The following is a 72,089-nucleotide window of genomic DNA, read 5'->3' as shown; positions in this document are numbered from 1 at the left end:
CCATTTCCTTCTGTCATCTGGCCTCAGCTGGGTAGCCCTAAGGGCAAGACACTAATTTTGAATCTTTTTGAATCTTAAGTTTTAAAAAATGAATGAAAACAATTCTTAATTATTTTCTGTGCAAAACCTCCCCAGGCTCACCCCAACAGAGCAGTTTCACAGTTGAATAACCAAAGGGCCATTGGAGCAACTTATTTGGAACAAATATTTGGTACCAAGACTCCAGAATCTAAGGTATAATAGTCACCCTAAAGGCCAAGTCCTTTGAGAAAACAGAACAGTGGCAAGAATCTTGAATGGGAGTAAAACTCAGCTTTGGGGATGTCGGTCCCACTCTGCTTCACTGGTAGACAGGGTGCCCTGTGGAAAGGGGCAGGGTCTACAAGCTCTGAACCCGTCAGAATATGTGCTTAACCAAGCTTTTGTGGAACTAATAAAGTCACTCTTCCAGGAAATGAACTCCCTTTATTATCAAGTGGAGAAAGGGCTTACAAGAGTAAGTTAACCAAGGGGCTCCTAGATTTGAAGTCCAGTGACACTTCTTCCATCCATTCGTTAGGTAGTTTCATATTCGTGTCTTCAGCCCTATTACATATGCAAAATTCATCAGAGTTGGAATTATATTAAGCAGAGTCAATTTATTAATTTACAATGTGTGATTACCAAGTGCAGCTGCTTGCAAATGGTATTCCCTTTCTGGGTATTTCTCAGATAACTAAAGTCAGATCAGAACACTGCTGGGTGAATATATAATTAGATTCCAAAGGGAGCTGTGTGTCCCTCAGGGATATTTCTAACAAGCTAGGGTAGCTTAACAGAAATACCTTTCTTCTCTCTAGGGAGAAAGAATATTTCTGTTCGGGAATTGTCTGTGAGAGAAAATAACACAGCAGCTGAGGCTAAAATTGAGGACTTCCAGCTTTAATGCTGTATGTGTCCATTTTTTTCTATGCCCTATCTTCTTCTGAATTCAGAACTTAGACTGTGCACAACAGTATCTGCTGATAGTTATTTTTATCTTGTTGTGGATTCAAATCTCTGTATTAACTTCCTGAGGCATTTTATACCTTGAAGCTTATTTCAGAATATGGCTTCCAAAGTATTGTTCCTATGGAATGGAGCCCCTTGATGAGCTGATGTAGGAAAAAGTATTTCTTTTCCTATTTTGAGCTGAGGATTTTCTCTAGAACCTCACATGATTTTTCTACCACTGAGCTACAAACCCAGCTTGGAAAGTATTTCTTAGTCAGAGGGAAATTGGGTCAATATTACTGATGCTGTACCTGCACCATGGGAGAATTCCTACCCTGTCTGTAAATAAGAAGATTTTGCTTTTACTTAATGATCCAGGACTGTTGCATGGAATTACATATCTGCTGGGTATGTTTACTAGAAAAACACCCACATTGTTCCTCAGCTATGTTTGTCTGAACTCCATGAGGACATTTGCTCCTCACTGCCTCTTGATTCTTCAACTTCCTAAGTACATTCCCATGCTAGAATTTTTGGTTTTGGTTTGTTTTTTCCTCTGCTTAGAAAATTCCTCTTTTAGGGTTGGGAAGGTGGCTCAGTGGTAGAGTGCTTGCCTTGCATGCCTGAGGCCCTGGGTTCGATTCTTCAACACCACATATGCAGAAAAAGCCAGACGTGGTGCCATGGCTCAAGTGGTAGAGCACTAGCCTTGAGCTGAAGAGCTGAGGGACAGCGCCCAGGCCCAGAGTTCAGGCCCCACAACTGACCAAAAAAAAAAAAAAAAAGAAGAAGAAAATTCCTCTTTTAAGTAGCCACATGGTTCATTTCCTTGGAAACTCTACTCAGACAGCCCCTCCTCAGAACAGCCCCATTACCCATCCAAAATGGAGGCCTCGTCCTTACATCTCCCTGCTGTTGCTCTAAAAAGTTGTTTCTTCTTTTTCTTCCTCTTCTTCTTCCTCCTCCTCCCCCACTCCCTCTTCCTCCTCCACCTTCTTTTGTTTCCTCTTATTCTTCCTCCTCCACCTCTTCTGCCTCCTCATCCTCCTGGTTTTCAGTGCTGTGAATGAAACTAGGGCCTCACTGTGTCACAAGTGCTCTAGCACTGGATAACACCCCCTGCCCCTCTCTTACATTTATGAAACAAATGGGTAAATGATTAAATACATCAATATCCCAGGTTCAGACATTCTTTCTCTTTGATTATTTTGTTAGCTGAACCCTTACTTTTCTCTGTTTTTTCTTCCCTCCTTTCTGTTTTGTTTTTCTCTTTCATTTTTCTCTTTCAATAAACATTTACTCAAGCATTGAAATCCTCAGTGTGGTGAAGTTAATTGTGTGTTGGATTCCTGTGAACCAATACTGTTGTCTGTGAGTTCCTATTGTCATCTCTTCCCATCTGGTAGCTTTGGGTGGTTTGACTCTGGGTTCTTGGTACTGTAGGAGCTCAAGTTCTCAGCTTATTGATTGTATTGCCACTTTCTCCATTTGGCTTGAAGGATGACAACAGGGGAATAGGTTTGAGTTCAAGTTCAATCAAGTGCTGGGCTTCTTCTCTACTGGGGTGCTAGTGTCTGGCACACTGCAGCCATTTAGTACATTTTTGTGGGATGAATGTATATGAGTGAATAATAAAACTCTGGTTTGGAAAATATCCACAAAAAGTTCATTAGGCATGTAATGCATGGAAAGCCAAATGCCCAGCTAACCAGTTTGTGTTACAGATAAGATTGATTTATTCTCCTTAATTCAAGATCCTTTTCTACTGCCCTTATTTAGACATAAAGGGAAATGAGAACAAATGTATCAAATCATAGTTTCATATCTGATCATTAATTATCATTTACCCAAAGCATAAACTCTGTAATTTAGCTTCAAATATGTTGAAAACAAATTACAGCAAATAAGAGGAGTATTTATAATAATTTTACTTTCCCCCAAGTTTATTAATTAACTTTTTGTGTAAGCTGATAAATATGTAGATTCAGTTGTAAATTATTTTAATTATATTGAGAAGATATTATAGCAATATTTATTCATTTCTCAATGAAGGAAATAAAAATTGAAATCCACATAAATAGCTTCCTACAGTTTTGATGATAGTTTTAGCTCATATGTATGCATATAAGTTTGTAGGATCATAGCATGACATAGGTTTTTAAAAATCTATTTTCAGTACTGTGACCATGTTTATTAGTTTAAAAAATAATTGGCATACATTCACATGCCAAAAATAACAGAGCTACACAGTGAAATGTTGAAACCTTCTTCTCGTTCCTTTGTGATGATCCCTGGGTTTCGCATAATTCACTATTTTCTTTTACAGCTTCCTAAGTTTATGCCAACATATATTTATCTATTTAGAAAATTATATGTGGCATCATGCATGCATTGCTCTTTATCTTGCTGATTTTGTTTAATAGAGAATTTAGAGAATGCTATGGTCTGATCATAGATCCCCAAATTCATATACTGAAATTTGAGTCACCAAGATGATGATGGTTCAGGGTCTAGAGCTTATTGGGGATGGGGGGAAGTAATTAGATTGAGGTTGGAGCCCCAATGATTGGGATTGAAGACTTGCAAAGACTGACTAGTCTCTTTTACTATGTAATGATAACAAGAAAACACCATCTATGAAAATAGGCCCAAGTCAGGTAGTGAATCTATTATTACCTGGATCTTGGACTTCTCATTCTCAAGAACTATAAGAAATAAGTAGGTATTGGACATTGATTTTTATGCCCTACAAGAATTTGACCTCCAAGTTTAATGTTCTTGCTTGGCTTTTTCTACTCCAGGCTAGCATTCTACCACTTTAGCTATGCCTCCACCCCAGATTTTTGCTGGTTAATTGAAGTTAAGAGTCTCTTGGATTTGCCTGTCTGGGATGGCTTCAAACCTTCTGAGCCTCCTAAGTGGTTAGGATTACAGGTGTGTGCCATCAGCACCTAGCTTTTAAGGTGATTATTTTTAAGCCACCCAATCTATGGTATTTTAATACCCATCTATGGTATTTTGTGTTAGCAGCATGAATGGCCTAGGACAAGAGACCTTTCCATGTTACTACCTAGAGAAATGCTTCATTTCTTTAACAACTAAGAATTAGTCTATTATATGAATGTGGGATAATTTAATCTTTTTTCATTGATATATCTTTGTTTATAAATATTACAATTACAAATAATGCCATTTTATACATGGGTAAATTTAATTCTAAAGTTCAAGAAGGAGAATTGTTGGGTCGAGATTTAGAAGCATCTTTAAGTTTTGATAATGCCAAATTGCTTTCCTAGAAACTGTAATTGCTAGTCTTCAGTAATAATTCTCGTCATTGCTATGAAAGTTAGAAATCTCTTTTATCTTCACTAACAGTGTCTTTTTGATATGTGTGTGTATATGTGTGTGTTTATGTATGTGCCAGTCCTGGAGCTTGAACTCATGGCCTAGACATTGTCCTCAAGCTTTTTTTTTTTTTTGTTCAAGGCTAGCTTTCTACCATTTAAGCTACAGGCACTTTCATCTTTCTGGTGTTTAATTGGAGATAAAAATCTCATGGACTTTCCTGCTCAGATTGACTTTGAACTGTGATCCCTTTAATGTGAATCTCCCTTTGAGTGAAGTTGAACATCTTTCTATAGGCTTATTATTCATTTATGTCTATGGGGACCATTTGCTCTATCCTTTTCCCATTTCCTTCCAATGTCCTTTCTCTATTATTTTTCATGTGTTAGACCATTTTATATGTTAATTTTTTCTTTAAATTACTGGACATTGGTAGCTCACACCTGTAATCTTAGGGGGCTGAGATATGAGTGAGGATTATGGTTGAAAGACAGCCTAGTCAGGAAACTTATTGAGAGTCATAGCTCCAATTAACCAGAAAAACAACACAGAAATAGAGCAGTGACTCAAGTGGTCATGGTAGAGTACTAATCTGAAGCGCATAAGACACGCAAGAGCATAAAGCCCTGAGTTCAAGCCCTAGAACCAGCACACACACACACACACTACTGAAAATTGTTGTTGCTGACAGCGAACCACTAGAAACAATGTTATCAAATTGCATTGTAAATCTCCATAGGTGGTGCTTGCCTATAGACTCAGCCACTTGGGCAGGGGTGGGGGGTGGGGGGTGGAGTCGGTGCGTGGAAGCTGATCGCTTGAACCAGAGTTTGAAATAAAGCTGATTAATATTGAGACTGAAGCGCTTCATAGACTTGAAGTTCACATGTCATTTTATTATTTTTGAAATTGATGGTGTATTTAGATCCATATTTGCAATAGTGTCTAGCTGCCCTAAACCGTAATTGACGAACAGTACAGAGTTAGTGGCAGCATGTGAGCATAAGAGGACTTAGCTTGTCTGGTTCTGTTCTGCCTGTTATCAGTAAGAGACTAAGGACAAAGAAACTTGATCACTGGACTTTAACTAAGAAACAGCTGCACTCAAACTGGCTTACTAATATTCTGCTTATGGATTAGTAGGGTGTTGGTAGTTCATGCCTGTAATCCTAGCTCCTCAGGAGGCTGAGATCTGAGGTTTGAGGTTTAAAAGTTCAGGCAGAAAAGCCCATGAGACTTTTGTCTCCAGTTAACCAGCAAGAAGCCAAAAGTTGAGGTGTAATTCAAGTGGTAGAGTGCCAACTTTGAGTGAAAAAGCCAAAGGAGAGAATGAGGTTCTGAGTTCAAGTTCCAGCACCAGCATAAAATAAAATAAAACCAATGTATTAATGTGCTTCAGTGGAAGCCCAGAGGGAGGAGGATTTTGGGGGCTGGGCTGTCCAGCTAATACAACAGCATTGCCAGGGATTCATATTATTTTCTTTTGGCTAAAAGGCAGTTGCCAGGGGTTGGCAGTACCAATGGAATGGTGGCCCAGGGAGGGGCTACTGTTTCCTTTACTCTGTCCAGAGGAGAGAAAAAAATACCACCTTGCAAAATCTCTTGGCTATATGAGCACCACCAGTTAACCTCTTCCCATATATTATTTCTTTATTAAGTTTGTTTATAAATATGACTCTCCATCAATCACTGGCATCATTTCACTAACCAGGACTACCCTGTAGTCAGGTCAGTTTTCAGTGAGGCGTAGCCGCTGTTGGGGAGAGACTGGAACATACAAAGTCAGAAGTGTGTGAGATGGATAGTATTATGTAAAGTAACATTATTTGATAGGTGAGCATTGTTTTGGTTTATGAAACAAAAACAGTGAAAGTTTCACTTGAAACTGTTTCAGCCAGGGGTCTTTGTAGAAATAGGATGAACAGGATACATGCACATGGAAAAATTAAAGAATTGAATCCAACCATTGTGGAGTTTGGCAAAGTTTGGTAGACTAGACTTCTACAAACTCAGGGAGCAGTTGACGTTGCACTCTTGAGGGAGAAATCCTACTTCATTTAACTTCATTCTTTGCTGTGGGTTGGAGGTGTGGCCCAGGTGGTAGAGCACCAACCCATAAGCAGAAATGTCAGATACTGAGTTCAAATCCCTATTTCAGAAGAAGAAAAAGACCCTCATTTGATTGGACAAGACCTACTCAGATTATTAAGAATAACCTTTACTGAAAATCGTCTGACTGTAAATGTTAATCACGTCTGTAAAAATCCTTTCACCATGATCTCTAAACTAGTGTTTTACCAATCAGCCAGGCATTATAGCCTACCTACACTGACACATAAAGCTAATTATTATTTCTGTGTGTGTGTGGGGGGGGGGGTATTGATCATCAAGCCCAGAGCCCCACACATTCTAGGAAATACAGTACCACTCATCCACACATTCACAGTCCAATTACTATGTCATTTTTATCTTCCAACTTTATTTTCCTTAATTTGTTTTTTTTTTTTTTGCTTATGTGGTGCTGGGGAATCGAACCCAGGGCCTCATGCATGCAAGGCAAGCACTCCACCACTGAGCCACCTTCCCAGCCCCTCCTTAATTTGTTTTTGAGACAAGGTCCCACTCTCCTGAAGCTCACGATCCTCTTGTCTGAGCTTCCCAGTTAACTGGGAGAGGAGCTGGGAGTAGAGGTGTGTGCCCCTGTGCCCAGCTCTTCCTTAATGTGTCTAAGACCAGATCCTTCTGGTGTGGGTGGCGGTGTGTGATTTTCTTTTTTAGAAACATAAAGCTTATAGCAAGAGTGGAAACCCCACAGAAAACACAGAAACCATTGTTTTTGGTGCCAGTTCATAAAGATGTGACTAGAAGTCCTCAGAGGTAGGTGGACTTGGCCTAGTTTTACACATGAGAACACTTAAGTTCTTCAGATTTGATTTGTGGTGTTCTGTGCTAGAAGCAGGGCTGCACAAAGATTCTCCTTGCTGACTGCAGGAGCACTGAGGTCAGTCCACACCCCTGGAAGTGTCCCAAACACAGGGACCTGAGCTCACAAGGCCAAAGGGGGAATGTAGGGCTGGAAACCTTGAAGGATGGACGCTATAAGAGCCAGTCTTCAGCTGCTAAAGCACTCCCCAGCCATGACAGACCATGCATTGGCCAGCACCACAGGGATAGGTTCAATATGGGGTGATTCAGCTCCAATCGGTAGGATTTTCAGCTCCGCATCTTGTTCTGAGTGCTTTGTTCATCTCGAAGTTAGGAAAATGTAGTCTCTTTTTACCCCCAGAGTCCATCAATGCATGATTAAACAAAAAGTACATGGGAATCAGTTATTCTTGGGAAGCAAAAATGAAGCAAAGTCACCCATGTGTTCTGAGAAGACTTTGAATAGGAGGCTCCTGGCTGTCAGTTTCACCCTGCCTTATCTTAAATGCCTCCCTTATAACTCGGAAAACAAATAACAGAGGGTGTGGGCGGGCGTGAGTGTTTATATGAGGGTGTGGAGAGAACAAAGGGACTCTGGTGAGCAGCCAGCACGGCCTTCCGGCCTTCTTAGGAATCCTTGCCTTGTGTCTGGCCAGCCGAAATCCTATGCTTCCTTCAGGTATTGTGGCAGCACATGGTCAAAACACAAACAAAGGTGCCTGCCATCTGCCTCAGGTGCTGTCCTTTTGTTCTCCTTCACTGTGTCTCCTCGGCACCCCAAGAAGCATCTCTGGGAAGGAGCGCTGTGTCCCGAGGTGTCAATAGGTTATGGTTCTTTGCAACCCCAGGACAGAATGGGGCCCCCAGAAAACCATTTATTTCCACCTGCTGAACAATCTGACCTTGTCTAGCTGGCTCTTCCCATGGGGCTCCCTGGCAGCATTCGAGGTATTAATGACTCGCCACTTCCACTGTCAGTGGGACAACGGTTATTTTTGAACATCTATTTTGAACCTGTTTAGCAGAGATAAAACGCTGGCGGTGCAACTGTCTTCCCAGAGGAGAGGGAAGCTGACAAGCTGCGGGGCTTGGCCTGCTCTCCTCTCTTCTGGAGACCAAGGTGAAGACGCGCGCCCTCCTGTGACCAGAAGCAGTATTGCAGGCAGGGAGAGGTTTGCCCCCATGGATTGGAAATGTTTCCTCTGCAAACATCCAGTCCACCAATGTCAAGCAAACGAACTCCAGTTCCGTTTGTGTTCTAACACCCTTTTCTTCTTCCTACCTCTGATATACAGCACTTGCCAGCTCTGGCGTTTGTTCTCCCACAGTTTGACAAGATCTGTTCTCTTTCCTCAGTGTTGTGGTGGTTTCACATTGCTTTTTGTTTGCACCCACAGGCAAAATTCTGTCCCCTTCAGTGCTTATTCAGGACTGGCCGTGCTGAGAAAATACCGGGGGCGGGGAAGCGTTATTATTATCATTCCATAACTGATTTGGACTCTACTATGCCATTATGCCGTTCCCTCCCACCATGACAATTTCTAGATGAGCAGTGAGTCTCTGGGTCATTAAATCCTGGTTGCTGGTCAAAATTTTACTCTGTGCTCCATTTTAAATTTCTTTTCACCTCCATTTAAAAGGTGGAGCTAGGGAACTGTGTGTGTGTGTGTGTGTGTGTGTGTGTGTGTGTGTGTGTGCTGGTACAGAAGCATGAATGCAGGGTCACATCACTGTTCCTTACTTTGAGGCTGGTGTTCTATCACTTGAGCCACAGCTCCAATTCCTGGTTAGAGTTAAGAGTCTCAGAGAATCTGGTGATGGTGGCTCAGGCCTGTAATCCCAGCTACTCAGGAGGCTGAGAATTCATGACTTCAGTTTGAAACCAGCAGGAACAGGAAAACCTGTGAGATTCTTATCTCCAGTTAACCACCAAAAAGCCAGAAGTGGCTTGGTGGTTAGCCCAGTGCAAGAAAGACTCAGGGACAGCTCCCAAGCAAGCCCAGAGCTCCCAAGCCCAGAGCTCTCAAGCCCCAGCACTGGCACCAAATAAAAAGAAAAAGTCTAAGAGATTTGTCTGCCCAAGCTGGCTTTGAACCCCAATCCTCAGATCTCAACTTCCTGAATAGCTAGGATTACAGGCATGAGCCACCAGGCCTGGCTTGCCCTTTTCTATTTTAGTGTCTTGTACCTCTATTCCTTACCCCTCCCCCGACCTTTCCCAATGATCTCTTGTCTACAGAAACCTGTAGGCCTATAATGAGTCTACCTGCAAACATACCCTCTAAATAAACCCATCGGTAAATATTAAGTAACCTCTTATGGAAAAGACAATAGAGCTTATGTCCAGGCTTCCAGGACATTCCTCAGAGTCCTTTCATGAGGCTGCATTCTGCTGATGAGCACCGAACAGCTAGCTCCTGATTAGGCAACAGGATTACAGTTCCTTCTTTGGGGGAGAGGGGGCAGCCACTGAAAGACCGTCCTCCCTGCCTTCTGAGATGAAACACAGACCCCCTCCTCTTCCCCTCATAAGGAAAGTGTCAGCCTGACTGAACATTGCACTTCCCAAGTTACCCAGCATGCTCTCTCCCAGCTCTCTGGGCATAAGAGAAGAACGTGGGTTCTGAATCAGAGCCCAAGAAACTCGACCATCATTTATGCAAGTTTCCTTGGCTTTGCAGCATGAAATAATTAGGGCTCTGTCTGGCATTCTTTTATGGGCCTTCGCTATCACTAGAGACAACAGCAGGAACAAATCCCGCCCAAGTGCCTGTTGCGTGAGTTTTCAGTGGAATGTGGACACTGTTTCCTCATGTGCCTTTTTCACCTTCCAAACTAACCTCACACACTTGATACCCCATCTTTTCAGTATGATGGTTTCTGTCATGTTTTCTGTTACCCTATGGTATCCAGAAAACTTCCTTCACGCAATCAAAAGGGAGATGACACAAACCTCCTCTGGGCCTCCATGTTTGGCCTCTTTGCTTTGTTATGGGATTTGTTGCATTTTGTTGCACAGGAAAATGAAGGGTTTCTTGGCTACTTGATGTGACAGAATTTTCTAGAGTATGTATGTTCATTCTAGTTCTCTCTGCATCTTCCCAGAGAGTAGGTGCTAAAAATGCATTGACAACACATTAAATGGCAAACAAACAAAAAGGAATTTAGTCATCTAGGAAGAGTACTTGTATAATAATTGTTTGGTTATAATTTAGTCTTGTGCTTATGAGCTTAAAATAGTGGCCTTCTTTTAAATGTTCATTCTATGAGCTCTTGCTAACATAACTGCCTTAAATTGACTCAGAGTGTATAGAATGTCCTACTTCACATGATTTGATTTGAAACATCTTTTATCTTCAAAATAGCCCTATAATGATGGGATGTTACACTCTTTATTTGGTTTTATTGTTGTTGTTGTTGACATGGAGCTTGAATTCAGGGCTTGGGCACTGTCCCTGAGCTCTTTTGCTCAAGGCTAGCACTTTGCCACTTTGAGCCACAGCACCACTTCCAGTTTTCTGGTGGTTAATTGGAGGTAAGAGTCTCATGGTCTTTCCTGCCCTGGCTGGCTTCAAATGGTGATCTCAGATCTCAGCCTCCTGAGTAGCTAGGATTATAGACATGAGCCAACAGCACCTGGCCTATACTCCTTAATTTTTTAAGCCAATAAGTTGTCCCAAGAAAGTGGCCTGTCCAAGCATTGCCAGTGAATCACAGCTGAGCCCTGGATTCTCTCTCTTTCTCTTTTCTTTCGAGCACTGACAGTATTTTCTAGAAAAACACATTATAAGTCTTCTGCTTTCTGGGTAAGTAAATGACCTCTAATTATTTTCCCAGGGTCTCCAGTGAGTTGGTTTTGGTCTCATTCCCAGCTGATGCTGACTCACTGAGGACATGACATTGAGCGAGCCATTACTCTGCATCCACATCTCAGGCCCTTCATCCTGAAAATAAAGATGACAATAGATAGATACCAGCTTCCTTGAATGGTGCGAAGATTAATGAGATGATGCAGGAAAGCGCCCTGAGCTCCTGGGATGAAAGGCTTAGCAGAAGCACAAAGTCTAATTATAATTCCTTAGCAGTTTTAGAGGAGCCTTGGGGAAGGCTAGTTCTTGTTTCTAAATTTGGAGAGGATGCCTGCCTGGGACGGATGCTTTTGTCTCAGCAGGCAGCCCCAGTGGTCTTCTGCTTGAGCTGATGTGCCTCGCTTGCTCTGATCCACCAGTCCATGCGCCACCCTTGGATTTCACAGGAGAGCCCAACAAAGGCCCTGCCCTCCATCTCCCCGGCTCATGGGCGAGGCAGGGGTAACCCACGGTGAATAGCTATCAGATTAGGTTCAGTTGACCATGTGGAATGCAGATGCAGTCCCCAGTTGAAAGGTGAGCTCTAGTATAGATCAGTGAGAATGGAAAATGCTTGCACCTCCCAAGAGAGGTCTTTCTTCCTTTGTTATAGGAAAAATCTAGAAGACCTTTTAGCTACTTGTTCAACTTCCTGCCTTGGAAGCTGCTTGGCATCTTGTGGCCCATTAGGAACACCAATGATGTCATTTGTATGATGTCATTGAGCTGCTACCACAACAGGGAATGTTTTTGTTGTTATTGTTGTTTGTGAGCAAAAGAAATCTTTGCTTAAGCCACTGTCTGTGTGCTACTTATTGGCAGACACCAGCAGCTGATAAATAATCATGCCCAATGCCGTGTGGAGGTTCAGACCTGCAATGTTTTGGGGTACTGAAAACACAGAAAACAGTTGAATTTCCTCATTTTCCAGACTTCTCTTGACCTTCTTCTGATCACTTCCTCCCAAGAGACTTGTCAAGTGATTTTTATCAAATAAAACCAGTACCAGCTTTAAAAAGCAAGGAGGTGAACTTTGACTTTTCCTCTCTCCTCATTTGTCAGCTTGCTGATGCAGACAGAATGTCTGTGACTACGCGGTTTCTCACTTCTGGGTGGACTTGTCTCTTTCTTGCCCTAGCTCTTTACAGCCTTAAGTGTTGCTGGCTTTCTGTGTCACCTTCATAGGCAGCCCTGTTTTTCACATGGTGGAGGTAACCTGGGGCAAACTTGTGAAGCTGGCTTTTTAGCCTCCTCCCCCTCATTATTCCAGTTTTCTTCTGTCTCTTCTCATAAACTTTCAAGTGGCTAGTGCCTTTTTTTTTCTATTCAACAGGGCATCATCTGGGTGCTAGTGATTCATACCTGTAATCTTAGCTATTGAGGAAGCTGAGATCTGAAGGTAAAAGTCCAAAGCTAGCCCAGGCAGAAGACTCTGGAAGTGGAGGCTCAAGAGGTAAGTGCCCCAGCCCTGAGTGAAAAAGCCAAGCAAGAGCATGAGGCCCTGAGTTCAAGCCCCAGTACCAACACACACACACACCCCAAATCAAAACAATGAAACAACCAAAGCACCAATTGAACACCTCAATGCCAATTGAGGTATTCAATTGTCTTGGTCCTGAAAGAGGGATAACAATATTTTCTCTGATTGGAAACGAGGTATCATTCTCTGGTCTGTATTTTTGTTGTTCTTAACAATCCTGGGGCTGGAGAATTCTGGGCCGAGGTTCTATCCCTGAGTTTTTTTGGGGCTTTTTTGCTCAAGGCTAGAACTCTACCACTTGAACCACAGCTCCACTTCTGGCTTTTTGTGTCTAGTTGGAGATAAGAATCTCACAGATTTTCCTGCCCAGGCTAGCTTCAAACTGCAATCCTCAGGGCTCAGTCTCCTGAATAACTAAGATTGCAGGTGTGAGCAGCAGCACCTGGCTTTCTCTAATCTTTTTGAATCGTCTCTGCTCCCCATGTGATATCTATTAAGTATTCTGTTCTTCCTTGTAGAGAAATTCTTACCTGTTAGTGCCCTGAACAGTGTTTCAATGGAGAAAGACATCTCAATAAAAGAGCTTTGTTTCCTGGTTACTTGAATCTGTGAAGCAAATACTAGAAAATTTGAGACCATTTCTGGAGCTCATCATGGACAGTCAGCGACTCTGCCTTTGTAATCAGCACATTCCTAAAATGCATGCATGCACCACCACAGTCTGACTATAGTTGGCTTTCTTTTCCTTTAGATTCACTATGGATCAGAGCATCCTGAATTAGCCGAGGTCTTCAACATTTAATGACTAGCCCTAGAGAGAAAATAAGATTAACTGCTTGTCGCAGAAAGCAATAAAACTTTGAAAGCAGCTATAGATTTCCTAACTACCTCTAAGAAAGGGGGCTGCTTTCCTGAGACCCTATAAGAATTCAGTAGATACTCTGCTATATTTAAGGGAATGATAATAATGTCGTGGAACTAGTTAAAGCATCCCCTAAATACCACAGATTAGGTGAATTAATGCTGAAGTAGAAGCTTCAGTCACCCTTTGTTTAACTGTGAGGGATATGATTTCAAGCGATAAAGTTGACTCAAGAATCCCCCAAGCATAGTGATTTGGGAGAAGACCGTAAATTGGTTTTCTCTCTGTGTTTGAGACAGAACTGTCTGGTTTGGCTGCATCTTAATTGAGAGAACCTTAGTTCCTAGCTGACTGACATGTGCTAGTTCTTAGCTAACTGAGACTCCTTGTCAACCAATATGAGAAAATAGGCTTTGTCTTAGGTTTGGAGAGAAAGTGAAGCATATACAGGATCCAGTAATTACCTAATTTGTGAGCCAGCTTATTAAGATGAGTAACAAATGAATAAACAAACTATTGAGTGATAAGCTATATATACACATTCATTATGACATGGTTATGTGTATATGGAACCTCACTTTTCAAACTAAGAGGATAATTTAGCTTTTCTTTTTTAGCCTTATTTTGTTGTTTTGCCTCCTCAGTCATAGGATTTTCATTCAAAGTCAGTGATTAATGATCTTCTGTTATTTTAAAGATAGAAAACCTAGATGTGGTGATTGTCTATTCCTTTGGTTGTCCTGATGTAATCTTTGAAGAGAATGACACTAATGGGCCACGGAATGGCTGCTACCCATAGGTGAATGGACTGGCCCAGTTTGGCCCAGTTTATTATTGTTGCATAATGGGCTATGCAGTATGCCAGCACTCATAGACTTAGCAATTCAGTTGTTTGAAATTAATGTTTAGTATGAGAGGTTCCAAGAGAACAGGTGTAATGTACAGTGTTAGTTGCGTAATTTTCTTTGATATTATTGAAGCCATGTGTTGGGTCAGGCACTGTGTTGCATGGTGCCAAAGGAAAGATTTTTGAAAAATGATCACACCATTGGTTCAGATATTGATGAGCTCTTATTTACAAACAGAAGAGTTCAGACTTCATACCCTATTTTACTCAGCTCAAGAAACAATCTTGGAAAGAAAGCATCAGCAAATGCAGGAATATGTAGGGCCATTGTGTGAAGACTCATCTTAAAAAGGTCAAACAGATTGAGGAGTGGTGGAAAGAATGTAATCCAAAGATACTATATTTGTTTCTCTTGGCTGCTGAAAGTCTGACAAATTAGTGGCTTAAAACATCAGGATTTTTTTTCTCTTATAGCCTTTTGACCAAAAGTCTATAATCAAGATATTGATAACTTTAGTACTTTCAACTAGCGGGAGAATCTGTGTTTCATTCTTAAACTCTGATTAGAGTTGGAAATTCTTGCATTCTTTGGATTGTACTTATGTAACTCTGATATTTATAGCTATTGTCACATAGCCCTGTTTCCTTTGTGCCTGCCTGTCTCGACTTCTCATTTCCTCTTCTTAAAAGGATAATAGTAAATACTAAAGCACACTCTACTCCCATATGACCTTGTGTTAACTAATTACATATTCAATAACCTTATTTGTAAAGTAGCAGGGTATAAAATTAACTCACCAAAAAAAATCAGTAGCTTTTCTGTACGCCAGCAATAAGAAGAGCAGGACTGGAATCAGAAAAGCAACTCCATTTGTAAATAAGGTCACATTCTGAAGTCCTGGGAAGGATGTCAATCTTGGAGGGACATTATTCATCTAGATATAGCAGGAACACACCACAAATGCTGATAAACTCAACAGGACAGGATCACAAGGAAATGAAGTCATGTGATCCCAACAAGTAAGCGAAAAGAAGCAAATTTTATTTCCCTGAGTTAAATATAGCATCCCACCCCCAAACTGAAATAAGAATAAAGCAAAAGTGAGAAAGCCCCATTCTGTGGGCTTTCTATTTGTCTTGCTAGTTATGTCTTTTACCATGCAGAAACTCTTCTGTTGGATGCACTCCAATTTATACAGTCTTTCTTTAATTTGTTGTGATTCTGGATCTTTCCTTAAGGAGTTTCGACCTATGCCAAGAAGCCATAGTGTTTCCCCTACCCTTTCTGTAATATTTTCAATGTATCTAGTCTTATGTCTTGGTCTTTGATTCATTTGGAATTGATTCTGGTGCAGGGTGATACATAAGGATCTAGTGACGGTTTTCTGCATGGGTATAGCCAATTCTACCAGCACCATTTTTTGAAGAGGTTGTCTTTCTTCCATTCTGTGTTTTTGGCTCCTGTATCAAATATTAGTTGGCTAAAGGTCTGTGGGCTCATTCTGGGTCTTCTATCTATTACATTGGTCTTCAGGCCTATGCTTGTGCCAGTACCAAGGTGTTTTTATTACTACAGCTTTGTAATGGAATTTGAAGTTTAGTATTGATATTCCTCCAACACTGTTCTTTCTGCAAAAGATTATTTTTGCTATTCAAGATTTTCTCTTATTCCACATGAAGTTTTTGGATTGCTTCCTTTATATCACTGAAGAATGTTGTTGGGATCTTGATAGATATTCCATTGAATGTGTAGACATCTTTTGGCAGTATTGCCATTTCATTATGTTAACTCTTCCAATCCAGGAACATGGTAGTTTTTAAATTTCCTTAATTCTGTTTTTATTTCCTTTTTCTGATTTTTAAAGTTTTAATCATAGAAGCCATTCACCTCTTTGGTTAATTCCTAGGTATTTTTTAGGCTATTACAAATGGAGTTGCTTTCCTAATGTCAGTCTTTCTCTTCTCATTGGTGGTATACAGAAAAGCCACTGATTTTTGAGGGATTGCCAAAGTTTCAGATCAGCTCAAATAATTTGGGAGATGAATTTACAGGGTTCTTTAAATACAGTATCATGACATCTGCAAAGAAGGATAATTTTACTTCTTTCTCTATTTGGATCCCCTTTATGTTTCTCTGTTGCCTTATACTTCTTGCTACGAATTCCAATAATATATTAAAGAGGAGTGGAGAGATTGGGAATCCTTATCTCATCCCTGATTTTAGAGGAAATGGTTTTAACTTTTCACCATTAAGGATAATGCTGGCTTGTAGGTTTGTCAAATACAGCCTTTATTATATTGAGGAATATTCTGTGGACTCCTAGCTTCTCCAGAGCTTTTATCATATTCTTGTGAAACTGTGAAGTGCTTTCCTGCATTGGTTGAGATGATCATGTTGTTCTTGTCCTTGCTTCTGTTGATGTGTTGAATTACATTAATTGCCTATGTATATTGAACCACCTTTGCAACCCTGGAATGAATCCTGTTTAATCACAGTGTATAATTTCTTTGATTAGTTGTTGACTTCAGTTGTCCAGAATTGTATTGAGGGGTTTTGCATCGGTGTTCATCAAAGAGATGAGGCTACAATTCTCTTTCTTTGATGACTCCCTATCTGGTTTTGGGATGAGGGTTATGATGGCTTCATAGAATAAGTTTGGTAGTGATCTTTCACTTTCAATTTATTGAAGAGTTTGAGGAGTATTGGAGTGAGTTCTCTTTTGAAGGCCATATAGAATTTTGTAGTTGACTCCATCTGGACCTGGGCTTTTCTTGGATGGGAGCTATTTAATTGCCATTTCTATTTCATTACTTGTTATGGATCTATTTAGTGGGTATAAATCTTCTTGGTTTAGTTTGGGTATATCAATATTTGCTAGGAATTCTTCCATTTCTTCAAGATTTTCCAATTTGTTAGCATAAGGGTTTTCAAAGTATTCACTTATAATGTTCTGAATCTTGATTGTTTCTGTCATAATGTTCCCATTTTCAACTCTAATTTTGTTTATGTGTGTTCTCTTCCTTTTTTTGATCAGATTTGCCAAAGGTCTGGTGATTTTGTTAATATTTTCAAAGACAGCCTCTTCAACAAATGGTGCTGGCAGAATTGGCTAGACACATGAAGAAAACTGAAGCTAGATCCTTATATATCACCCTACAACAGAATCAATTCCAAATTAATCAAAGACCTCAAGGTAAGACCAGATACCTTAAAAATATTACAGAAATGGATAGGGAAACAACACTAGGGCTCCTTGGCACCAGTCAAACTTCCTCAGAAAAGAACCAGAATCACAACAAATCAAAGAAAGACAGGATAAATGGGTGTGCATAAAATAGAATAATTTCTGCATGGCAAAGGATGTAGCTAGCAAGATAAATAGAAAGCCCACAGAATGGGAGAAAAATCTTTACCAGCTATACATCAGACAAGGGCCTCATATCTAAAATGTACTTTGATTTAAAAAAAACTAACCCCCCCAAAAAAACATAAATCCTCAAAGAAACAACAACTCAATTAGTAAATGGGCTAAAGACTTAAAGAGAGACTTTTCAGAAGAATTAAGAATGGCCAACATCTCTGGCCACAAAAGAAATCAAGTCGAAACACCATTGAGATTCCATCTCACCCCAGTTAGAATGGCCATTATCAAGAAAACTAACAGTAACATGTTGGTGAGGATGTGGCCAAAGGAAATGCTACTACATTGTTGGTGAGAATATAAATTTGTTCAACCATTCCGGGAAAGCAATATGGAGGTTCCTCAAAAAACTAAACATAGAGCTTCCCTATGACCCAGCAATCCAACTCCTGAACATTTATCCAAATGGCCACAAACCAGGCCACACTAAAGCTACCAGCACAACCATGTTCACTGCAGCATTGTTTGCAATAGCCAAGATATGGAATCAACCCAAATGTCCCTCAGTAGATGAATGGATCAAGAAAATGTATATATACACAATGGAATTCTGTGCTTCCATAAAAAAGAATGACATTATCCCATTTGTAAGAAAATGGAAAGACTTGGAAGATTTATATCAAGTGAAGTACACCAGAACCAAAGAAACATAGGTTACATAGTTCCCCTCATTTGTAATAGTTAGAATGTGTCTATAAATTGACAAATAAACAGAATGGATAGTAAAAGACAACAAATTACACTTGGCATAATAAATTAAAGAGGACTCTAAATATTCACACAGTGAGACCAAAAGAGAATATTCTTAGGAGTGAATCACAAGGGCTCAATAGCTATGTGCATATGGTAAGATAAAATGAACCCTAAGAAATGGAAACAAGAAGTTTTTTACTTTAGTTTAATTTTTTTCTGTTTTCCCCTTTTGTCACTTTTTTTCTGTACCTTTGGCCTTGTATGTAAGATATCTGATTTGGGTAAGGTAAGGGGGAGCACAGAAATGGTGGGACAAAGGGTGAAGTAATTTAGTAGTGATACTCACTAGACACTATGTTGAAAATGAACTATACAACTGTGGGGGAAGGAGGTTAGGAGTGGAAAACTGGAAGAAAATGAGTGAGGAAGAGACACTGCCCCAAAAGAAATGTATTCATTACCTGACTTACATAACTATAATCCCTCTGTACATTACCTTTATAATAAAAAATTAAAAAAGAAAAATAATGATTTCAGTGGGAGAAGTGGGTCTGCTTTACTTATTCTTGTCATTTAGCAGTGCTAGAGGATACCCTTACTTGGGAATTTTAGGTCTGAGGCAGTAGAGGAACAGAACAAGGACAGAAAGCAATTTGTAAGAACAGCTTATGCCCAGGTAAACAGAAAAACAGGAAGGTCTTTCATGGTTCTTTCTCACTTCTTTAGAACGGCTCATTTAGAAAGAAGAGAAATTCAAGGCAAATATCTCCCCTGGAGAAAAAATGAACATTTGGATCCACTTCCCTTAAACCTCCAAAATACCTGAAAATGTATTCAAGAAAGAAGACTTTAAACAGGCAGGCACACAATACCACTTGCTACAATCGCAGTGAATTAGTTGGGTTCCATGAAGGGTATAAAGACTATGTATGAACGTTCAAGAGAGGTAGGACTGTCTCTGGAGAGAGATGCTAGGATGTGGCTTACGTGATAGAGTACTTGCCTAGTAAGTGCAAGGCTCTGAATTCAGACCCTAATACTGAGAGGAACAAAATGATACAGACAAAACACATAAACCAAAACTAAAAGGTTTCATGAGAGGAGCTTGCAGGATGCAGATACTTTGAATACCTGTAGGTAGAGATGGGGGAGGAGGATGACAGTCTACAGGGTCATCTCATAACTCTAGACTCAAAATCTGTGCTGTCAGTTTTACAGAGAAATTCAAGAAGGTAAAGGGATCTGTGAAATCAATTTTTAAAATTTATTTCCCGAGTTAACGTGCATTTGTAATACAAAGAGGTTTCCTTTTGAGATTTCCATATTGGCACACAGTGTACCTTGAACAAATGCAACCCTTCCATCATATTTCCATCATCCTCTTTTCCTCTTTCATTGTCCAAACAGCCTGTGATAGATTTCATTGTGCTGTAGTTACACACACACACACACACACACACACACACACACACACACACCACATACAAGATCCGTCCATCCTCTTTGAACCCCTCGGTATGTTAGTATCAAGGACTTTGTAAAACAGGTCCTTGGTCAGTGTTCTTCCTTGTACATAGCTATTTTCTTTCAATGTCCTCACATGGACAAGAGAGCATGATCTAGTCCCCCATCCCTGCCCCCATAGTGAGGGTTCTAATCTCATGACCTTATTTAAATCTAATTACCTCCCAAGGGCTCTGCCTCCCAGTGCCATCACATTGAGGGGTAGAAATTAACAAACAAATTCTGTGGGGATATATAAATATGAAATCCATAAGAGAGGAGAACTGGAATATATATGTACAGACCTAACAATGACCACCGTTTCTTCTATTGTGGATATTTTTCTGTTTATAATGACTATACATTGCCATTACCATTATTTTCAAGTTGGGAAAGAAAGAATTCCTTGTGAAGAACGGAACTACATTGCTGAGAAAACTCTTAGAAGATGACCCTTCAATAATAACTTTATTAATAAGCAAAGACTTAGAAGGATGGATACATGGCCATCTCTTGACTAGTCCTATGATACATTCTCAGTAATGTAGTGTTCCCAAGTGTGGTTAGTTAATAGAAAGGATATAAAAACAATGATGTCTCCTTAAGGTTGCTATTAGTGTAGTTTATCCATTTAGGCTTTATTAGAAAACATGTCCAAGGACAGCCAAGTAGTGAACCTCGTTTAGAACACTCATGTTCCTCCTGTTTGGCATTTTAAAATATAGCTTATCTTTGGCTAATGGGAGCTTACAGAGAATTTTTTGCAATAAGTTTCTATTTCTGTAAGCTCAGAGCTCTCTTTTAGATCAAATGGGATATTTCCATTGTTTCCTTTGGTCAAAGAGAAAACAAACCAATTAGAGTGTTACTAAGTATATTTTTTATTTCATGTAGCTTTCAGATATACCAATGAACTCTAATAGTGAGGATGACACTGAAATGGAAAGAAACAAACACCACTCTTCAGTTCCAACAGGCTATACAATCTTGCCCTCTTACCCTTGGAAAATGGATGCTCTGGTTAATAATAGCAGTAGGATTTCTGCTTGTGCGGTACTGTTTTGGTTACGTGCAACCAAAGAACAACTTTGAATAATGAACAGTCTACCTTCACAGTAGGAACTACTACAGGGGTTCCTCAATAATGATGTACTTAAGAATTAGAAATATAAGCAGGAATTGACCTTCCAAGTTGGATACATTATTATTCACTTTACCTGTTCAATGACACAGTGGGTGCTGTCACAGAGACTTTGACTAAAAACCCCAGTAAAGATTTCTCTGCCAAGTCCCATAAATAACCTGATTGCCAAATGTGCCTGAGATGTACATGGCATATGCTTAGATCAATGTAGGTGTCTGGATGTGTTAAGTGGCCTTGAGTTTATAGAGCATTTGTACCCTGTTTGTAAGTATGGGACATACTGTAAATGTGGCAGGATGCCAGCCTTCTCTGGAAAGGAATAACTTCCTGCTCTGTTGAGAGGAGATTAACCTGGGTATCAGGTTCTGCTAACAAAGTCCTGTTGTTTTTTTTAATTGTAAAGGTGATGAGCAGGGGAAGGGGGTTATAGTTATACAAATAATAAGCACATTTCTTTTTAAAGTTAGCTCCTCCCTCATTAAGTCCTTTCTGATCTCATCTATTTAAAAAGAAAACACCTTTATGTATTACAGTGACATCATGCTTTCAGGAAAGAATGTAAGTATGTTCACTCAGTATTTCTTGGATGATTCATAGCCAACATCCTTACCTGATTGTGCTGTCCATTGTTAAAGGCAGTCTTCCATTCTTCAGGGATAAAGGAATAGAAGGGATGCAATCAATGACTACAAATGTCTTCAGAGATCATTGTATATGTTCCTGTTCTTCCAGGAGCCAATGGCCTCTCATCCAAGGTGAGTGCTTCATATACAGTTCTTATTTTCTGTCCTAATTTTTCATTTTTGGTTTGCTTATATTTTTACATGGTAATATATGGAAAAGCATCTGCCACCATGCCTCCATACAGTAGGTGCTTGAGAGTTGTCAGCTTTGCATTCCCATTTGTGAGTTCTGCAGCTCAGTAGCGAGGATGTTAGCTTTGAGTATGCTGATGAAGCCCAGGATGCCTCCTGGGTCTATTTAATATCTGTCCATGGATAAGGTCGCTCACTTGAGAATCTCACCTTACACAGGTCATCATAAAATCCATGTCAAGTTCCAGGAAGTCATTTGCAAATATAAAAGTAAAATGTGGTTGATGATGCAAATCGCGGAGAGACACACCATGTTAGATAGACCACAAGTGCCCCAGAGTAGATTGGTGAAGGACAGCAATGAGGATGAGTAAACTTCATTGCATATGGGACAGAAGGGAAATGCAGAGTACATCAGGGAATGCCAAGTGTGAGAGAAGGCAAGCATGCCGACTTCTCTCTGAAGGTTAACTCTACAGTCTTGTAAGGGGGGAATTCATCAACCTGCCACAGGTTCTGCATTTCAGTGTGGGCTATGCCTGGGCACAAATGAGCACTTAATACTGCTTCCAGCAAGCTGAAGTCCCTCTCTCCCTTCTCCTCAACCTCTTTGCATGGCTCACATTAGTGCAGCCACATGAAATGTCTCTCTTCATCCATCTGGGGATTCATTTTTCTTTACCCCTTGCCTGGAACTGTAAGAGTGCTCCTCACACACTGCCAAGTCAGCTAGAGAGGGCTGCTGCCATCTCTGACTTGCCAGAGAACAACAGCATATTCATGGGTCCTATCTATGTATCAATCATGTGCCACTGTTGACTTGAAATGAGATCCTTGCCAAGACTTTCAAAAAACAAAGAATAATCCCACACAATGAACACAGTAATTAATAAACTGCTGTGTGTGTGTGTAATAGACTAAGGGCATTCACATAAATGAGTTCTTATTTATTTATTCATTTATTTGCTTATTTACGTATTTTTGTGCCGGTACTGGGGCTTAAACTCAGAGTCTCACACACTTACTTGACCTTTTCACTGACAGCTGGTGCTGTACCACTTGAGCCACATTTCCAGATCCTTCTGAGTTTATTTAATGTTATAATAGCTTAAAAACATGTATTCCATATACTTATGTATACATTATGTAATTATCCCAGAGCAGTCATGACAAACTGCGTGGGCCTCCCACTGGGATTGCAAAACAAGAGAAATTTATTTTCTCATGGTTCTGGTAGTCCGGAGTATGAAATCAGGTGCTGACAGAGTTAGTTTCTTCTGGAGTTCACACTCTGTCTCAAACCTCTCTCCCAGCTTCTGGTGGTAACCAGCAATCCTTGGTCTTCTGGGGCTTGTAGAGACATCATCCAGTCTCTGTCTCCATCATCACATGTTCTCCAGTGTCTCTGTCTCAGTTTCCAAACCTCTCTTTTTTATAAGAATGATGGACAGCCATTGGATTAGGTTCCACTCTAATCGTGTATGACCTCATCTTAACTAAATTGCATTTATAAAAACACAGATTTTATTTTCAAAAAGTTCATGGGCATAGACACAAGGAGTTAGATCTTGAACAAATTTTCTTGGGAAAGGGACACATTTCCACCCAAACAAGAGTCAAAGACAATGCAGTAAAAAAAAAAGATTATCTTGTTTTTAGCAGATTATACTAATACACATACATATATATATATATATATATATATACACATGTATATATATACAAGTAAAAAAGAAAAGTATCTCAAACATACCTAACAATCTATAAAAATGTACTGAGAATGGAGTGTAAGCCTAAATATAAAACCTAAGTGTACAGAATTTTAAGAAAACAGAAAAGGATCTTTGTGACTTAGATTTGAGTGAAAATTTCTTAGCACAATAAAGGAAGGCTATGTAAGAGAACAAATGAATAAACTGAATTTTATAAAAATCTTCTGGATGCCCGTAGTCCTAGCTACTCAGGAGGCTGAGAATCAGATGACTGGAGCTCAAAGCTAGCTTGGGCAAAAAAGTCTTTGGAGACTTCATCTCTAAAACAACTAGCAAAAGCTGGGCTCGAGGCATGGGCAGAGTGGTAGAGTTCCAGGGACAAGCAAGCAAGCAAGCAAACTGAGCATGTATAAGGCCCTGAGTTACTGAAAAACAAACAAAAAACAGCAAACAATAGACTTGCAGATCTTTAAAAGATGTAGTGAAGAGACTGAAAGACAGACTTGGACTATACCTTTGCAAAGTGTGAATCTGGTTAGGGATTTATGTGTAGAAAATATAAAGAAATCCCAGAAAAGATGTTTTCTATGTCTAGGAAATGTAAACCACAGTATAAAAAGAATTTCAGTAATTGATGTTTTTTTGAATAGGAAAAACATTGAAGGGATTACAAGATGAGAGGTAGGTGAAAAAACTTTTAGAGGTATATTACATATTTATTATCTCAAGTGTAGTAATGATTTCTTATGTGTATAAGTGGGTCATAACTCACCAAACTGTATTTAAGTATGTATATGTACAGTTTATTGAATGATATATACTCCTCAATAAAATATATTTTATGCCTGTGTAATAGCAAATATTTTGTAAGACATTTTCATGAAGCATGAATTTACTTCTGAAAGTAGTAGCATTATTTCTTCTTTTGATGTTATCTCTTGGCATTTTCTGTTGAGAGTAGAGTCTACATTTCCTCTTTCTCCAAATGAGCTTGTCCCTGTGAGTATCATAGCTGTAATGCTACGTGATTTCTGAAGTTATAAGAGGTGATTCCGTTTCTGCCTGGTTTCCTTGTGGTACTCTCTTTTGGATCCCAGCCTCCATGCTGTGAGGAAGTCCAAGAAGCCAGATGAGGAGATAGGGATGACAGCAGTTCCATCTGGTCCCAGCTGATAGCCAGCCCCAAATAGTAGATGCATGGATGAACAAGTCTTCTAATGAGTTATTCTCAGTCCTTGAATCACCCTTAGCCTTTTTTCATCTTGAGCATCAATTGTCTTTGGTGTGCCCTTTCTGGCTGGAAGAATCTGAGCATCATATAATTATTATCATTTAATAACACCAAGATTTTGTTTTTAAATGAAGCAAAGGTAACTGAAATAGGTGATAGGAAAGAAAGAGAAGAAAACCTAAGATCTAGATCTCCTAAAAAATTAGAAAAGATTGGATACTGTAGAGAAGTGGCCTACTGCTTTCTGGGGTAGGAGGCACTGGCTTTGGCAGCATAGGTATGAAAAAGGTGGCCACATGGCTGAAGTACTGGAGTGGAAGAAATTCTCTCATCCTCAGCCATCTGATCATCTTTAAAAACCAACAGGGGAGCTGAACAAATGGAGTAGGATTTGCCAGATTTCCCTCCCTGGAAAAGAAAGTTTAAAAATTTTGCAGTTTGAATTGGTATTATGATTAGATAAATTAGATTAGAATTTATGTTGCTTTGATAACTTGAGTCATAACAGACATATGTCTTATTAGTTGATCTTTCTATTTTCTTTTTTTTCTGGTCCTAGGGCTTTAAACTCAGGGCCTGAATACTGCCCTTGAGGTTTTGTTTTTTTCCTCTTAAGGTTAGAGCTGTAATAGCTAGAATTACAGGTATGAGCCACCAGTGCCAGGCCAGTTGACTTTTTCTTTTTTTGTGCCAGTCCTGGAGCTTGAACTCAGAGCCTGGGTGCTATTCCTGAGGTTTTTTTTTCTTTCTCTCAAGGCTAGTGCTCTATTACTTGAGCCACAGCTCCACTACTAGCTTGTGGGTAATTAATTGGAGATAAGAGTGTCATGGACTTTATTGCCCAGGCTGGCTTTGAACTGCAATTCTCAGATCCCAGTCTCCTAAGTAGCTATGATTACAAGCATGAGGCACAGTGTCTGGCACCAGTTGATCATTTTTAAAAGACAACTTGACCTAATTTTATGCCCTCCCTGCACAAGAACCTTGATCTTTAAAAATTAAGCATAAGGTCCCCAAGCTCTGGTATATACATATAGTAGTATCTTAGAAATGTTACAAAAATGATAAATGTTTGAGTATGAATTGATCTATAGTGAGATCTACATCTAGAGTGTATCCACTCCTCACACAGTGCCACACTACTGTAAATTCTGAAACCCCGATCTTGTTCTTTATAACCAGTGAGCTGGTGACAGCCTTTAAACACTATTCCTACATTGATACTCACTTGTCTGATTTCTGTTTCCTTGTATGAGCCACTTTGGTTTTGGCTGTGCTATCTACCATGCTGAAATAACTTCCTTTTTGGATTCACAAAGTCCTGGTGAATTTATTCATGGTGTTCTTATTCATGGATAGTTTCAGACTGAATGCAAGAAATCAATTGATTCCTACAGAGGCCTGTTTCCCTTTAACATGTCAATCACAGACTACTTGCTCTACCTGTTAACAAATAGAGGAATTGTTTTATAACTCTCTGGCCTAACCTTAGCACACTGTGTGGCAGTGATGACTTCTTTCCCACCCGTGGCCTGCCTCCCTCTTTTCCCACAACCTCAATCCAGGGAGCAGCATTTTCTACAAGCAGCAGAAGAATTGTAAAATTCATTTGGAGAACAATGTCTTCCAGCTTACAGAGTAGGCTGAAATGCATCTTCTGTTTTGTGCTTCTTTTATACACTTCCTGTACCATACAATTAAACACTCTCCCAGGGACCAGAAGACCCAGAAAATTCTGTGTAATCACTTCATGCCCAATGTCTTGGGGACCACATTTGCAGAATGCAGAACACGATAACTCCCTGTGGTTAGAATAACAGCTGTTCTCTGTGGTAAAGCATGCAACACAAAATGAAATAGTCACGAAATTCTCAGGAGTTGTGGTAGAAAGGAAGAATGTTATAGATGTTAATTTGCCCACATTCACATAATTTGTATGCTGAAAAGTCCAGTTTGGGCTCAAGTTCATGTTTTCAAATTTTTCTTTGTTGTACATATTTGTATTATACTTTATCCTCAAGGAGGATGGGTAAGAGCTAAATGCCTTTCTTAGTATGTTAAAAGCTGAAGATGAGAATTTGCCTGGCTGTTGGTGTAATCTATAGAAAATCAGCCACTGGGGGGGGGGGGAAAGAAAACCAGCCACTGGTTATCAGACCCTTGTCTGCTTTTTCATCCTTTATCAGCACTCTTTATAAGCAAACTGTCATTTTTAAAAAAAACTATAACATATTCCTAATACTATTTTATTGACAGGGTGGACCTCAAGTAGGCTGATAATCTAATCTTCCTGTTTGAGACAGAGAGAGAGAAAGCACAAGGATATATTAGATTTATCAAAATGTGTTTCTTGGACCAGCATCATCAGTATTATGCAGAAACTTGTTAGAAAGACAAATTGCCTCAGATTACCAAATCAGAAATTGTGGTTGAGGTAGTTTACCAACTGCTGTATTTGATCCTGATACACACTAAAATTTGCAGGCTATTACCAGAATCAAGATTCTCAGAAAGCTATTTTGTTCAAAATTTAGCAAGTGGCTGTCAATGAGATTCTTTTATTATATTCCCAAAGCATCTACTGCATGTAAAGGACTATGTTAACTACTATAGGCAATGAAAATATGAATAAAATATGGCTCTAATCTATGAGCTTATCTAGAGTGAATGAACTGATCACATTTGATTTGACAATAAAGATGAAAGTAACAGTATTTTCCTGGTGGTTTTGTGTAATATCTCCTCACAAAATGAAAAATGTGAGCTAAACTTGTTATTGTATTATCTGTATTAAATGACATTCTTCTCTTTTCAGAGACAAAAGAATGTAGAATATTCCTGAGAACTCAAGTTTAAACCATAACATTCAACTGTTCAGTGACCAAAATAGAATGCACAGCCTTGTACTTCCTTGACATTGTTTCCACTTTATGAATTAGTCCCAGCCCCAGGAACATGAGCCTAAGCAGGGTCACAAAATCATCTTCCATCTGCTCAGTAGTAAAACAGATTTTCAATAGACTGTCCCTTCTATTTCACTTTTATTAAAAGAATTGCTAAGGTACTGAGATGCCAGTACATCATATTTATTACCAAAATTATTAACAAATATACAAAACTTATACATGTAATTTTCTTACATCCATTCTCTATAATTCTGATTTTTGTTCAAGTAGGTATCTACAGTATGTAAACATCCCTTGGATTGACCTCACACAGATTAGGAAAGCCCTCTAACCCATGCTTTTATCAGATACTTCTTTTTATTTGGCTTCCATTTGTAGCATCTAATCTCCACATTTGGCACATGGAAGAAACATCTACAGTGCAAAAGAGGCAGATTTTTCAGGTTTCATTCTGAACACTTTTGCAGGGGCCGAATAAAGAGCTGAGAGAATAGAAGCATTCTAACTCAATGGCACCAGATTATCTGTTGTGCCAACAACTCTTGGTTCAGCTATTAAACTTGAGCACAAAATCAACATCTCTTCCTTTCCCCACCCTCCCACCTATCCCCCATGCAAGGCTGATTCAGTCTTCACCTTGTCTCAAAGGGTTAAAAGAAATTTCATCTATCCCAGAAGTAGGTTAATTTCACTGAGGAACAAATTTTCAGTGTTCTTTTGTGTGGGTAGGTGTCTGTGTGGTTTGATGATCCAGTAGAACTCTTAAACAAATGGAAAATTAGATTAAAAGAAAAAAAAAAGAAAGAAAACCTAAACACCAAAGCCAACCAACAACGTTAAAAAAAGCAGGAATAAGTTGAACTTTCCAGTTGTGTTCACTTCTTATCTCAGTATCTAAGATCAGAACCTTCGTGTAGTGACAAAGTGGTTTAAAAAAACAAAAAGACAAGACAGAAGGTCGACTAACACCTTGAATTTCCTAAAAAAAAAAAAAAGCTTTCCTCTGACACCTTGAATTACTAAAAAGAAAAAAAGAGAAAACTTTTCACCTAATGCCTTTAATTCCTAAAGAAAAAGAACCCCAAAACCTTTTACCTAATTCCTTGAATTCTTCAAAAAGAATAAAAAAGCAAAAGTCAAAGCAACCCCCAAAAGAAAAAGCAACACCTTGAATTCCTAAGAAAAAGACAACAAAAAAGACAAAGCTCTCACCTAACACCTCGAAGTCCTAAAGAAAAATAAAAAGGAAAAGAAAAGCTTTTGTCTAATTACCTTGATTAAAAAAGAAACACCTAAAACAAAAAGTAAAAAAGAAATTAAACAAAAAACCCCTTGAATTCCTGAAGAAAAAGAAAAAGGAAAAAGAAAAACCCTCTGCTTAACACCTTTAAAACAACACACAGGAAAAAAAGAGAAAAAACACAAAAAAGAAAATGCCTAATACCTTGAATTCCAAACCTATGGACACAATGTCAGAAGAAGGAAAGGAGCAGAAAACACCAAGAAAGAGCACGTGGGGTGTCTTTCTTCCTCTTCCCGGTTTTCCTTGGATTCTTTAACTTCTTATAGCCAAGTAAAGCTGATCTGGAGAGCGAGGGAGAGCGAGCCCATCCTCATTCCGGCCTCGCCCTCCATCGCCATCTCTCCAGCGATTGGCCGCGCCTCATCCTCCCCGCCCACCGTCGCTCCATCCACCGCGCATGCGCGAAGCTCCCGTCACCACACGGGCGCTGGCCCCTCCGACGCCCCGTAGAGCTCCGCTAGCTTCCGGAAGCGAGGCCCCCAGTCCGTGAGGAAGTCAAAGCTCTGCTCTGAGTCCGAGGCGGCCGACTGCAGTGAGCTCAGCGAGCCGGCCTCAGAGCCGTCGCCCTCGAACGTGTAGGTCTGCAGGGAGTCGAAGGGCGGCGCCCACAGGTCCGCGTCGGCCTCGTAGAGCTTGGCCAGCACGAAGCCGTGCACCGAGCTGCCCACGGCGCAGGCCTGCGGCACGCGGCGACACAGGCTCTGGATCTCGGGCAGCATGTCCTGCCGCGCGTCCGGCCGCGCCTGCGCCTCGCGCGGCTTCCACAGGGCGGCGATGTCGAAGGCCTCGGTGTCCTCCTCGCCCCCGCCCTCGTCGTCGTAGCGCACCACGTTCTCATGGATGTTCTCCTCGTCGTCCAGCACGTACGGCCGCTTCCGGTGCCGCCTGGTGGACAGGAAGAACAGCACCAGCACTGCGGGGACACGGAGCGGAAGGACTGGTGAGGCCAGGCTCAGTGTGGGTGAGTGAGCTTATGCGCATGCGTGCCAACGGGTACTGTGCGTGCTACGTGTGCGTGCCTGAATGGATGCTATCAACAGATACCAGGCGGGACTGTGTGTGCTTGCAGGCTGTCACTACCGGTACTGGTCTTGAATTCAGGGCCTGGGCCCGACCCTGAGCATTTTTCACTGAAGGCTAGACCTCTGCCACTTGAAGCTTCACTTCTGGTTTTTTGCTGGCTTGTTGGAGCTAACAGTCTCATGGACTTTCAAGCTACACCATGGTTCTCAGATTTCAGCCTCGTGAGTAGCTCGGCTTACAGGCTTGAACCACTGGCTCCAAGTTTACAAATACGGTCACTTAACCAGAAGCATTGGTCAAGAACACGTGGTAGTTAACTGAACTACCTCTATTCTCAATCAGCCATGTTAGATTGAGAGCTTGCAAGTGAAATTGCCTGTTGGCTCAGCATATAGTCTTTTTACATTATTGTGTGTGTTTGTGGGCACACATGTGCCAACTAAGTGCAAAAACTACAGCCTGATATTTAGTAAGGCAAGCTAAGGATCAGATCATGTACGGTTTATATAACGAATGCACATTTCTTTTATTACAATGTGAAAAATCTTATTATGTGGGTGGAATCTACTTTCTTACATTAGCATTTTAATGGGATTCTACTCTATAAATACAATCATATATTAATGAATATACATATAGACACCTCAAGTATAATCGCTGCCTTTTTATATCTCCTCCAAAATATAAGAGCACAAATGAACACTGTGCTTCTATAATAATCTAAGATCTGTCACAAAATCCTTTCAATAGAAAGATGGTTATAGCTTTTTTGTGTGTGTATGTGTGGAAAGGAGAGAACAAGCAATGACATTTTATATAACTCATTGTGTTATCAAAGAAGCACCACACTGATGTGCCCTTGTAGGTTTGGGTAAAATTTTTCCCAACAAATGCTTTTTTTCCCCCCCAGGATATGTTCATTGGGGTTTAAAGGAGAGGTAGAGACAATCCCATTGAGCTGTTTATCTCTGTGACTGAAAACATTTTCCAGGAAGTGTGTTGAAGCTTTAGTTGCTATTGATTTTTTTTTCTTCTGTTGTGCTTTGTCACAGCTGGTGAACTGTGACAGTTTGACAATAGTGGGGCATAAGACCCCAGCCTATCCAAGAGGTAGGCGTTGGAAATGGAGTACAGATGTGTAGTAAGAGATTGTAGACTGACCAGTAAAAAAACAATGATTTTTAAAGTATTTTAATATAGGATGAGGCTTTTGTATAAATTACAGTTATCTAGGTTAATACTATTTCCATGAGTAGCTTTGATTACAAAATACACACATCATAAACTCATGTACATTTTCTTTGTAAAAATGTGAGGCATGGAATTAGAATTGAGATTTCAGGAGAAGAGACTAAGAAGACTCCAAGGAAATGGGGCTTGTACTAGTGTTGAACGTTGAATAGTAATTTGGATTAAAGGTGAGATAGATAAATGGAATTCTAAGTAAATATGCTGTATTTGTAGGATTCAATAAACAGTTATTAAACTGAAATTTTCTGGTCCTCTCTGATAAGCAATAGGGAAACAACAGTGATTACTTCAGGAGCAGAACTTTTAGGGATTTGCAATTTTAGGAGATTAAAGATGCTGATGATTAATCCAATTCAGTGATAAGCATTTTCATTGGGTCACAAGTGTTGCCATGGGGTACAGTAGCAGGACCAGTGACTTCTGCTTTGAAGAATAGAAGGGATTTATACAGGTGATCTTGGAGTGGTAATTATATTCTGTAAGGTGCCTAGGTAACAAAAGTAGTTAACTGGAACAGTAGGATGAGCCTGTAGTTCCAGCTAGGAAGATCATTTGAGTTGAGAAATTTGGGCACAGGTTGGGAATATAGCAAGACTCTTTCTCTTGAAAGAAAAAAAATTGAAAAAAAAACAAACAAACCATAAAGTCTTGAGTATCTTCTGAGTGGAAGTCTGATTGCCATGAGAGGTTAAGTGGTTTACAGAACTGGTCATCTTTTCAAAAGTAAAGATTGCTCATTATCTTTTTTTTTTGGATACTCTAACTTAAATAATACTGTATTATGCCAAGAAAATCAGATTTGTGGAAATGATCTTATGTAGCTGAAAAGCTTCCCTGATCCCCTGATAGATAAGAATCAATTCTAGGCTAGAGCGGTTTCTTCTTTTGATACTATAGGTATGATGTATAGGGCTTAGGAGATTTTCTAGAAACTATACGCACACTTAAGACTTGTAAAAAGTCCTGTAAAGAGGAAACTCAGAATTAATAAGTTTATTGAATTGTCCATAAAATACAGTGCTTGGTTAATGAGCTAACTGCAATTCAACTCTTTAACAGTTTTGTGAATTATGTCTAATATGGGAAGTGCTCTCTCAGAAACAAGGATGTGTAAAACTATGACTTTATGATATTTATGCTTAGTTTAGCTCTTGAAAACTGTTTATTCTTCAAAAGAGAAGACAGATTGTGCCTGGGAAAAACAAAATAAAGTATTCCTTGCACACCATTTCTAACTCAAGAGCTCTTCTAAGCCATTCTCGTTAAATCAGTCCTTTTGTAATGATGGCTCTTTGTGGGCCAAGATGAACTTGACACATTTTTTTCAAAGATGGAAATAAGAAAAGCCATCTGGAAATTTCTTCTAGAAGCAAGTTTCTTCAAAGGCATACTGCTTTTCCTGTTTTGTACTCCAGGACTCCCAATGCCACCTTATGGACACTCCAGAAATTACAGGCAGGTTTTAATTGTCAGAAAGACCAGACAACATAGTAATTCTCTCTGATCCAGGGATCCAACAAGCATTTAGAAAGAGTCATTATTTATGCGTTTTTCTCTCTATCAAAGGCTGAAGAACAACAAAATTAAACGCACATTGTTGTCACCTCTTTCATTTGTTAGCAGAGGTAAACAAGCCCTGTGTAGTCACTGTTTCTTATCAGATGGGGCTTAGGGGATACCAGTGCCTTCAGTGTATTCCCTGACAATTCATTGCTTTGTTCTTCCACTGCTTTCAGATCTTTGCTTCTGAGTTCTCATTTTTGGTGAAGGCTTCACTGACCATCTGTTCTGTCTCCTCTTTATCCCAGTCCTACCCAGATAGATACCCTGTTCTTTCCTTTCTGTGAATTACTACCTCTAGAATGATGTATGAGAATCCTGGAGATTGAATTCAGCCTTAGCTCTGCCCATTAGGTTTAGCTTTGGACCTGTCATTTGCTCCCCTATGATTTAGTTAATAGTTATCTGAAATGAAGGAATTAGAAGAGATGATTGTTGTATGTACTTCAAACCTGCAGTTTGGGTACTATGATGTCAAAAATAAACTTGCTTCATTTGGAAGTAAATTGTGAAGGTGGGGATATATGACTTATTAAACCACCAGTACCACCAGCACCACCAACAAAAATCCCCAAGCCCAGAGCATGATATTCGGACTTCCAGTAGATGCTTGACAAACATGCTTTAATCTTGCCAAAGAGGCCTTTGATCTGCCTAATATCTGCTTGTCATGTCTACATTTTCTTCCTGAAGTTTCATACCACCTTTTCTGTAAGCATGCAGTGGAAGACCAGTTGGGAAAAACGGGGTTACAGGGACATCTGCTTCTTTGCAAGCATTTTCAGGACTCTGAACCATGGGAAAGGGCTCCCGACTCACCTAAGAGGACAAAGATGCAGGCCAGGATGGCGATGAGGGCCCCCCGGCTCAAGCTGACCGGGAGCATGTAGGCTTCAGGGCTGCAGGACATGACATGGCCATTGTCGTCACAGCTGCAGACCTGGATGGTCAGTGTGCCGGTGCTGCTCAGCACTGGCTGCCCGCTGTCTGCTATTAGGACGGGCAGGTAGAAGATGCTCTGCTCCTGCTGCCGGAAGCCAGACCTCCTAGTTAGAATCCGGGCAGTGTTATCTGAGGGAGCAAGGGATTCCAGGATGGAAGAAAAATAAGATGGGAGAAGAAAACAAGAGAAACAATTAGATGAGCTATTTTTTTTTTTTGATTTGAGGAAAGCAAGGAGACAGGGACAGGACAAAGGGAGAGAACAGGGTAGACAAAATTCCCTAGAGGTATTCAGCTGTGGCTTATGCGACATTGGCCTAGATCAGCACTTAGATTCAGAAGCCAAGATTTTTACCAGCTCTTAGGCACAACCCCAAGGCTTAGGAAAGAAACCCTTTTTTGAGGATCTGTGTTACCCTTCATGACATAAAATGCCCAGGGCAAACTGTCAGCCTTCAGATCTAACCAAAGAGTCCCTGGGAAAGCTTGACAGAAATGAACAATCACTGGCGACTTGAAGTCCCTGTTTTGTTCCTGCTCAGCAGCTTGCCAAGGCCCCAATGCTGCTTTGTGCCTTCAGGAAAAGAATGCCGAGAAGCCCATGTGGATGCGGCAGATTGCTTATTTTTGCCACTTTAGTTGGAATTCATGTCTCTTGCCATTTTCTTTTATGCCTCTGAATTACAGTCACCGGCTTCCTGAAGAACCTGCTCATTTAGCAGAAGCTTATTTCAAATCCCTCAATAATAGAATGACATATTCTATTATTTCTCCTGGCTCAGTGGTCTAAGTTTATGCAATTAATAGGAACTTAGTGAAAATTTCATCCTAATTAGCAACACTAGTTATTTTCTCCTTTAAAAAAAAGAATAGAGATAATCATTCATCTTTGTGGGATACAGTGCTGTATTTCAATACATTCGTACATTGTATAATAATCAACAAGGATATTCATGCTACCATCATCTTATACATTTGTCATTTCTTTATGATGACAGAGCTCTTTTGGAGCTCTTTTTTTATTGTGAAAATACTGTACAGAGGGGTTACAATTACACAGGCAAGATAATGAGTTCATTTCTTATCAAGCATTGTAGCCTCCTCCTTTGTTTCCCCTTCCCATCCCTTCCCATCCTTCCCCCCCACCCACCCAATGGAGATCTTTTGAATTATGTGATAGCTGGGAAGGTGGCTCAGTGGTAGAGCGCTTGCCTTGCATGCATGAGGCCCTGGGTTTGATTCCTCAGCACCACATAAGCAAAAAGAAAAAAGCTGGAAGTGGCGCTGTGGCTCAAGTAGTAGAGGGCTAGCCCTGAGCTGAAGAGCTGAGGGACAGCACCCAGGCCCAGAGTTCAGGCCCCACGACTGGACCCCCCCCCCAAAAAAAAGCCTGAATTATGTGATATTATTGAGGATAATTATCTTTTATATAATGGAATACTGGAATTTATTCCTCCTTTGTTTGAATTCTTAAATGTATTCCTAGAAAACTAGTATGTGGATTTATGTTTATATTTGTCCAGTGATATATTTTGAAATTTAAAATAAACTCTTCATTTTCAAGTTTCTGGAGTGGCTTTGAATTCTAAAGGATATATTTTTGTAGAATTTAGACAGCAGAGGAACAATCTGAGAGATGTAGTAGGACACAGAATTAGAGACTTTCAAAAATAATAGTGCCAATAAAGAAGATTCACTAGGTGTGTTTCACATTTCACAGGGCAGGGCCTGGAATACCACAAAGCCTTCTGAAAGTCTAACCACAGTAAATGTCATTAGTGGTCATCAGTATTTCTGTTTCTCCTCTTCCTGGCCAGTTTTTATGGAAGCAGCTATGTTGTTTTGAATGCTCAGATGCAAGGTACTTGCTCTTCGCTGTACACGTAGTACCTCGTTTAACGTTCACAGTTTGGTGAGATAATAATAATTCATTTTTTATAGTGAGAATTAAGGCTTGGATAATTTTGCAATTGTTTCAAAGTTACAGACCTAGTTAATAGAGTTGAACTCTGTTCCTGCTGACTCTAAAGTATACCTTCCATTCAGCTGTTTATATAGTTCAGATGTACTAACTTTCCAAAGTTACTCAGATACTTGTAATCTCTTCCTTTTCTCTTCTTTTCTTCTGAGTAGTGTAAGATAAGTGGTTACCAAGCTAAGGATGCCATTCATCTGTCCACCTATAACATAACCTCCACTGGACACTTTTTCCCAGACTTAATAGCTTAGTATTCTTAATTGTGCTTTATAGCTTTAAGTGTTTGCTTCTTTAGAAATCAAGTTTTTCTCTAAAGGGAATGGTCTTTATTTCTCTTTAATCCAGGCTAGATGTATTGATTTTAAGAAAGACTGACACTGGGTTACATTTCATTCCAGTGTTACAGTATGTCTACTAAATACATATTTCTTTCTTTTTTGGGAGGGGGTCCGGTCATGGGGCCTCAACTCTGGGCCTGTGCGCTGTCCCTCAGCTCTTCAGCTCAAGGCTAGCTTTACCACTTGAGCCACAACGCTACTTCCAGCTTTTTTCTTTTTGCTTATGTGGTGCTGAGAAATCGAACCCAGGGCCTCAGGCATGTGAGGCAAGCGCTCTACCACTGAACCACCTTCCCAGCCCTAAATACATATTTCTTAATGTGAGAATTAGTTGAGTAAAAAAAAACAAAACAGAACAGCTTTACATTTCTGAGTCTAGCCTGCAGAGGGGGCCAGTTACAGAGCCATTTGGATTTTTTGTTGTTGTTGAATATGATAATAAAGGTTTTAGCAATTTGTTTGTAAAGAATATTTGTTTCTAAAGGTGACATAGAACAAGTGTATGTGTGCATGCGTGTTCAACATGTGTGCATTACAATAGGATCAACTTCTGGTTCCAGTTTTAATGTTTCCTTACTCTGTGATCATTTGCCTACTTTCCTCATGTGTCAAATGAGGCAGTGAGGATCAGAAGGATTCGTGATTTCCTCAAGACTGTGGCTTTTTATTACAAAAATCAAATTTAAAAATATAGAAAAATGCTTTTGAAGCTGTGAAGTGCTATATACACACATGTTTTGAAACCAGAAAAAAAGCTGTACTTGCGACAGTGCCTCATTGTGTTCATAAAAGGACACCATGTTTCAGGGATGGGAGTGGCAGTGGGGTGGAGGACTCTACTGATAGTAGGTGAACAATATCACTCATGAGTCAGCTTTTACATACATCATTAAATGATATTAATGAACTACAGCCCATAATGAACTAAATTGTTATATGATGATCAACAATTCATGTTTTCTGTTGAAGATGTTCTTAACTGTATTATGGAAAACTTTCCAAAAGAGAGTCAGTCATGTTTTACTTGTATTCCCTTGGCCCATCTTGGTAACACATCGGTTCCCTGAATTGGTACTCATAGTCATCTTAAGAAATTTGGAGCATTTTGGTACATATTGTTTCTGACAAGTATGAGGATGAAGAAACAGAGTGGTATTTGGCTGAAAATATGAAGAAACAACGTAATGGGTTATTCTCCTCACTCTAGGGTTTCCTTTGTAAAGTCAACCCCATAGAGCCGAGCAAAATCACAGGAAGGGTTTCCCTCTGAAGCAGATAACTGATAATTCAAAAGTTTTAACCAATAAAAACTTCAGGATATTTAATTGTATTTCTGTTGTTAGGATTTATGTTGTTGTTTTTTTCCTCTCAAAATTATCATATGCCTTTGAATTTGTACTTAGTGTTTCAAATAACTGATATTTGAGACTTTTATTGTTTTGGTCAGTTGTGGGGCTTGAACTCTGGGCCTGGGTGCTGTCCCTGAGCTCTTCAGCTCAAGGTGAGCACTCTGCCACTTGAGCCACAGTGCCACTGCCGGGATTTTTTGGTGGTTAATTGGAGATAAGAGTCTCATGGACTTTGCTACATGGGCTGGCTTTGAACCATGATCCTCAGTTCTCAGCTCCTGAGTAGCTAGGATTACAGGCATGAGCCACCAGTGCCCTGCTGAGGCTAGCATTTTTGCTACTCTTTGTTTAGATTGTTGGAATGGAAATGAGATTACTGTAGACCAGAGAAGTGATAACCTTTCCAAGCCAGGTAGATAGTAGCAGAGTTAGCAGCAGAAGGTGTTCATCTGACTGGTTCCATTTCTTTTTCCAATTACTCTGACCTTTCTTTGAGTACACCATCTGACTAAAGAACAAAAGCCACCCCCTTCTCATTTTTGTCTAAGAAGAAAATTCTGAGTACATAAATCCCTTTGGTAATCTTAGTGCTTATTGGAGGAGGCCTAAAATCCCATTTCTACCAGAGAGCAGTTTCTGCAGTAGAAACCCTTCCTGAGTTTGTTTTCCTAAATCACAAAGTTGTTTCAAGAACTAAACTGTTGGATTGGCCCTTTGCTATCCATCTTCATTATCTAGCCTTTGCCTCCTGTTTGCTCTGAGAACTCTTCACCCCTTCCTCTTCTGATCTTTAATTAGAAATGATCCCTAAGAGTTTTCTTTTTCTCTGAGTCTCTTCTTGTCATCCCTCTGAATTATTACCATCATGAAAGAACACATAAACATGTTTTCATGAATAGGAATAAAGGATGGACTTTGCCTATGTGCCTTTGTGTTTCTGGCACATAACAATCAGTAAACATTTATCAATTTACTGATGAATGAAAATTTAGTCAGCAGAGGGCACTCTTTGCCTTTTTAAAAAGAGAATTCCGGTTAGTATCAGTTGTTACAGGGCAGGCAAACTTTAACACCATTTGGAACAGTAAACAAAAACATCCAGCCTGTGTTGTAGAACAAAGTACAGATAGCTGTCTGTCCACCTAATTACCTTGGTTGTCCCTTACAGTGAAGTTTGGGTTGTTAGCAGCCTCAGGAGCCAAGCTGTAGTAGAAATGCTGCCCATTGTGTGGGTCATCCTGGTCCACAGCACTCACTGTCTGGATTACCTAAAGGAGAGACATGAAATCAGGTGAGTTGACCGTCAGAAGAAAAGCTTCAGAGCTCAGCATAATCCCAAACTTTGAATCTGATGACAGATAGTTTTACCTAGTGACAAAGGTATCATGGTACTCATCAGGAAAGTCACCTGATGGACAGGCTGAGAAGTCAGGAAAATTACCCCATTTATAATAGTCTAACAGAATACCTAGGAATAAACTTAACTAAGGTGGTGAAAAACCTCTATAGTGAAAACCACAAAACTTTGAGGAAAGTGTGTAGAGCAAGGGGCCTGATTGTTTATAATTGTTCTTATGTTGTTTGGATTGTTCTTGAGCCTCATGCCTTGAAATTGCCTTCAAGATGTTTCCTAGGATAGAGACCAAGAGCAGGATTTAAGACCTTCTAAGTATAGGGCCCATGACTCTTAGTAACCTGTATTATTTCATCTTTTATTCCAATCATGTTCACGTGATTTTACAAAACAACGAACATGCAAATGTAGTTTGTATTTTTCCTTTATACTTGTAATAACATGGATTTCTTGGGCTGTGAAGTTTGCACTGTAACCTTTGTGCTGATACTGGGGTTTGAATTCAGGACCTGCATGCTGTCCCTTAACTTCTTTGTTCACAGCTGGGGCTCTACTACTTAAGCCATAGCTTCACTCCTAGCTTTTTTGGTGGTTAACTGGAGATAAGAATCTCATACTTCCTGCTTGGGCTTTGAGCTGGTATCTTCAGATCTCAGCCTGTAGAGTAGCTGGGATTATAGCTATGAGACACCAGCATCTGGCTTCATGGTAGCTTTTCTTAGCTGCATAATATTTTAGTTCTATATAGATTAGAAATTTAATAGATGTGGAAGAAGAATTATCCTGAGCTTGAAAAAAAATCATTTATGAACTTAATAGACTATCGTACCAAACTTCAAGAGTTAATGAATGAAATGAGTTTAAATCATAATTATTGTTGGACACTTCGTTTTCTCCAGGCACTAGAAATCACTTTTGCTTTGAGTATAGATGTATTGTGTCAATCTTTGGGGAATCCAGGGAGTTAAGGTTAGATATGGTTGAGTTTCAAGTTGGATGGATATCTCATACAGGATACACTGTGAATCATCCCACCATTAAAATACTGGTTAGATTATAAAATGTGATGTAGGCTCCAAAGAGTTGTCTTGACAAGCTATTGAAATGTGATATAAAGAAATTAGGGAGCTGGTTTAGAAACTTACTTTCTTGAGTACAAATGTCCTCGGAGGTGAGGTTGGTTATCTGATTTGTTTCTGGTTCCTTAATGCCCAGCCTCCTTACCTGTCCAGCTTTGGCATTCTCACAGACGAAAGCTTCGTAGAATCTGGGGAACTCTGGAGCATTGTCATTCACATCTAAGACTTTGATTGTGACAGAAACACTTCCCACCTGGGAGGGATTGTCTAGAGAGAATTGAAAGAAAACCAGAAGTGAGAGTTCAGTAATGCAAAAAGCAGCAATCTGCTAAAAGTAGGTACTTGTCTGGTCAGTCTGGTTTGTAAAGGAATGGATAAAGTACATGGAAATGGCAGCACAGGCATAGATGTGTGCATTGCCTGGTAGAGTGTAGCCAGAAAGAGATGTCTGCTGGGGTGTATTTGATATCAGGAATGTGAGGAGCAGGAGAGACTGAGGGGAAGCAAGTATCACAAAACAAGTCTTAAAAAGATTTTGACTCTTGTTGGCTCACACATTCAGTTCTAGAATTAAAGGTAGGTCAGTTCTGTGTTCTGGGCTTTAAAACCACCCATTTCTATAATTGGATGTATGCTGTGTGTAACTACTTGGCTTTATTCCTGTAGAATAATCAGTTCTTTAAATTACGTTGGAAAAAGGGTCTCAAGTTATTCACTGGAATAGAGATAACACTGCACAGTTATTTCTGCTTAGGGGCTGAAAGGACATATGCATACTAAATCTGTATCTTTGGCTAGGGTAGAAGCTATAAACACTCATGAGGAAATGGGTCTTTTTTGATCTGTGTCTTTTCCTTGGCATTACCACACAAGGATAGCATCACAGCTCTAGTGGTGCCCCTCCTATCTTTTACCGTGTGACTACCAACCCAAGGATAAAACATGTTACAAGAAACAGAAATTTTCTTAGTAAGTAATCCCACAATACATTGTTCTTGTGATTAAGCTTTTCTTTTCTTTCTCAAAAGTATCTCATTTCTACAGTATTGTACCCTAAAATGCTGGTACTCCTTGGTTACCAGAAATCACTGATATAATTAAAATTTATGCTTTCATTATAACATGATTATTTATAGGCAGAATAATGAAATTTTTGAAAAAACAAGATTATGATCTATAATCCTATCATAGATACCCATTGTATATTTAACTTAAATGTGTAAAACATATGTAGTGAAACATACACACAGAAATTGCAGGTAAGCAAAATAAACAAAATGGATTTAGAATAATTTTAAGCCAAAATTATTGCCCTTGAATAATTAAAACCATGAAAATATTAGCTAATAGTCTCATTTTAATGTAGGCTGTATCATAATTTACTTAGTCAAATCCATGGATCAGAGATTTAGTAATTCCTATTTTCTTCCTATTTAAAATACAGAGAAATGTCTACTACTGAAATAGGGCCATTGGGTCTGGCTGGCTCCATCTTTGCCACATGGTAGATGGTAAGATCTGGTATCTTGTCTTTGTGGTGGGGGAAGGTGAAGCCCTCCCACCTCCCCCACCTCCCAAGTGATAGACAGGTCTGAATCCCTGGAGGCAGGAGTGGGCAATTGGCTGATAGGTTACTAAAGCTGTCAATCCTGTGCCTGGGACTGGGAGTTTCCTGTGACCCTGCATCCTGACCTGGCCCTATTTAGGCCTGCACCAGCTCAGGTGCCAGGAGGCCATGTCACATGTCTCTGTGTTTGTGTTCTCTGTCTCCTGGCTGTTCTCCAGTCACCATGGCATCCCACTTCAGCTCTCCATTGGAGCTGAATTGGATATTTGGTATTGTTTTTGTTCTTTCTTTCCTCTCTGGCCTTCAGGCTCAGTTTTTTAACAGTGTTAAGTGTATTTGCTGACTGCTGGTCTTTGAGACAGGAGTCCACCACATAGTCACTAGCCTTTTAATAAACACTCCAACAAAATGTGGCTTCTCCATTTTCTCACCTTGCAACACTACAGTGGGAAATTTATTATACAGATCTTTGCTGAAATTGGAAGTGGCACTGTGGCTCAAGCGGTAGAGCGCTTGCCTTGAGCTGAAAAGCGCAGGGACAGCGCTCAGGCCCAGAGTTCAAGCCCCACAACTGACCAAAAAAAAAACAGAAAAAAACAAAAAACCAAATCTTTGCTGAAATTGATAGCTGTATTCATGAGACTATCTGAGGAAAAGAGTAACTAGTTAAAAAAAATCTTAGTACACTGACAAATTGCCCTCCTAAGTAGCTATGCCCAGTTATTTTTCTAGTAGATAACGAACTTGTGTTTTCACGAGTCTTTACCATTAGTATTATATTTTTTTAAAAAACATAATATATAGTCTATTTTTTCCAGTGATGGTGACAAACCTAGGACCTTGTGTATGTTAGGCAAATAAAAAGATAGTGATATTGATTTTTTCATCCACTAATACAATTTTGTACTACTATTTGTGCATTTGTAATCTTGTTGAGGATTGAAAATGTAGAATTCTCAGGAACCCTTTCTTTTCCCTGTAGGTATTTTTGGGTGTAAAATGATATCTTTTTTCTGTTTTGCATGCTTTGTGTGCAAGCTTTGTTTGCAACATTATACATCCAGTAGATTCTTAATACAAATAATTAAATACTTAATGTAAATACTTAACAAGTAGTGAAGGCATTCACTTATTTGCATAAAACATGATTCAATTTTTCCCCTTATATATATATTTTGTTATAAGTTCCAAAAACTTCCACTTTTGACACTTTTTGTCACATATGAAGACTAGTGTATTATGTTACTTACTCATTTCCATAGCAAGGACAGTGATATTATGCCAAGAATATTCTTCACGGTCTAACGGTCTTGCAGTCATCAGGGCACCTGTTGTAATATCAACATAGAAAAATCTCCCAGGGTCACTGCTTCTGTCAATGGAATACCTGCAAAAACATGAATATGTTCATCATTTGCGTTTGGCTAAATATAGGACAGCACATTACTAGAGATAACTGAGTGTATACCGTGTGAAACAAGGCTTGAGCAGGTTGAATGGTGAATACCTAAAAGACTATGGTTTTATCTAGTTCAAAAACCAAACCAAACCAAAACAAAAAGCCCAAATTAAAAACTTATTACTGCTTTTATTTTTCTCTTTTAAGAAGGAAGGAAGCACAGGAAGGAACTTCCTGAACAGAGTCCCAAGGTCACAACAAATTGGAGAGAGGGACTCGACAAATGGGACTACCTTAAAATAAAAAGCTTCTGCACAGCTAAATCTATTGCAACCAAGCTAGAAAGACAACCAACTTATTGGGAAAAAATATTTACCAGCAATATATCAGACAAGGGGTTAACATCAAGCATATACAGGGAACTCAAGAAACTAATCCCCCCCAAACCTAACAAACCAATTACTAAGTGGGCAAAGGAACTAAAGAGGGACTTCTCAGATGAAGAAATAAAAATGGCAAAGAAACACATGAGGAAATGTTCATCATCCCTGGTGGTGAAGCAAGTGCAAATAAAGACAACCTTGAGATACCACCTTACCCCAGTCAGAATGTCCCACATCCACAAATCAGCCAAAGACAAATGCCGGAGGGGATGTGGAGAAAGAGGAACCCTATTACACTGCTGGTGGGAATGTACACTTATACAACCACTTTGGAAGGCAGTCTGGAGGGTCCTTAGAAAGCTAAAGATTGACCTCCCTTACGACCCAGTCATACCACTTCTAGGCATCTACCCTGAACAACAGGAACCAATATACAAGGACACATGCACCTCCATGTTTATTGCAGCACTGTTCACAATAGCTAGGATATAGAAACAACCCAACCCAGATGCCCCACCACAGATGAATGGATCCAAAAATTGTGGTATCTATACACAATGGAATATTATGCAGCCATTAGAAATGACAAAATAATGGCATTTGCAGGGAAATGGATGGAGCTAGAAGAAATCATGTTGGGCGAGGTAAGCCAAGAGCAAAGAGACAAACGGTACATGGTCTCCCTGATAAGTGGATGTTAAATCCAAAATGTTAGGTGATACGACAAAATTAACAGGACTTAAGAAACAAGGAACTTCCACTCATGTGGTCGAACCACTACTAAATATCCCCATGCTGCTGATCACATGTATGGTGTATATGTGTACACCGTTATATGTTATAGACCGTGATAGACAGTTTGCTCCAGGAAAGTTAGAATAAGCTTGTTATTTTAAATGAGCATCATTATTCCACAATACTGTGAAATTTTGGAAATTTGGGAAATTATGTAATCACTTAATCACAATTAAAAAAAAAAGAACCTCGGGGAAGGTAGGGAGGGAAGGGATAGTAGGGGGAAAACAATGGAGGGGGTAACAATGCTCAATAGGAAGTGTACTCATTACCTTACTCATGTAACTAACCCTCTGTATAGTATCTTTACAATAAAAAATTTAAAAAAAGAAGGAAGGAAGGGAAGGAAAGAAGGCAGGCAAGAAGAAAGAAAAGCAGAAGGCAGGAAGGAAGGAGGGAAGAAAGGACGAACTAAACAGGATGCCAAGAATTTAATCTATTTAAAAGATCAATTATACAATTTTAAAGCTTAAAACGGTATCTTAGAGTTTTGAGATATCTTAAATATCGACCTCTACAAGTAATCATCATTCATCATATGTGTCAAATATTAATCTGAACTAAAAAAGAAAAAGGAAATGGTATAGTTTAGTAGTTCCAGTTCTTGTAATTAGTATCACTTATGGGGAGAGAAAGCCTTTTGCAGAAACATACTCATGATTTGATTACAGAAAATTATAATAATGCAATTCACTAGTGAAGATTCCTTTTAAAAAATGCTTTAAAAAGTCTTTAGTACAGTAATTCATTTTATTAGTATAATGCATCCTGGTCAGTGTTACCTCTTTCATCATTCTCCCCCATCTTTCTAACCCTACCTATACCCTCAAGTTACGAGGTGTTATTTCTAGTGAAGATTCTTTAGAATACTTTCAGCAGGCTGGACCTCACCTTTTAAAATTGCTCACTGTAAGTCTGAAGTTTGTGTATTTATGGGGTACAGCTTGCTGGAAAATGTCATGTAAACTATGTTAGTAATAGGGTATAATAAACACATTCCATAATAAATGTGGCCTTTTCTGTTGAAGCAATGAACCTCATCTATTGTTTATACTTTCTATGTTATTTTTTTTCTCAACCAACATGCATCTTTGTGTAGGAAAGAAGAATGTTTATAGGCTCCTATGCAAGATAATTTCAGCTTTTCAAGAGATTAAAGTTTATTTTGGTGGTGTATATGTCCTTTGAGACTTTTGTTAATGCGGTACTGGGTAAGGTCTGCAATTCTAGTAGAATCTGATTTGGCAAGCTGATTTCTTTGCCTTTTGCTCCCCTATATTATCTCACTTGTTCACCATATTGTGAGATTCAGTAAGAATGGAGGGAGGGTCCTTTAAAACCATAGCAAATGTCACAGATGGTATGGGAAATGGAGTGATAGAAATGACAAAGCAACAGGAACCCAGATTGCACTGTGTGGTGGACACAGCAGGAGCCTGCTGCAGGAAGCCTCCCTCATTAAGTGCAATCCCTCTCCAATTTCCCAAACTAGACCTGTGCTGAGGGAATAATGGCTTTCATTTCTCTGAATGGGGCACTGGGCCAATTTCCAGAAGGCAGAGGAGTAAATTAAAGGTATAGATACATATGGAGAATAAGGAAATTGGGACACACTAATGAATTTTGTAGCTACGTTTCCTTTCTCAAACCACCATATTCTAGCTGACATTCAGCAGAATAGGTATAAACCACACATGCAGAACGGCCTGAAGGAAACAGTAGCTGGTGTTTGTTGGGCTCCCTGCTTGTTTGCTTGGGTGAGGACATTGTCATGAGCAGGCTTGTTAAATCCACATGCCCTAGGATGGCATAGGAGGGCAGGCTGTTTCCACACCAGCAGAAGCCTATTTCATTTGCCAGTGGTTCAGCATCTTGCTTGCCAGACATTTTTTGATTTTATTAAAAATTCAGGGGATTTAAGCACTGTAATTTTTCATATACACATTAAACTAAATCTGGAGATATCATTTTGAGGTTTATCAGTAAAAGACAGCCAGCTTAAAGTTGGCAAGCACACAATAAACTTTACAAAAGTCCTAATAACCTTTTTAAAGATTATTTAAAGAGATAATAAATGTCCTAATAACTTTTTTTTTTTTTTGCCAGTCCTGAGGCCTGAACCCTGGGCCTGGGCACTGTCCCTGAGCTTCTTTTGTCTCAAGGCTAGCACTCTACCACTTGAGCCACAGCACTTCTGGCTTTTTCTGTTTATATGGTACTGAGGAATTAAACCCAGGGCTTTGTGCATGCTAGGCAAGCCACCACTAAGCTATATTCCCAGCCCCCTAATAATCTTAAAAATGTTAAGTGGTCTTTACTCCATACTATTATAATACAGGTAATACCTGTTGGTGATTTCACGTGGATTTTTCTTCTAGAATATGTGTCACTTACTCTTTATAACAAAAGTACAGAAGATGAATTAGCTATACAACATTTACAAGTTACCTTAAACTTAACTCATTAAAAAATAAGCATAAACTGAACAATTTAGGGAAAGATAACAGAGTATGCAATCCAAAATAGGCTTGTTAAGTAATGGCTGGAGATTTTACTTTTAGATGCTTTTCCTTCTGAGAATCAGAATCCTTTAATCCTCCGCCTTTGGTCCAGGGCCCATTCTGTGTTGAGGTAGGACAATACAGAGGCAGGTACCTATTATATCTTGTATAAGATGTATCTGGTATATTTGACAAATGAACTCCATGCTTTTTTTTAATCAAGTAAAGTGGATAGTTATGATAGTCTGCCTTGATCTTTGTACCTGAGCTCTTGTCAGTCTAGTCTTCTTCTTGCCAGATTCTCTTTTGAAAGGAGAAAAATGAGGCTTGTAGAGGTCAAATTAGTTGTTCAAGATCACAGTGCTATTCAAGGAATAAAGCCTTGAAGTTTGGCTTTAGGTTCCTGGCACCCGACTAGCAGACTATGGTCCCATTTTCCATATGCATGGTCAGATTCTCTAGGGAAACAAAACTTAATCTTCAAAGTAAAGAGTCCTGCCTCAGAATATCCCAGTAGATCCTTCCCTTTGCCTCTGGCCTATTTTCTTGTGGATTTATCCTGTCTGGGTTCTATTAGACTAGCCAGGCACTCCCTTTTTTACTTCTCTCATACCAGCTGATGGCTTTTAAGTGGCCTAGAAGTAGCAGTTTCTATTTGCCCATACGGGTTCCTTCATTTTGTCTATTTGATGTTTCCATATGTTAGTAGTAGATCTAGAACCACTAGTATTTTTCTTTAGTTCAGTTTTGAGATAATAATGACTTTAGTCCTGAATACTAGACATACACTCTATGGCTGGGTTGTGTATCTCTCTCTCTCTCTCTCTCTCTCTCTCTGTGTATCCTGTGATGAGTCTCTTTTTCTCATTTATTATTCAGTGTCGTGATCCTAACAAGACTTTGTTTCCTATGTCAACACAGAAGGGGCAGCATTAAAATCTAGAAAGAAGAAATGGAAATTTGCACATTTTAGAAATGTGACTATTTTAGAAATGGGCACTAAGTTTTTAGAGCTTCTGATTTATTCCATTATATTTATAAAGTTTTATCCTCTAAAGTTGTTCTTTGATATGCATAGACTAAGTAATACAAATTATGACCATAATAAAACATATCCTTAGTTTTCTGAAATGCAAATTAGCCATAGAATCTGCTTTTTTTGTTGTGATTGTTTTGGGGATAGTAAGGTTACTTCCCATTCTGTTTTATGTTTAATAACCTTAAGGTTGAAGTATCACTTTAAAAATTTTAAAATATTTTTCAATTTATTTGTACATCAACATCCTTTAAAATTTTGAGTTGACACATATTTATAATATGAGGAGTTTTTTTTTTCTGGTTAGTAGTGGGGCTTAAACTCAGGGCTTGGGTGCTGTCCCTGAGCTCTGTTGCTCAAGGCTAGCACTCTACCACTTAGAGCCACAGCAATAGTTTTAGATTTTCATTAGTTTATTGGAGATAAGAGTATCATGAGGACTTTTCTGCCTTGGTTGGCTTTGAACCACAATCCTCAGATCTCAGCCTCTCAAGTAGCTAGGATTACAGGTGAGCCACTGGTGCTCAGCATATGAAGGGTTTTGTTGTATTTTTTCCATACATGCACATAGTGTACTTGGAAAAATTCACCCTCTTCGCCATATTCCTGTTCCTCAACTTCTTTGACATATTACATTTATAAAGTTGGTAACTAGAAAGATTAGTTGTCTTTAAAAAAGAAGCCAGAAGAATTCAAATAAATCGTTTTAGCCATTTTTAAGACATGAACATGTAACATGTTTACTTCTTTGTTAGAAAAAACCAGATTTCCTTCAGTAATTATCTGTAGAGAACTGCAAAAATACATTTTCATTAAGTACAAAGCAGCCAGGTGATGAAAGTAGCCAGGTAACAAAAAAGCCAATTGATAGATTGAAGTGTATTTAAAATGTGTTATCTGTGCTATAGCCCCAGATTCATTTTACTGTGTGGCTTTCAACAACAAATGTGACAGATGGCCTCAAATGGCCTTGGATTCCTGATCTTTTGTGTCAGGCTTCAGAGGCTTGGCATTTGGTCTGAAGGCTGAGGTGTCAACCTGTCCACCAGCTGTTAACTTTGGTTCCAGCGTTGAAGGCAAATGGCCACAGTTATCAGAACAGCTCTTTCCTTTTGAGCATCTTGGTTGGACTCTAATTTCAAAATATACCATGGAGAAGTAGATATATGGCATTACAATTTAGAGCACTATCTGACCAGTTTACAGGGCACCACAACCATTGACATCAGGAATAGCTTTTAGGTACTCTTTCTGCAGTGATAGAAATAGCATTCATATGTAGTGTATGCTATTTCCTCAGTTTTAAAATGATCAATTAGTAGTACAAAGGGTTTCATTTTCACATTTACATATATATATATAATGCCTCATGATCAGTTTCCCCCTCTGTCATTTTGTTCCCCCCCTTCCATATCAGTCTCAGCACATTTTCTTATTCCGTTTTTCATGCATCTATATATTGGAACACATTTGACCTCTTTTTCTTTCTCCATTTCTTGCTCCATCACCGATTAGTACTTGCACCCCAGACAAGGCATCTTTCAACTTCCTAATCTTCATTTTCGTTCATGTGCATACTAATTATTCACTGTGTTGGTAATTAGTCACAGTAGTAAATCGTATATACCTGTAGTTACTTCAGTCAGATACGATCCTGTATATGTTTATATATATCTTTATATTTAAAAATTTAAAAACGTCAAAAGGTTCATAGTGGTTGAGGGAATGTGTAGTAATCACTTGTTTTTGTTTTGTTTTTTATTGTGCCAGTCCTTGGGCTTGAACTCAGAGGCTGGGTACTATCCCTCAGCTTTTTTGCTCAGGGCTACTACTTGAACCACAGCTCCACTTCTGGCTTATTGGGAGTTAACTGGCAATAAGAGTCTCACAGACTTCCTTACCTGGGCTGGCTTTGAACTGCAGTCTTCAAATTTCAGCCTCCTGAGTAGCTAGGTGTAAGCCACTGGCACCTGGCTGTGGCCACTTATATTCACTTCTGTGACAATGGTTTTTGTTGTTGTTTTTTAAAAATATTTTTAACATTGTGCATCTGATTATTCTTTATCTGAATTGGCAGATCTCCACTGGGGTAATATTTGCAGCACCTCTCCAGGACATTTGGCAATATCTGGAGACATTGTAGATTGTTAGAACTCAGGGGCTATGATTGGCATTTAGTGGGTGAAGGTAGAGATACTTCTGTATATTGGTTAGTCCACCGGGCTGCCTCCCACAACAACTGTTACACAACCCTAGATATCAGTGGAACCATGACTGAGAACTTAGGGCATGTGTGTATACCAAATGGAAGTGAGTTGTAAGCATAATGATATTTCATTTCCAGATATCTTTACAAAGCATGTTATTTAAGCAACAACAACAGAAAGACGATTATCCAGAGATGAGATAGAAGGGAAAAGTGCTAGAAAATTGCATACAAGAGAAAGAACTATTCCATGATATAAGAAAAAAGATGAAATCTGTGGAAAAACCTGATTGAGTTGTTGGTCACATCTGGGTCCTTGGCAGAAATGATTTGTATGGTTGTTCCAATTGCTACATCCTCAGGTACTTCCACAAAATAATAGCCAGGTTCAAACACTGGGGGTTCGTCCACATCCTCCACGCTGATGTGCACTGTTGTTGTGTCCTGAAATGGGCCCAGGTTCAGAAAACGCATCTCTAGGTGAGGATTGGCTCCCTCCACCTTTAAGGTATAGCTTTTCTTGCTTTCGAAACTCAGGGGCTAAAAAGTAATGACAGAAAAATTTTGATTAGCCACTAGTAGATGTTCAATATTGATCACTAGTAGGAAGACCTCCAAATTAAATGAAATGACAGAAAAGGCATAAAAATAAAAATGAGGAAATAATTTCTCCTTCTACAGTTAAAGGTTTTGATTTCAGTTTCACCCTGGGTAAGGAATGTAAGGAAGATTTGAGAACTTCTGAGGTAGTTAAGGAAGTCAGTGGGATGGTAAAACCATTTTATTCCAGGCAAGCATGGCTTTAACTTGTCTACTAAATAAGCGGCATGGTCTTGAGAGGTTCCTAGGAACCTTCTCTGCCCTGGCTCAGGTTTTGCTTGGCACTACTCAGTTTTAAAATGGATGGCTTCTCCTCTCCTCTCCGCAACCCCTTCTCTCCCTGGTAAACTAGTACATTTTCATTCTTAATAGCATCTTGAAGAAGAGCGCTAGCCTTGAGCTGAAGAGCTGAGGGACAGCGCCCAGGCCCAGAGTTCAGGCCCTACAACCAGACCGAAAAAAAAAAAATAGCATCTTGAAGAATAAAACCTTTTAATTTTGTCTTAACAACTTTTCTTTCTTTCTTTCTTTTTTCCTTTCCTTTTCTTTTTTTGCAAGTCCTGGGGCTTGAACTCAGGGCTTGAGCACTGTCTCTGAGTTTCTTTTGCTCAAGGCTAGTACTCTACCACTTGAACCACAGGCACCACTTTTGGCTTTTCTGAGGAATCAAACCTAGGGCTTTATGCATGATAGGTAAGCACTTTACCACTAAGGCACATTCCCAGCCCACAACTTTTCTTTTTTAGACTGGAATTCTGGTGTCATGTTGCAGAAACTTTTTGCCGAATTGGAATAAAAAAGATTGTCTCCTATGTTTCCTTCTACAAATACTAAAGTTTTAGTTTTGACTTAAGCATATGATCCACTTTAAGTTTATTTCTGTGAGGTATAATTGAAGTTTATTTTCTTTTTGCATATGGCATCCAGTTGTTCTAGCACCATCTGTTGAGAAGACTAGAGTGAGTTTTTAATTATTGTTGACATTTCTTTTTTAAATAAGTTACTTCATGATTTTCAAGCTATCTAAGATTATTGTTTCTCTCACAGCTACCTTTAGAATGGAAGTATCCTCAGCTTAAAGTTACCCAACCTTGATGCAAGTTTAACATTAGCTTCTTACTTTCCTAAACATATAACTATCTCTACATTCAGAAGGGTTTATGTAAATGTTGTAACAAACCCAAGTTCCAGCTTCAAGAAATTTCCTAGATTTGGAGCATTCAAAAATGAAAAATGATTAGATTCCTAAAAATGAAGTCATAAAATTACAGTTCAAAGTGGTAATGTGGATTTAGTTATTAATTACTTTAATTGAGAATTTAAAATCCTCTTAGATTTGGTAGATTTTACAATTTTGTTCTTGTGACCACTTAAGAGGAAAATAGGGTCTCCAAAATTGCTTATTGTATGCTGGAAGATGGAAGGCAAGCTGACATCTAGCAATTGACATAATATCATGTTCCTACAGAATAAAGCGCATTCTGAAAATTGTAATTTCAAGCATTGAAGAGACTAGCAATCAATCGATTGATTGCGTAAAAGCCAAAAAGACACTCAAGGTAGTAGGTAGTTATAATGTGGTTTTATGAAGATTGAGTCTATCAATTCAACTTAATTTTTCTTCTTGAAAAATTTTCTTTTTAGACAAATAATAGGCCTAAAGGAAATAAATCAAAAGCAAAATTTTGTTTCAATTTTATATGACACTGTTAATGATAAAGTAGGAATAATGTGTGTGAATCATACATCTGAGTGAATGTTGTTCCAGAATTATGGATTAAACCATCAAAAGCTTCAAAATATTTGTTATATTATGTGACTGGTCTGTCTGCCCAACTTATTGACTTCTTTCATAATCCTATTTTCTAGCAGCTTCTAAATTCAGAAAACAAATCAAAGTGACTCTAAAATTGATACGTATTTTGATTGAACATGGATATAGTTTTGATAACGACAGTGAGAGATAGTGTTCTGTACTTTGGGTTTTTACCCCTAGATAATGGAGCAGTTTCTTAAATTTTAATATTAATAGATTTTCAAGAAATGAATTGCTTGTAATAAGGGCTAAAGTATACTGTGAAATTTAACATAGATTGTTATTGTTTTTCTATGACTTAGAATTATGTGAAGATACAAAATATAATTTAACTGTTGAGTATACTTAAAATTTCTTTTCTGATTAATTTTTGAATGGAATTTTTGCATTCAAGAATTAAGTAATTAAAAACTTTGAGCATCCGTAGTTACTAATTAAAGTTAACAATGAATTATTGTTTACTTGAGGTATGACATGTAGTAAAGAAAGTTTTCAATCCTGTGTCATACCCCAAGTTGGTACTTTTACTTTTAGTCAACTTTTCTAATTCTATAATGTATTATTTTCACACATACACATTTTGATCATATTGATCCATCTTTACCCTCTCCATTTGCCCAGTGACTCCTTGCTAAGACCCCCACCCTGATAGAACCTGTATAATATTTTTGTTATTCATTTTTGTGGTTATGCTAATTGTTAAAGGAGTTTCACTGTGATTTTGCACACATGCATAAAGAATATTTTACCTAATACACATATTGTTATATCTGGCCAACCTTTCTGTAAAGTGATATGACCAGAATTAGCATGTAAGACCAAGGAATAGAGGCAAGTTTTTTCCTTTTTTAATAATTGGAAATCGCTTTTATCAGAGGATTTAAATCAATATATATTTTTAGTACAAAAACCCTCACTAGCATATTATATATAAAGCATCTATGAAAATGAGCTGGAAAAAGGAGTTGGACTACCTTCTTTACAGTTATGATGCCAACTTGGAAATTTGGATCTGTGTTAATATCAAAGGCATCTGCACCATCTCCATCCACAATAGTGTATTTCATCTCTGCATTGATTCCTTCATCCAAGTCCTTGGCAAACACTCTCCCCACTGTGGAACTCACTGGAGCTGATTCCAATACACTCATCTGATAATGTTCTGAGGAGAAAAACAAGAACATGCATCCTTGATAATCTGTTGCTACAAAGATAGGCCTTGTCATTATTATATCAAGTATGCTATATGTGAAACATCTCTTCCTTGCTTCAAAAATGAAAGCTTGAGATTTTCAGACCAAAATGGAGATCCACAGAGACTGTCACTCAAGTCTTACAGGTCAGAGACTACAGTGAATGTTCAATAAGGAAAAATTAAAATTGCTTCACTATTGTATTACTCTAAGAGTAGTACAAGCTACATGTGAAACTGTTTCTCATCCCAGTCATACTTCAGACTGGTGGAAAGTATCTTGCTTCCTAAACTTTTAGTATTTCCTAATGGGTGTGAATATTTTCCCAAATGTCAATTCCTTCTGTAAAAGATAGTAAGACACTGTGGTCACAAAGTATGTATTTATTTAACTATATTTCAAAGGCCTTCATTCCATGGCAAGGTCAGTGTGCTTTGTTCCCACCTCTATGATCAACCTATCTAGAGCTGATGGAGAATAGTGATCTATAAATGGAGAATAGCTACAGACAGCTAGATTCATTAGTTTTGTACGTATGGTCCAATAATAAGTCCTTAGAGCTGGGACCCTCTCACTGCTTCCTGATGCTTGTCTTAAAATTCCAAAAGAGATCCCACATGTTTAAGAAGCTCAGAGTTGGTAATGTTCTCCAAAAGGCTAGCACATGTGGCCTTTCACAAACATTTTCATGAGGGCCAGTAATGTGGGATGGATCAATTTAGTGAATTACTTACTTGTACTATTTGTGGAATGCTCTTCTTTCATGAATGTCCATAGGGACTTTGTGTATACCTGTTGTGTGTAAATGATTGAACTCACATTCTGTATTTACATAGATAAAGTAGAAGGTTTACTTGGTCTGGCTGATTCAAAATGCAAGCTATTTAGCTAATCTGGCTTAGTTCTTTCTATTTGTGTGTGTGTGTGTGTGTGTGTGTGTGTGTGTGTGTGTGTGCGCGCACGCGCGCACATGCATGCATGCCGGTCCTAGGACTTGAACTCAGCCTTAGCACTGTGCCTGAGCTTTTTTGCTCAAGGCCTGCACTTGAGACACAGTTCTGGCTCTTTAGTGGTTAATTAGAGGTAAGAGTCTTATGGATTTTTCTCCTGGGCTGGCTTTGAACTGTGATCCTCAGATCTCAGCCTCCTGAGTAGCTAGGATAATAGGTATGAGTCACCAGTGCCTGGCTTTCTGTTTTTTTTTTTTTTAATCTTATTTCCTTGGCTGAGTCTTTCAACTGGAACTATATCTGCTTCTCTTAGGCATCCACTTTTTGTCATGTCTCCATTCCTGGGCCCTGATCTATAACTCTATATTTTCATGGTTTTTTTTTAAAGACATTCAACCTGATTGTTATGTTGTCACTTCATATTCAAATCAGAATTTGTCTTCCTCCTTTCTGCCGCTTAGTTTCATTATGCACTCTCTCTTTCTGTCAGTAGTACAATCATTCTCCTTGTCACCCAAATTTAAAGCACTGTTGTCAACCTCAGTCAAGAAACCTAGTTTCCTTAGTCAAGAAATCTAGAGGCAGAAATCCATGTGTCCTTTTTCTTTTCTTTTTACTGTCCTGGGTGTTGAACTCTGGGCCTGGGTGCTGCCCCTGGGCTCCCTTTGCTCAAGGCTAGCACTCTACCACTTGAGCCACAGTGCCACTTCCAGCTTTTTCTGTGATTAATTGAAGATGAGAGGTTCATGGTCTTTTTCAGATCTCAGCCTCCTTAGTAGCTAGGATTACAGGCGTGACCCACCAACACCTGGCCCTTGTTTTCTTATTTATACCACTCTACTCCTCCTGCCTTTCCTCAAGTCCATATCAGTTCCATTCTGAGCCTTCTGAAAGCCTCCTAGCAGCTCCCATGCTTTCTCAGTATGCTTTGCCCAGCCAAGCCTGTATATGGCTACCAAATTAGCTCTCTCTGTATCTCTTCCGCAACAATTATTCTGTGACTTCACTAGAAATATAACATAGTTGAAAGAGCAGTGTTGATTTTTAGGAGTCTTTGAGCATAAAATAACATAAACAGTTTTATTTCCAGGAGAGGCAAAGGGAGAGGGAGAGGGAGAGACCATTTGTGTGTTTTGCTCATCTTCTCAGATGTTTTGTACACTGCTCTATGTCCCCATACTTAGAATTTAAGTCCTTTCATCCCTCAGACTGCCTGTGTAACTGAAATTGGCCTTGAATTCATCCTCTTATTGTCTCCTCTCAGTAGAACAGATGTTTCTTGAAGGATCTTTTAGATTCTTTGATCCTCTGTCAAAGTCTAATCCTTCTATGAAGAATTCCTGCATCTTAGTTTATTATGAATAAAACAATCCATATGCATTTCACAGACTGTTCCATGACACTATTCTTAACCTGCAGGATCCATCAACTTCTTAGTTACCTGCTTAACTCACATCATTTGTGAACTGCCCAAGAGGCACACTAAATACTCTTTATAGATAGCTTTTCTGATGTATAAAATGTATACTCCTGAAGTGAGCTTTCCACTTCATAGGAGCCTGGTTCAAGTGTCTTGTACCTACATGTATGGTACCCATTTGAAGAAGATACTTGTTATCTATCTGTGAATTGATTGGTTAAGATAATCAGATGGCCCAGTATGGTGGCCCAGTATGGTGGCACAGGTCTGTAATTTCAGTGACTCAGGAGGTGGAGACAGGAGGTTGCCAGTTTGAGGCCAACCTTGACAAAATATTCGTGGTATCTTCTCTCAAAAACAAGCCAGGAATGGTAGCTTATGTCTGTAATCACAGCACCTTGGAAGGCAGAAGAAATCCAAGATAAACAATTTCAACACTAAGGCTGGACTTTCCTCCTGCACCTCCTGCACCCTCTGGCCTGAGCTCTGTGCTTTGGTTGGTTAGGTACTCACTCTGGGGAAAGCGGGGTGGGTTATCATTGACATCAGACAGGGTGATGTTGACTGTCGTGGTCCCAGCTAATCCTCCAAGCTGCCCTCCCATGTCCTTGGCTTGAATAATCACTTCATAGTATTCTTTGGCTTCCCTGTCCATGTTGGTAAGTGCTGTTCTGATCACACCTGCAGGATAGAAATGACTGCTTTTCAAAAACAAAACCACAAGTCAGTTTTTTAACAGATTCAATTTCTAGTTTTCTCCATTGAGCAAGGTAAATGCCTAGAGGGTGTCAGTTGTTTCATTAAAATAGAAGCAGATAAAAACTGGGTTAAAACAATGAATTCATACAAAGATCCCAGCTGGAAGGGCTTAGACGCTGACTTCCTTTGGTAACATTACTGAAAGGGATCGGGAGGTGGCAGCAGTGTTTCTCTTACAGACTTGACTTGCAGACCAAGGTGATTTCAGAGGTCTGTGACTATCCAAAGAAAACTGGGACTTGGAGTCCAGAAGACAGTGTGTCATATGTCTGCAGATCTGTGACTTTTATGTTATTCTCTTTCAGAATTTTCTCTCCTCAGGCCCTAGAGCCCTTGTAGTATGAACGACTGCTTTAGACAAACTCGTATTCTGCTATTTTCTGCCTCCCCTGAACCTCTTTGTAGGGCTGGAATTCCGATTTGATTTCCTTTAGTTATTTGTTCATTCAATTTAGTTGTGTCCTGCTTGCCTCTGTGCCTCACTGAATTCTACGAGCTTGGGCATGAAATATGTTCTGTGAGGTGTGTATTTTTTACATGAATGACAGATGAGCTCCCCAGACAGTAAGCAGCAGCATAGTGCTGTGAAGACAGGGGTGTAACCTAAGTTCACGAAATGTTTCATTTTGATCTTGCCTCAGAGGCACAGTGATGTGCTATCTCCTTTTTAACCCTTCAATTTATGAAAGTTGACTTCTGAACACTGCAGGTGAAGATTAAAGGCTTATTGGTTTCAAGTTTATGGCGTGACCCTTGGCTAAATAGACTTTTTGCATGAAAAAAGAAGAGACTGGGAAGACCTACCCATCCCACATTTATTCCTCTAATGTATAGATTGCATTTGGCAATAACATTTTGAAGTGAAATATGAAGCATTTTCTTTCGCTAAATACCTCATGGGCACAGCAATAACTAGCTTTCCATGTAGTTTTGACCTTAACACTCTAGAGGCCCTCTGGGAGCTGTCAAAATAATGGAAGGTACTTCTTAGGGTATAAAGGACACATTATCCTCTTCTTGTCTATATTTTTTCCCTGTGGTCACTTCTTTCTCCTTCCACTACAGAGATATTGAAGTTTCTGTTTTATAGAAATCTCTGACTATAATTTTTTTTCTTCCTACTAATTTACACTTCTTCACTTTCTACTTTTATGATACAATTTTCTGAATGCCTGACTACCTTTAGAACTTCTCGGTGTATGTGTGGGGATTCTATCAGATTGCTAATAGTAGAACATATTTTTTTCCCTTTCAAATAAAGAGGTGACTTTGAGGGTTCACCATTGACTTCACCTCTGTAGCTGTAAGCTTCCTTACTCAACTTTCTTCTCCTAGGTCTGCAGTCGTCCCTATGTGAAATGGGAGTAACAATACTCTATACGTTTTGTTACTTCACAATATTATTGGGATGTTCAAATAAAGTCTATGAAAGTATCTAAAAAGGGAGGAATCCTGGAATAAATGTAAGATAATAATGCCATAATGGTTGGGCACAGGTGGCCTATGCCTGTAATCCTAGCTACATTCAAGAAGCTGAGATCTGAGGATCGCAGCTCAAAGTCAGCTTGGGCAGGAAAGTCCATGACACTTTTGTCTCCAATTAGCTACCAGAAATCTAGAAGTGAAGCTGTGGCTCAAGTGGCAGAGCACCAACCAGCCTTGAGTGAAAAAGCTAAAGGGCAGCATACAGGTCTGAGTTCAAGCCCTAATACTGGCACGAAAGCAAACAAAATAATGACGTAACTATTCTGCCCAGTTCAAACATATTAAAGAAAGGCTTTCATAGATTAAAAATAAATCTTGCAGCCAAAGACCTCAGGAAAAAAATTAAAATGGAAATAAAGTAGAAATTTAAAAAACCTGCCAAACTTCTATAGAGATGTCCTTTTCAGCCACATTGCTTGTTCCCCTCTCAGCTACTTTGCTGTCCTCCCTGTTGAATCTCCACACCAGGATCTGCCTGCTTAGACATATCCTATGTGCTCCTTCCTCGCCCCTCAAAACTTCCCTGCTCAGCTGCCATTCATTCTGACCTTGTGATCTGCGTAGTACTGGGTAGTTCAGTGGAAAACTTTGGGCCTCATGTCCAGAGATAGATCTATAACCAGTGAGCTTTAACTAGCATTTTAGCTCTCCAGTTTCCTTATCTGTGAGACATGGTGACAGGCTGGATGATTTTCCTGAAGGTGCTTTCAGAGCACGTGGTTCTAGTTCTAGAGTGTGCCTAGGTAAATATGTCATCTCTTGGATCTTCTTGTACTGTAATTATAGAAGCCTTTGCCTCTGGAAATAAATGTAGTCACATTTGGAGGGCTGGCTGGTGAGGAGCTATTTCTAGATAGGCAGAGCTTTGGCCCTGTACACTGTCTTTGCATAGTGCTGCTCTCAGCCTCAGGCCTGTGCCCCTTTGCTGTCTTAATCCTAAAATTTGTAACAGTTTTCTTTGCTTAGTATACTCCCTGGAGAGTCCTTGAAAAGGAAAGTTGCTTCTGTGGTAAGTAGAGGTTTCAAAGGATTGTAGAACAAAACAAACACCTCTGATTCTTGTATCAGATACCTGTTTTGGAGTCCACAGAAAAATATGGCTGGCCCTGGAGAATGCTGTAGACCACCCGGGCACTGTTGCCATAGGTGGGGTCATCAGCATCTGTGGCTGTCACCTGGATAACAGAGGTACCTGAGGAAGAGAAGTAGTGAAAACTTATTTATGTCTAGTTGTTAAAGGCTGGATGTACTCCTGAATGGTCAGTCTTAAAGCATTTACACGTGTTATCTTTACTTTCCTGGGGGAGGCCCCTTTCTATCTCAAGCTTCTATAGTGCTTTTCTTGTCTTTGTTTAGTAGAGATGATCATATAGTTATTTGTGTTTAAGTTCTTAGTAACTACTAAGGACAGCATAGTCTTTTTGGATCTTCTTTGCACTTAGATAATATTGAAATGTTTCTCTTTTAGAAGTATCTATCTACTAATCATCTATTTTTTTTAATAGAGTCAGAACTGGCAAACAATACAAGACTTAATATTTATTGTTGACTCCAATGTGTATGTAGCTTCCTGCCTGTTAAAAGACTTAATTGTAATTTTTGCTCCCATGTTTGTCATTTGTGAGTTGTTCTACGCATTCTTTGTGTCTCTGTCTATATATAGGAGGATCTCTGATAGGGCAACTGCTGTTTGTGAAAATCAGTGAATCACCACCTTACCCACTGGTGACATTTCTGGCACAGTGGCGACGTAAGGTCCATCTAGGAACTTGGGCTCATTGTCATTGATGTCTTGGATTTTGATGATGAACTCTGACTCCGGCTCCATTGGCCGGCCTGTCCGCCTGTCCAGAGCTTGAGCCCTTAAAGTGTACTGAGCTCTCTCTTCTCTGTCGAGCCTCTGAATGGCATGGATGTCGCCAGTAGTGTCATCAATGGTAAATACAATGCCTGCGCCTTCTCCCGAGAGGATGTATTTGATGGATCCATCTCCCCTGTCCATATCTGAATGAAGCTGTGGGAAAACAGTCCCAGAATCTCATTATGAATATTCACAAGCACTGTCAGGAAATTGATTTTCAATTTTGTACAGACCTCTAGCCTTCCTTCACCCAGGAAAATTATTTTTACTTAAAAGTTTAAAAAGTCTCACTATGGCTGGAAGCATGGATCAGGTAGTAGGGTGAGACCTGAATTTCAAACCGTAGTACTACAAAAAAAAAATCAACATCTATCTGTAAAGTTACATGATTGTACAAAAAGCAGGAAACAAATTTTCTGTACCATATTCTGTATTTTGAACTTATTTAAAATATTTTCTTCTTGAAGAATATGGAAAAATATCTCTGGAAAATATAGATCCCATTATGTGTAATTAAGAGCAAGAACTTCATCTTTCCTTAACAAATAGTAATAGACAAACCTAAGCATCCAACAATTTAAAAAATTGTTGGAAGTTAATTTTTAGGGTATTGACATTTTAATGACAATAAAGTTGGTAGAAAGCTGTTGAAGTAGTTTATTAAAAAACTGGCCGAAGATGTGGCTTAAGGCTGTGAGATCAAAATCCCAGGACTGAAAATAAAAAAGGCTAAATATTCCAGTGTCCCTTTCAACTCTTCAGTTCTGTAACCCCAGTTCTGTGATTTGATTTGGCAGGACTATACTTCTTGTTTTAGGAGTCAAATTGAATCTAACCGCTGGTTACCGTGTTTCACAGCAGAGTATCTCTGGTTTTTGTTGGACACTTTGGGTTTCTAACTGATTAACTCATGTGCAGTGGATGAGTTAGGGTTGGCTTCCATCTACCTAACTAAATTCCTCCCAGATTCTTTAATGATGACTCTCCAAAGGAGTCCAAGACTACTCTGCTGCATTGGTAATTGAAGATAATTTGTGTGGTTGCCAAGAACTCTGTAATTTTGTGCTGTTCTATAGGTAACGTAATCTTTCTAAAGAGATCAACAACAACAAGAAAAATTAGTTAAATTTAGTCAGCAACACTAACTGCTGCTTCCTGTGTTGTTAGCACTTTGCATAGTTCAGCAATGAAGTTCGTGAGATTAATTTATAAAACAGACAACTGGTATTGGGCTTTGAGCAAGGAGCCAAATATAACTGACCTGAACACTGGCTGTGCCATTTGTAACCTCATTATTTACTGTCTATAACCTTTAATTTCTTTATAGTATAAATTGTGGACAACATTAATACTTACTTTGGAGGGTTAGTTGGATCATTAGAGATTAATGAATGTAAAGTACAGAGCATAGTGTCTTTCCCTTAATAGGGACACTAGAAATGGGGTGGTTATGATGATGAGACACCTGCATAGAGCATAGGGTATTAACATACCCAGCTATTCACTTGGCCTCCAGGATGTAGTAGAGAAGGAAAAACAAACAGCAGGCCTTTTTTTTTTTTTTGTTGTTGTTATGCAGAGTCCCATGGCTAAGGCTGCCTAGGCTGCCTAAAGCTTTGGAGGGGTTCTCTTCTCTGAGGATTGCAGTTTACCCAGCTAGGAGACACCTGGAAATGTATCCCCAGAATCCTCCAGACAGGGAAGGCTTTAGATGTTGGTACTGGCTTTGAAATAATACTGGACTGGCTCCTGACCAAGTCATACACAACAACTTTGCTGTTGAGAGGGGATCAACTTTATCTTATCTAGACAAGGGAAATACTAGAATAGTCTTCTGGAAAAAAAAGACTTTTTTCTACTAAAATTATTCTATGGAAGTTCTCACACTTTCTTATTCCATGTTCTATTTTTTAAAAAAATAATCTATACATACTATTCATGCAGTATAAAGAGCAGGTAAAAAGGCAGAAGTGCCCAGTGCTCATGTAGAGTAGAATGACATTTTATTTGGACCTGAGCACAGAGAAATGCAAAACCATTCCCCATGGAACTTATACTTCTTGACAGGGGAATGGAATTAGGAGGAGGAAGGCAAAGATTTTGTGATATTTCTTAAATTTTATTTATTTGTTTATTTATTTATTGTTTGTTTGTTTTGCCAATCCTGGGGCTTGAACTCAGGGCCTGGGCACTGTCTCTGAGCTTCTTTTGCTCAATGCTAATGCTTTATCACTTGAGCCACAATGCCACTTTCGGCTTTTTTCTGAGTAGTTTATTGGAGATAAAAGTCTCATGGACCTTCCTTCCTGGGCTGGCTTCAAACCCTGATCCTCAGATCTCAACCTCCTGAGTAGCTAGAATTACATGCATGAGCCACAGGCCCTGGACTTGTTTCTTAAATTTTAAAAGAAGAAATGTATGCCTCTTGGTAATTGTAAGACACGTGGCATAGGATTTAAAAATGAAGCAGGTTAACTTAGGGCATGGCAGGGGGATGAGGCTGACATAAAGTATGTACTCAGGATGGTTTGAGATGTTCTAAAAGATTCTGTTTGTCATCTGTATTAGAAGAAATTGAGGAGCTCCAGGCAGAATTTCTTAAAGGCACAGAGCATGTGACCTTCCTCTTGTGTTGGCCTTGGCATGTAGTATGCTCTGAATAAAATGTTATTGAAAGGTCAGGGCTTAAGCCTTTGTGGAACGATGCTACCTTAGTTTTAAGCATCTCTCTGGTGGCTTCAGGTTGTTCGTTTACAGGTTTACAAGGAGAGAGGAGGTAGAGGGACAAGGAGGAAGCCTCTCATGTACAAGAGTATCAGCTGTAAAGAGGGCCAGGATCGACTTACACAGAATTGATCCTGAGGTGTGTAATTGTATCAGTGGTTCATGACCTTCTTGGGAAACAAAACCTCCTCCAGATATTTTAACAAAAAAGTTGATTATGAAGGAATGTAAAGGAACGAGGAAACAGGGAGATGTCTGAGTGATGAGCAATAGTAACTCCAGGAAGTCAAGGCTCCTTTGGTAGAGGGTGAACAGAGGTAGGGGCTAAGGGTACCTAGCGTTTGTAGTGTGGAGGATATTCTCTTGAGCTGCTAGTCCTCTGAGGAGAAAGAGCTGAGGCCTTATGGGTGTAGAGCAGCCCTTTCTCCCCAAGTCCTGCTCACCTGGTACTCAGGCCTTTGAGGGTGGGGTGCCATTGGTGGTGCTAGTATTCCTAGGAGGAATGATGAAGTTGAAACTAGAATCAAGCTGCTGGCTGAGTGAAAAAGTGAGTTCCTCCTCCCTTCTCCAGCCTCCTGGCTTACCTGTGGTACATCCCAGTTGGAAAAAGAAAGCATGGCTTGCAGAATGCCATCTCCAGATCAGAGTGGAGTATGATGAGGTAAGGGACACTAAGGAGCTTAAAACCAATGTAGTCATGCACATGAACATTCAGGTTCACCCTGCACAATATATATTTTCTTGCAAAAACTGCTAAGAAAGGACGTAAATAGCTTTTCTCTAAGTCACTCAGAAAATTGGCAGTATCCTAAAAGTGTTTTATCTTCTCCATATTTAATCCAGCTAACACTGACTGAACACCATGTGTGGCACATAGTTTTGTATATGTTGGGAAAACATTTTTCCCCCTAGAAACATCTAAAGTCTCCTGGACAAATTTGACAGATTAAAATCTTACTTATCCTAATAAGGCTGTCGTCTTTGTAATTTTCAGATAAAGAACCTTATAGTGAATGCTAGGAAATTCATGAAGACTCTCAAAAATCGTATTTGACTTGGGAGTCTGAAAACAGGGATGCCCCCTCCCAATTTGTCAGCTATATAAATTTTGTCAGCTATATATAATTTGTCAGCTATAAACGCTGTGCCAGTGTTTATAGTTGTGACTATACAATGTCCATGTAGTTGTTAACCTTGGCAGGACTTGAAGCCACAGACTCATGCACACACACAAGCTCTCTACACCCCTCCCTTTGCATATGTCAATATAAGCTAGCTTTAAACTCCTTACTCCCTTGTTTTGGAGAGCACGGTGTGGATTTTATAAGACCATTCCAATTATAGCTGATAATTGTTGCCATACTCCTTCCTGAAATAAGTAAATACCCTTGCAAGCTCTTTAAACAGACATCTTGTGGAGTTCAAGGTGGCAAAATGTCCCTGGGGTAAAGAGAATTAAGGGTGGATGAATTTTCTTTCAAAAGAAAGTGTGAGGGTAAGTGCTTTGGTAGGCAACTGTACAACTGTATGTGGAGGAGACACCAGTGCAGAGTAAAGTCCTTCCCCGGCTGCTGCAGAGGACTGTGGGAGTGTGCTGTTGTCTGTTGACCTGAGTTAAAGTAATTAGAAGGAAAATACTAATGGTCATAGAGAGTGCCACATAGTTAAATACTTCCCATCATCAGTGAGCAAGGGCTCGGGAAGCAGTGAGCCTCCCTTAGACTCCTGACGCCACCTTATGCATCTGTGAATCTTCAGGGCTAGGTGTAAAGGTGCTGGCTGGCCACATGAAGAGGAATGTGAAGGGAAGCAAGCCTATAGCTTTGGGTTAAGAATGATGGCTAGAAAAGAAAAAGAAAAAGAAAAAAATGATGGCTAGTGTGATTCAGCCTTTTCCTGCTGCCTTCAGTGTAACTTTGGACAGTGAATGTAACCTCTCTAAGCCTAATTGACTCGATTTATTACAACCCTCCTGACACTGTTACAAGGATAAAGGATCTGACACAGGATGCAGCAGCAGCCCAGTGCAATGTTAGCTACCTTTTTCTTTCTGTGCTTTTGTGTGATCAGTTATGCCAACTGGGAGGTGTAGGCAAGCTTGGGGAGTGCCATTGCAATTTCTGCCCTTGGAAGGAGGGAAGAGAGTCCTAGACTGTGTAAGTGTACAAAGCAGTTTCTAAATATGAATGTATTCATTTTTACCAATAGTCATGTATGTCTAATTAGAAAAAAAATCTTATAATTCTAAGAAGTTAGAAGTCTTTGGGATCCAGGTGGAGGAGTGATGGCAGCGTGTACTTGCCAGGGCTGTGGCATGGGCACATGGGGAGAGGACAAATGTGGTGTGTGGGAGGCCTATGAGGAGATCTTCTTGGCCGTGATGATTAGAGACGTGTGTTGAGAAGCTCTGATGAGGATGGAGGAAGTTCTTGACCTGCATTTGAGGATCTCTGTTAGGCATTCAAGAGGTTATAGCACTTTCTTAATCAGATGGGCAGCATGCTACAAAGGGTACTTCCAGGAGATAGGGATGGGAAGAGCTTTTCCTCAGGCAGACATGTCTGTAGTGCCTGCTCAGTTAATCTAATTAAGAGGAACAGAGGATCACAGTAATGAGTTTGGAGAGGAAGAGATGAATCTGAGAGAAACTGGCGAAGAAGTATGGACAAATACAGTGACTATTGTGCATAAAGGATGAAGAGGATGTAGAAAAGAGAAAGCAAGATTTTGAGGTCATGGGCAGGTATGCATTAGTGAGCTGCTAAATTCCCATTATGCATCCCCTAGACTACTGCTGCCACTACTTACTGCAACAAGGTTGTCCTGATTAAAGTATTGTTCTGTGCTAAGCACTCTGCATTCATTCTCTTATTTAATTCCTACTACATGAGCTCTTCATTCATTTTTCCATCTTCCATGTGGCAGGTGCCATGTTAGGTCTTGGAAATAAAATGGGAGCAATGATTTTGCCTTCTCTGGGCTTCTAATCTAGTTGATGAATCCAGACAATGACCACGTACATTAAAAAATAAATCAATTACTGTAGGTTACAGTTACAGTCGTGAAAGAAATGATGGCAAGAGAATTTAACAGGGGCTACCACAGAGAATAGCTAATAGAATGTCCCTACTCTGGAAGAACAATATAGGAAACATTGTGAAAGTTGTGGGAACTGCAGGTCATATCCCTGGAGCAGGAGAACCAGGGGAAAAAATTAGCATAGCTTGTACTTGGACTCCAGGGGACAAAATGTGTCACTAAGTGGTGAGGGAGTTGTTTGGAGGACTTCTTCCCTTCCAGTGAGGTGACCCACAGGCGACTTAATAGAAGGGAGACACACAGGGACACACAGGTAGAGAATGTGGATTGTGGAGAAGGAAATCCAGGAGGTCTGGAGGAAATTGATGGGAGGCTAGCTAAGTATTTGCTCAGCTGAGACAGTGGTAGAAATGGAGATGAAACAGTAGAAGGATTTTGGAGTTATTTTGGCATAGGACAAACAAAATTGCAAAGGTAGAGAATGCAGGATGAGGGGAGGAGAAGGTTATTCTTGAGAAGTAGCCGTTCCTTCATCCTCTCCTTCCTGTTGGACAGTTGAGGAGAACCAGGCTAATGGTGCTTGTTGACCTGTCAAGAGTATTTCTGCAAGCATCTGACAGGGTTGTACTTTGAACCACATGATTTCAATCTGAAACCTAAGCTCTTAACTTTTGTATTAAACAAGTGTTTTAGTTACTATTTGAATGAATTATTTATTTTCTAATTAATTTTTTGTCTATCATACTCTCTCTTGGTTACTTTCACAAATGGTCTCTGATTAATATTTAAATTAAGTAAACACAGGACAAAGCCAGGATTAAAAATGAAATGATTATATATAAATCAAGGGGATTTGAATATAAAGTTAATAAACATAGTCATTGATTGTCTCTGATTATCTTAAAGCACATATATCCTAGGAAATTATGAAGTAAAGACCATTTTTCCTTTTCTTTTTTTCCTTAAACTTGGGCCTCAAGGCTACATCTGTTGACATGCTTTGAAAAAAAATGACAAAGCATAAACTTCTACTTTCTCTTTTGCCTTTCTATTTCTTTCTTCATCCTGTCATTCTCAGAAAGTTGTTGCTGTCTTTCCTGAGCCTTGAGAGGTTCTTGCAGGATCTGAAACATTTTCTGCAAAACCACTCCTGGTTTTTCCCACTCTGCACAGAGACATGGACAAGAAGAATCTTCCTTTTTCTGACTTGTATCTGACAAAGCAAAAAAATCTGTATTTTAGTTATGGGTCATGTAAATACCAGTAGGTAAAATTTCTGATGGGCCTTAGACACAGGCTAGGTAAGCATTCATATTCAATTCCTATTCATCAATGTGAGATATATCAATGTGGGCATATCTTACTTACCTTGCCTACATACAAAGGATCTGTTCCAGTGTACTCTTCCAGAACAAAAAACTGGTTCCAAACCCAGCTTCTCTTGGCTCGCTGATGCATCTGTGACTTGTCTGACAGGAGCTCTTCTAATTTGCCTCGTGGTGTTGTGCTGGAGAGAACAGTGGTCGTAAGGTCCATCAGTCCCCAGAAGTACAAGGACAAGCCAAGTCCAAGCCAGCTCCTTGCATTGCTCATTCTACCAGAAGTCCACATGGGATTGCAGGATTTCAAAAAGTGATGGACAGGAAGATAAACCACAGGAACTTGAGAATTTTTCCAGATTAAAAAAATTAAAAAACCCCACACAGTTTATTGGATACTTGGTGCTTCCCAAATAAGATTCCGATTCAAGTCAATCTGCTTGAAGTTGGCTTCCTGTCAAGTTAAGGACAACACAGTGTGATGATACAAGATTCTTCCTTGTGTACTGGTTGCAAGTTTCCAAAAAATGTTAGTAAATATTCAGCTTTTACTCAGTGAATTAAAGAGTCAACTGGTTATTACTTTCGAAATATTTCAGTCATACATAATATTTAGGTACAAGGAAGACAACATATTTTGCTAAAATCATCCATAAATCTTTGAATTTGGATTTAGTGGGAATAAAATTAATGAATGATGTTGTGGGTTGTACTGTATCATTAATTGGTTTAACATTGGTAGTTTATTTTTCAAAATGTTTATAATCAGGCAGCCTCCTACTGACTTAAGATAGCATTTGCTTCTGAAATTTATAGTTAAAAACTAAATTTTCCATTAGTTCAAGTGCTTTTCTTGGTTTATTAAAAAACTATCAAGCTGGAGGCTGGTAGTTTACAGCCATAATCCTAACTAATTAGGAGGCTCAGGTACAAGGATAGCAGTTCAAAGCTAGCCTGGTCTAGAAAGTCCATGAGATGCTTATTATCCCTCCCCCTCACCACGGAAAAGCTGGAAGTAGAACTATGGCTCAAAGGGTAGAGTGCTGGCTTTCAGCAGAAAAAAAAAAAAAAGAACTGGAGGACAAGGCCCACCCTGAGATCAAGCCCTGGAACTGGCACATACATCACAGAAAAAGTAACAAAATCAAAATCACACTTCTTTTGCTGCCCACAATTATTTTGTGACTGTTCTCCTGTTATTGATAATGTTAGGAATCTTGGGCTCCATTTATAAACAACCATGGATCACTTCTGACTTGAATCATTCTGTGAACTCACAAGTCAAGTTTCACACTCTTATCGCTTCAGCACTGAAGAACTGATAGGGGCTGCTAATGTGACCTTTGTAAGTTGTGAATGGTCAGTTAATTATACCCTTCACCACAGACTTTAGAGTGCTATTAGTCACATGCCACTGTGAGTAAGCTAGAAGCCAACCTAACAAATTTCCTTTCCCAACCTGAAAGAATGTTAACTTCTATGCTAGGGACACCTTTTCATTAGTCAATACTTGTTGGTTTTTCTGAAATCAGATTTAGCTGATGACCTCATTTCTGGGTTATGACCTCATCAACCTTTTCCTCCCTTATGTGGCTGAGTTTAATGAGGTAGCATAGCACTCAAGCCATTCCATCAGAACAACTAAAAAGTCTCAGTGGGCTTAATAACTCTGCCTTTAATTTGAAGAATTGCTATCATGTCTTTGGAAAAATGTGTGTACCTAGGGATGTCAGATCCATGCAACTAGATGATGTTTCTTCTCTGAAAGTGGCTTAAAATGATTGCATTGATGCTAGCTCAAGACCCATGTTCTGCCTGTCATCATCAGAACTCGTGATGGTTTCTTTGCTAATACTATTTAAATGTACAAAAAGACTTTAAAAATACCTTATAATCACTTCATACAATGTCATTTTTTCTGTAGAAATCACTTCAGGGAGAACTGATAAAGACAGAAAAGATGGGAAATTGTAGAAGGTTTTTGAAATATTTTTTTATACTGTAGAAGTTTTGTAGCAGAATCAGAGCCTGCCTCTTTCAAGTTCTAGCTCAAAAGGCAAATTGAGCATTAAGAAAAAGCAAGCCAGGTGCACTTTATGTAAGATGACATATTTGTTACTAACAGTTCCCTCTCTCTTTGGACTACTGGATAGAACCCAGCTCATGTTTCTGTGAAACCTGTCTAAAGGGAAATAGTCTGGAAGAAGGAATCTTAACCTGGAGTTGAATTGATGGAAAAGATTAGTGAGAAACAGATTTTGTGTTTTAGAAGCCTAGGAGATAGACTAAAGTTCAGCACCAAACAAAAGCTATTGCTAGAATATGGATCATGGCAATCCACAAGGGAATATTCTGAACACTGTAAGATTAAGATTTAGTTGGATTTCTGCTTCTCTCTTCTTTACATCTGACTTGCTAATTTCTGTTATCAAAGTTCTGATTTACAGTTCTGTTGGTTGAGTCTTCTACTGACTTCTCATATTTAGATTGCTTATCTGTTGAACAAGGACAGCAATTGTTCTGTCTACATACATCTCATCTTTCTAGGACCATAGTTAAATTCTGATGGGATAATGCATGTGATTTCTTAACAACAGTGGTTTGTTATGATTAAGGTACCATAAATTAGAGTCATGTGTGAAAATAATGGAGGTAAACCTCAATGTATTTCCTAGACACCTTTGGGATCAAAATTCTGGAGTGAGCTATAATGTGTATCTATATTTGTGGTATTATTCAGTAGCAACTTCTAGTTCAGCCCAATTTTCTCATCATATACATTGTTTTTCCATCTGAGGAACTTTAGTGAAGGGTTAGCTTTGAGAAAACTCTAATAGTAGAGAACAATTCTTCTGGGATTACACTTAGGAAAAACAGAATGTGTGTATATCTTATATTTACTGTATTTCCCTTAAGGTCTCAGTTTCTATAAGTACATTTTGCACAGGAATACATATCAGTTGAGATTTTTTTTATGAGGTGAGCTAGCTTTAGCAGCGTGCACTAGGTTTAGATGTACAGATGTACTCTATTTTGTTTCTACTGGCTAAACTTTATGAACATAACAAAATGGATGTTTTGAAGGAGTTTATGTTCTCATATTTTTTTTCCTCTTTCTTTTTGATTTTTGGTGATGGTACTAGAGTTTTTCCTTAGCTTTTTCCCTCATGGTTGGTGCTCTGCCACTTCCAGCTTTTGCTGGTTAATTGAAGATAGGAATCCCCTGCATTTGTCTGCCTGGGCTGGTTTTGAACCATGATCCTCAGATATTAGCTTCCTTAGTAGCTAAGGTTACAGATGTGAGCCACTAGAGCCTGGCTTTCCTATTTCTTCCTTTCTTTCTTTCTTTTCTAAATTTTTTTTATTACTTCCCTGTCTTTGTCTATAAGTCTGATCTGAAGAGTTCAAGAAGAAAAGTATTCACTGGAGCGTTTGGTAGGCTGCTCACTTGCCTCAGCTTTCATTTCCCGCTGTTGCCCATTTGGGCCTCCTAAAAAACTAGTGCAGAGGTCTTGTTTTCTTCCCTTTCACTGAACATACGTAAAAGGGGCTTTGGGGTCTTTAGAACCTGTGAAGCCCCTGGTGATCCTGTCAGAGTTCATGGTCTCTGGATTCACTTAGATTCAGTAACAAAGACTACCATGCCCAGGAACTCTTTTTGTGTTAAAGATCTTGATAGTGACAGTTGATAGGAAGCATGCCATTTCTGCTTCTAGGTGGAATGCATGAAACGTTTAGAAAAAGCCAGGTTATACACTAGTTACTTTTTCTTTTTGCCAATCCTGGGACTTGAGAACTCAGGGCTTGGGAACTGACCCTGAGCTTCTTTTGCTCAAGGCTAGTACCCTACCACTTGAACCACAGTGCCACTTCTGGCATTTTCTGTGTATGTGGTACTGAGGAATTGAACCAGGGCTTCATGCATGCTAGGCAAGCATTCTACCACTAAGCTACCTTCCCAGCCCCCACTAGTTACATTAATTCAATTTATTTGTATACAAATGAAGGAGAAATCAATCATACTACAAATACAACCAACTTGTAACTATTAATGGTATGATTCTCATATTCATGTCTTTTCCTGTAAACAGGAATATGTTATGTATTTGATGGTAATTATTATTGTTCGTATAAGGGAAGAAACTGATACACAAATACTTGTGTATACTGCTTTGGGAGACTACATATGCCACACGATGAATACATTAGTGGAAATTAACTTTTGTGCTAAACAAGTCTTTTAAAAGTTTTTCTCTCCCCAATCCTAAAAGAAAGCAAACAGCTTGGTAATGAACACAGTAGGAAGAAATTAAAGTTATACTTAAAGTGTGTTCTCAGAGAATTGTTTATTTTGTTACTTAAATTCCTTGTGATATTTAAAATGTAAGGGAGGAGGTATGGTTACTGCTTTCTCCTTGAAATGAACTGGCTTTTTATTGTCTTCCTCTGATTTCTTTCCTCATTATTCAGCTTTCTGGAGCTTTTCATACTTAGTGGAAAGTACTACCCAGAAAAGCTCCAATGGTGTCTCCTTCAAAGCAGTCAGTTGACTCAGTGACTCGCCATGTGAACATGGTATGTTTAATGTGCTGATGTGGTCTAATGCCTTACAGAAGTAAATGTAGCATCTTGGGTTAAGGCAGTTACATTTCCTGAGCTATCACTTTTACTTAAAGAAACAGCTTGAAAAATGCACTTAAAAAAAGAAAAGAGAAAGTTTTTTTTTTGAGATCTCAGATATCACAATGAAACATGACAGTGTACCATAAGTTACATCAACATTAAATCAGAATGCAACTCAATGTCACAGCATTATTGTGCCTCTCAGCCAAGGGTCTCTGAGAAATGTGAGTGAATTTATTTTACATAGGAGTTAGTATAGAAGTCCTTTAATATAGATTGCTGAACCCTTACAGAATGACTTTATTACAGGTGATCACAGGTATGGATTGTAGGATAGGGGGGTGCCAATGAGAGTGTAGTAGATGAGTGGAAAAGGGAACAGAAGATGAATACAGCAAGAATACTCTATTTATGTAAGTAATAAAAGAAGAGGGAAGTGTGAATCTTGGGGGGGGAAATAGATGGGATAGGGTCAATTATGGAAAAAGCACAAGAAGCACTAGACAGCTGGACACGTTAAATTGTAACCTG

General features: G+C 39.2%; 1 protein-coding gene across 1 annotated transcript; it reads right to left on the bottom strand.

Annotated features, from left to right (window-relative positions):
• Positions 1 to 29,400: 29,400 nt before the first annotated feature.
• Cdh20 (cadherin 20, type 2) lies at positions 29,401 to 67,389 on the bottom strand. Its single transcript, XM_013018909.1, has 11 exons — positions 66,985 to 67,389; positions 59,712 to 60,006; positions 59,065 to 59,184; positions 56,262 to 56,429; positions 53,160 to 53,347; positions 50,056 to 50,309; positions 42,700 to 42,836; positions 40,028 to 40,149; positions 38,600 to 38,717; positions 33,662 to 33,913; positions 29,401 to 29,921 (listed from the first exon to the last, which is right to left on the bottom strand). Exons 1-11 carry the CDS (start codon positions 67,225 to 67,227, stop codon positions 29,422 to 29,424), a joined length of 2,397 nt encoding a protein of 798 aa, XP_012874363.1. The 5' UTR covers positions 67,228 to 67,389; the 3' UTR covers positions 29,401 to 29,421.
• Between the last annotated feature and the right edge of the window lie 4,700 nt (positions 67,390 to 72,089).

This window comes from Dipodomys ordii, unplaced genomic scaffold (assembly GCF_000151885.1).
Source record: "Dipodomys ordii isolate 6190 unplaced genomic scaffold, Dord_2.0 Scaffold43, whole genome shotgun sequence".
Lineage (NCBI taxonomy): Eukaryota > Metazoa > Chordata > Mammalia > Rodentia > Heteromyidae > Dipodomys > Dipodomys ordii.
This window is presented reverse-complemented; position numbering and strand designations above follow the sequence as displayed.

What these genes read in the sequence shown, in the direction of transcription:
- Cdh20 (XM_013018909.1), bottom strand. Translation starts at nt 67,227, where the DNA reads ATGTGGACTTCTGGTAGAATGAGCAATGCAAGGAGCTGGCTTGGACTT. An exon ending in GCCAGAAATGTCACCAGTGG is followed by an intron (nt 59,185 to 59,711) that starts GTAAGGTGGTGA and finishes TCTCTTCCTCAG; the next exon opens with GTACCTCTGTTATCCAGGTG. An exon ending in TTCTGTGGACTCCAAAACAG is followed by an intron (nt 56,430 to 59,064) that starts GTATCTGATACA and finishes TCTATCCTGCAG; the next exon opens with GTGTGATCAGAACAGCACTT.